This window comes from Tursiops truncatus, chromosome 21 (assembly GCF_011762595.2).
Source record: "Tursiops truncatus isolate mTurTru1 chromosome 21, mTurTru1.mat.Y, whole genome shotgun sequence".
NCBI classification, from domain to species: domain Eukaryota; kingdom Metazoa; phylum Chordata; class Mammalia; order Artiodactyla; family Delphinidae; genus Tursiops; species Tursiops truncatus.
The window spans coordinates 21,791,921-21,864,009 of NC_047054.1; the positions used below are offsets into that span (position 1 = coordinate 21,791,921).

The following is a 72,089-nucleotide window of genomic DNA, read 5'->3' on the forward strand; positions in this document are numbered from 1 at the left end:
CCAGACTCTTGCATCTTCCCATACAGAGAAAAGCACTAAATTCCTTAATTTGAGATAACTGGTTTTCTTTTTTTTTTTCCTGTGGTGTTATTTTTTTGAATTTTATTTTACTTATTTTTTATACAGCAGGTTCTCATTAGTTATCTATTTTATACATATTAGTGTATATATGTCAATCCCAATCTCCCAATTCATCCCACCACCACGGCCTCCTTGTTTTCTTTTATTAACAGTAATCTTTTGATGTTCTGAATACCTGCTCTTTTGTTGTAAAAACTCCTATATATCCTAGCTATCCCCCCACCCACCCTTGCCTCTTGGGAACAGTTTCTCAGCATTATCTGAGATGCTGTGTCCCGGGCTTGAAGTCCTCAGAATGTCCACCGAATAAAATATAATGCACAACTTTTAGGTGGTGCATTTTTTTTCAGTTGACAAGTAACTATTAGCTGACTTTAATTTTATGTCCTTATTTTTGTATACTATCTGTCCCCCATGACATTATTTTTGCGAATTACCTGTACATTTCAATAGTTTTCTCCTTCCGAATTCAGGGCTCAGGATACTTATAACAATCTTGTTATGAAGTAGAAACCCAGTGGCCCTACATTCGTTTCATTATCCAATATCCCCTCCACTCAACCTCCCACTCATCGAAGCTAAAAGCTGCCTGTGTAGTCCCATCCCCTTCTCCCTCTAAACTCACATTCTCCTAACCATGAATCTACCATCATATTTTCAGTGCAATCTGTGGACAAAAACATGCTGCCTGCCATTTCAGTAAACAAAGAATGTTGCCCGCCATCCTGGTAAACGTTGAATTCTGCCCCCCATCAAGCCCTGAGCCGCAGCAGCTGCCGCCCAGGCCACCCCGCGGTGCGCCCTGAGGGGATTCAGGGTGGGGAAAACAGGAGACCAGCCTCAGGTAGTGAAGATGCATCTCAGGGCTTCCCTGGTGGTACAGTGGTTAAGAATCCACCTGCCAATGCAGGGGACACGGATTCCAGCCCTGGTCCAGGAAGTTCCCACATGCTGTGGAGCAACTAAGCCCGTGCGCCACAACTACTGAGCCTGCGCTCTAGATCCCTCGGGCCACAACTACTGAGCCCGTGTGCCACAACTACTGAGCCCGTGTGCCACAACTACTGAGGCCCACGCACCTAGAGCCCGTGCTCTGCAACAAGAGAAGCCACGGTAGTGAGGAGCCCGCACACGGCAATGAAGAGTAGCCCCTGCTCGCCGCAACTAGAGAAAGACTGCGCACAGTAACAAAGACCCAACACAGCCAAAATGAAATAAATAAATTTATTTAAAAAAAGGCATATCAAAGGAATATTTTCAATGAGCCCAGGCTCTTGCATATTCCCATACATAGAAAAACACTAAAATAATAAACTGGAGATGTCTGTTTGTGTGATTAGCAGTAATCTTTTGATGTTTGACTACTTGTTTGTTTCTTTTTTTCCCCAGCAAATACTCCTATGTGTATCCTGGCTCCTCCCTTACCTCTTTTGGAGCAGTTCCTCAGAGCTACCTAAGAGGCTGTTTCCCAGGCTATAGTCCTCAGTAACGGCACCGAATAAAACATAACTTCCAAATTTTAGGTTGTGGGTTTTTTTTTTTCCCATCGACAAATCTTTTCCCATCTCAATCGATACAGTTAGCTTAACTTGTTCCATACTGATATCTATCTAGCCACAGCATTCTGACTTCATTGGTGGGAGTAGGACCCCAGCATCAATTTTACAAGCTCATCAGGTGATTCTAATGTGCAGTCAAGGTGGAGAACACTAAACTGGAAACTGGAAACAAAACTCCCTTTAGCCAGTCCAGAGATTTTACAAAGTAGTTAAATACATATGGACGCTTCCACAAAGGAGGTTTGGGCTACGATGTTGTATTCATCCTGGAATATTAACTTCATGGTATGACCTTGGGCTGGTTAATTTATCTAAGACTCAATGTCATCTGTCAAAGGAGATTAGTCATAGCCCCTGCCTTATACAGGTGTCAGGTTTAAGTGAGATAATATGTGTAAATCACTTAGCACTGTGCTTGATAGAAAGTATTCAATAAATAGCTGCTATGTCATCATCGTCATCTTATTATTATTTAATAGAATAAAAAATATTGAAGATTCATACACAACACAGCACTCCAGGAAGAAGTACACATTCTAAAAGGCAAACAAAAAATCATTTCATATTCTTAGAGGGGTTTTCCTTTGAACATAGATGAGGAGGGGACTGAAAAGATTTTCAATGTTCATAACTGAATCTGTTCCCAGTCTTTTTGACATTTCCAGCCTTGAACCTGTATCTTGTTAATCCTCCCCCACAAAAGCACATACTAGGCTTCATTATTTTCTCTCAGAATATCTTATATCTTAATTTCTATCCATTTCTGTTCTCTAAATACTAATCCCAGACTTGTGTAGCCAGCACTTTTCTGGCCCTAAGGGCTGCACAAAATGGACTAGGATGTTCATGTATAATGCATAGTCTACCTGGTGCGTGTAAGGGGATAAGGTGATCTGTGGTATCGAGATTAAAAGAACAGGGTGGGAGAGTCAAGCTGTTACTTCACTCCTTTCCTATCACCAGGAACGGGGGGGGGGGGAGAGAGAGAGAGAGAGAGAGAGAGAGAGAGAGAGAGAGAGAGAGAGAGAGAGAGAGAGGCTTTAGCTCTAAGCCTCTAGTATGGTGAGCTGGGCTAAATGATGTGAAGGATTCACTTGGCCGAGGCTACTGGCAGATCCAAGGGGCTGCCTCCTAACAGTGGGATGAGCAGCCTCTAGGGGCCTCCTTCCTCTAAACCCAGTCCAAGTCACAGCCTCCAGAGCAGCCCAATGTGATGGGGCAAATCCAAGGAAGAAGAGGGGAATGCACTCCCTCCTGAGAGCTAGATCAGAGTGTCTCTAATCTCTCAAATTGTACCTGGCAAGGATCTCATTTGCAAGTGACAGAATCCAACTCTGATAACTTGGGAAGGAAGAACATTATTCAAAGGCTACTCTGGAGCTCCCACTCCTGTGAGGAGGCTGGAGGAACAGGCTTAGAGACAGAGTCAAAGGACACTGGACGGCTGCCAGAACCACAAGCCAGTCCAATGAGGACACCACTGCTGCTGTCACCTACACAAGACCCCCCACAGCTTGTCCACCACTGATGCTGGCATGAGATAGCGGGCGCTGCTTCAGGCATTACTGCCACCGCCTTTGGGAACTTGACGTTGCTCCCTCAGCTGCCCTTCCCACCTCCTGTAGGTGGTTTCTCCACCACCCTGCTTCTTGAAGTGGTGCAGCCCCCAAGCAGAAGCAGCTTCAGACTACCATGCTGGGCCGGCCTGGTGGAGGAGAAAGCAATTCCTCAACGGACTGAATCTCTAAACAGAGACCCCACGCCTATGACACTTAAAGTAAATACCCCTGCCTCTGACAGGGATGCATCAGCATTCCAACCCCTGAAAGCTACGGTGGGAGAGGGCTGTGAGGAAGGCCGCTGTCCACATTCTTGGAATGATTCCTCCATGCATGACTTTTCTAGGGAAAAAGGCGTATTGTTTTTTAAAAACAAATACTTTCATAGATTGGGAAAGACATGATTTTTGTTGTTGTTATATAACTGCGGTCTCCTTTTATGTTTTCTTTTCCAAAGAAAGTTAAAACCTTCATTTGATTTGGAGTAGAAGATATTGTTCCGATTGGACCAGTCAAGTTCCAGATATGAGAGCCTGGGATGAACGCTCTCTGAATCTCTTGGCAGCAACTTTCCTACTCCATTAAGTGGGGAGCACAGAACTGCCCTGGGTAACTCCCACAGCTGTTTTCAAATATGTGTAAACATAGCAATAATATTATCTCATTATTAATGAAAGTACTTCAAGTACATCGAAGGAACAGTTTTCCTGTTGTGTTTGAATTAGTCTGCTAAAGATATATTCTACATGGAGCAGGATGAAACAGAAAACAAAGCCCCAGAGCCTGGAGCTTTCTGACTAATAGAAGCACCTACATAATAGTGTAAGAAGTCAATTAACACAAGCCGAGTGAGGTCAGTTACTCTGGTAGGCAAATTCCAATTTCTTCAATCAGCATAGTCTATAGAACAAAAAATTAATTCAATGTTTTTATAATAGCATGGTCATCTTATTCTGTGACTTATTCTGTGACTGAAAGTCACATTTCCTGGAGATTGAATGAGAGCTAAGTTTTTAACAGTTAAGTATCTTATGGATTATCTTGAGAAGCCTGTTTCTACTCAATAAATATAACAATAGTTGATTAGGTATAGAATTCTAAATTGCAAGCAATATTCTTTCAGATTTTGGAAGATATTGCTCCAATGTTTTTTTACTTCCAAGGTTACTATTGAGAAGTCACAAGCTTTTCTGTTTCCTAATATTGGGTATACTACTACTTCTTCCTGTCTGGAAATGAATAATTTCTTTTTACCCCTGGATTTCTGATATTTCACAAAAATATGCCTCAGAGCGGATATATTGGGCTAAGTACCTAGGGCTCTTCCGTCTGGCAACTTACATCATTCAATTCCAGGAAATTTTCTTGAATTTTTTCTTTGATTATTTTCTTCCCTCCATTTTCTTTCTTCTTTCTTTCTTTCTGGAACTTCTGTTATTCAATTGTTTGATCTCCTGGATCGTCATATGGGTTTTTTTTTTTCTTTTCATCTTTTCTCTTTGTCTTCTACTTCATGTGAGGTGTCCTCAAATGTACTTTCTCAAGTGCTAGCAATAGAATTTTCTACAATGATGGAAATGTTCTATATCTGAGCAGTCCAACACCTTAGCCACTAGGCACATGTGGCTTTTGAACATTTGAAATGCAACTAGTGCAAATGAGGTGTTGAATTTTTAATTTTGTTAATTCTAAGTGATTTACTTTTCAATAAAGGGGTTAGTGGTTAGCACGTTGGACAGCACAAGTATTTATTTTCTGCTGCCATGATTTTAATTTCCAAGAACCCTTTGCAGTTGCTTCCCCCCCCCCACCAAATCTTCCATTTCCATAGCTTTGGTTCTTCTTTAATGGATGCAATATCCCCTCTTCTCTGTCTGAGGATATGATTATAGCTGTTGCTTTTAATTCTTGACTAATTTCTGTTTCCTCCAAGATGCTTCTTCTGTTTATGCTTGTTTGTTTTGGTCTCTATCTTCTATACAACAGGCTTTCATCAGCTATCTGGTAATCCTTGGTGGTCTGCTCAAAATTAAGATTGGGAAATTTAAAAACTGATTAAAAACTCTGAGCTTTTTTTTTTTTTTTTTTTTTTTTTTTTGTGGTACGCGGGCCTCTGAGTGTTGTGGCCTCTCCCGTTGCAGAGCACAGGCTCCGGACGCGCAGGCTCAGCGGCCGTGGCTCACGGGCCCAGCCGCTCCGCGGCATGTGGGATCTTCCCGGACCGGGGCACAAACCCGCGTCCCCTGCATCGGCAGGCGGACTCTCAACCACTGCGCCACCAGGGAAGCCCAAAACTCTGAGCTTTTGACTTTCACTATAGGGTGATGTTGGTAGAGAGGCTGTTGGCAAAACCTTGACATCAACCTTTAAATGTTTTCTTTTTGGATGACCAGATTTCTCCAGGGAAGAGTCTTCCAATCTCCCACCTAAAGAGTAAAGATCTAGCTGTTACATTCTGGGGACCAAGTAGGGAGAAGAGGTTGGCGAAGGGATGATCTCTTAATCCCCCTCAATAAGAATAAACATCCAGACTTCTACCAGGGTGAGGGAGGGTCTAGGGCTCTAATTTCTTCTCAAGCAGTTTTCATCCTGGTCCTCTTTATATTAGCTCTTTTCTCCCTTTTACCTCCAGTCCTGGAATTGTAGTCCTTACTTAAGGAGCCTACAAATCATGCCTTTTGAAGATTTTGCTGTGTGTTTATTGTTGGTTTCTCAGCTTTCCCACTGACAGCCTGAGGTTCGTTTTCTCAGGTCTGTTAAATCACTTACCACTAATCCGTAAGTTTTTCAGCTTCCAGAATTTTGTTGCTGTTGTCTCTTCTCCTATTCTAATCCGTGTGGGCTTAGGTCCTAAAACACTTCTTATTTTTGATTGTTCAAGAGGGAAGCAAATTAATTGCACATGTTCAATCCACCACTGTAACCTGAAAGTTCAGAGGAGTCTACTCATTCTGCAAGGTTCAATTCTTCTGTGAAGCATTCTTCTGACCTATTTCCTTTTAGCAGAATTAATCCTGTCCTTCACAGCATTTGAAGATTTTTAGTGTGGTACACAAAATATTGGATCCTAATTCATTTGTTTATATACGCCTCTTTTCCCAGAGAAAATATTAATCCTAGAATGTCAGGACCAAGTTTTATCAACAACACCTATTACAATTAACAGTAAGTAAGCACTCCATAAATTTTTGCTGTATTCAGGAATGTATAATAATTAGGTTCCCAAAAGGGTAGTGATGAACCTTTTAAAAAATTGAACACTTATTTGGATATATTTTCTACTAACTAAAAGGTTTTTTAATTCTTTTTTTTTTTTCTTCTGTCTTTCCAAATTAAAACTGAAAACCTGTCAGCACCTCCTCAACACAGAAGCCTGTTTATAAATCAGATAGATGAATTTTTGAACTGATCGCCCTCTGGTGGCATTTCAAGAAACTAACTTCTTGTACAGCCCGTGGGTGGTCTTTAAAGAAAAAATATCTGGGGCGTCCCTGGTGGCGCAGTGGTTGAGGGCCTGCCTGGCGATGCAGAGGATACGGGTTCGTGCCCCGGTCCGGGAGGATCCCACATGCCGCGGAGCGGCTGGGTCCTTGAGCCATGGCCGCTGAGCCTGCGCGTCCGGAGCCTGTGCTCCACAACGAGAGGGGCCCGCGTAATGCCAAAAAGAAAAAAAAAAAAAAGAGAGAGAATATCTGGTATTATTGCTATCAAATTCTCAATGGAATACATCTTTCCATTTTTAAAATTTTCCTAATTGAATATGCATAACTTTTTGCAATCATAGAAAAGCTATAATTTTCAAAATCATTTGATGAGTTTCTGATATATTGGACATTAATATAAGGACATTAGGAAGCTGAACAAAAGTACAAATACAAATTATACATGTTTTAAAAATACAACCTATTTGAAATGTTTACTTTGCTTTTCTTATTTCTCAGTCTGACTCAGCTGAATTACAATAACCTTCAAATGAATCATTTATAATTCAAATGGTAAGTAAATATCTGAAGTTTTTATAACAGAAAATCCATTTTATTTTATATACCAAAAACCCAAATTGAGTTTCTTCTGCTCAAATTCAAAATAAATCTGAAATCTTTAATAGGTAGGTTTAATCATGTTTATTTAAACAAATATTTTTATATATTTGCACATATAAAAATGTGCAAAGTAAACTTTCTCGAATGATATATTCAAGGAGAGGGTCAAAATTTGTACACACCTCCCCCATCATTGAGTTGTCATGCTGGTCTGTGCATGTCAGCAAGATTATGCAGGGGGATGCTGTGGGCAGAGCAGAGGACCCTGTTTGCTTGTGTTCAGGATGAGATAGGACATGATTGGTACCAGTTCCCACAAATGTTTTGAGCAATTGCGTAACACCATACAAGAAGAGAAACTACTAGAACAAGGCATTATTTAACTCGCAAATCATATATATACATATATATTCATATATGTGGCACACATACGTATTTATCTAAACTGAATAAAATTATTTAAACTTTCAAATGTTTTACATAGCGAAGACATTCATACCAAGCAAATATAAGAGAAACAGGTATTATCAGATGAGACCCACAGAAGATAAAGGTGGGAGAGACTCCCCCTCCTTTCCCCATCTCTCTGATAGCAGAAACAGTGCTGGCCACAGGAGTTTAACCAGTCTGAGCCCAGAGTCTTTCCAGTTCCTGCTCAGCAGAATTAGTCATTTCTGTGGCCCAGTGACCACCTATGTTTTCCCTTCCTTCCTCCTCCTCCTCTTTCTCCTCCTCCCCCAGATAAGCATTCTTATTATATCTATCCTGCTCCTTCTATTTCATATTGGGTATGATCAGAGCAGACAACCTGTCATTTGGTTTAGAAGTGGCTGGACCAAGAAGAGCCTGATCTGAGCCTGATGAAGAGGACGGCACATCCCTCAGAGATTGTAGACACTGAGCTGGATGCACTTGCTGAATAGAATCCAGGGGTGGTCTCCACCGGGGAAGGGATGAGTGTGCTTTCTGTGCAGGAAGAGAGTGTGCATGGATACGTGGGTTTCACCAGGATTGTGGCAGAAACTGTTAGCTGTCTGAATATTTGATCTCCCCTTTTTCAACCACAATAGACTTTCACTGTTCATAGTTAACTGTCCACAGAACCAAAACAACATTTTTCTCAGTTTCCTCTGCAACTAGTGTGTGGTTATGTGACTAAGTTCCAACAGATGGGATATAAGCATGAATAATGGGCATGACTTCTGGGTGTGACCTTAAGAGGAAAGGCCCATTCTCCCTCTCAATTTTTCCCTCTTTCCACTGGCTGGAAGGCACACAGAGTGCTGAGCTGTCTGGAACATGGGGATAAAGATGGCATACTAGGAATAGTGGAGCAACAAGACAGAAGGGCCCTGGGCCCTGGACATCTTTGAGTTACAGGGCCAAGGTTTAACTTCCCAGACAAACTTCTATGTCATTTAAGCCACTGCCATTTAAGGTCTTTTTCTTACACAGTCGAATCTTTATTAAAAAAAAAAAAAAAAAAAAAATGCCAAGGAAGGAAGCAGATCTCATAAAGAGCAGAATCTAACCAAATCTGGGGATTTGAGGGAAACATTCTGGAGAAGAAGTTTAATCTCTGATCTAAACAATGAGAGGAACTAGGCTGGAAACACTTTCAGATAAGAACAAGCATGGGGTGTCGAGGTACCCAAAGAAGTTAAGTATGGAAGGAGATAGAAGGTATTTCCTGCTAAAACTGCAGAGGTCAGCACAACCCACATCACTCGAAGCTTTGTAGCCTTTTGATTAAGGAAGGTGAAGAAGTCAAAAGTGACTCCCCAAAGTGAATCCAACTATGTGGTTTTTAGAACCATCTACTGAGAAAAGAAATGACAGTAGGTTTTGGGGGTGAAGATGATGAGTTCACTTTTGGATGTGTGGACTTGCAGGTGTTCGCGAGTAGGCAATTGGTCATGTGGATCTGGTGCTGAGATCCACCAAGATCTTGGATGGAAATATATGTTTAGGAGTCATCGGCAAGTGGATGGTAAACAAAGCTAGACGAATGGATAAGAACACCTGGGAATGGATAGGAACACCTAAAAAAGTCTAAACTGAGAAAAGAATATGAGAGAAGAGAAGAAGGTCTAAAATCCAGCCCTGAAAGGATTCCTGCATTCAATGATTAAGAGTGGTGACGGACCAGTGAGACTGAGAAAGAATGGCCGGAGAGAAAGGAAGGAAGCCAGGCAAGTTTGTTGTCATGGAGACCAAAGTAAGAAAGTGTTTCAGTAAATAAATTATGGCCAATAATGTTGGATGCTGGTCACACAGGATGAGCTCTGATAAGAGCCTACAGGGCTTAACCACATGGAGATAGTTGATGACCTCAATGGAGAAAGAAAGGCCCTGGGCAGTGCGGGTGGAATCCAGATTAGGGTAGGCTGTATCAGGAGTGGGTGGCATGGGAAAAGAGACACTACTTTCTACAGGTTTAGCTCTGAAGGGGAGGAGAGAGTGTGAGCAGCAGCTGCAGGGGTTCTGAGGTTGAAGGAGGTGTTCATTTTGGTTTGGCTTTTTTAGTTGGAACATTTTGAGTTGAGCTCATTTAAATACAGAAGGGAAAGGTCCATTTGCAAGGAAAAGATTGAAGATACAGAAGAGAGAGTGGAAAGCACAAAATTCTAGGCTTCTGAGGAGGTGGGGTTGCAGAATTCAGAGTATGTGGTGAGAGTCAGCAGAAAATGCAAGAGGGAAGGAGGGAGTGAGGGATGGAGCAGGGCTGGGGCTACAGTGAGGCGAATAAGGCACTCAACTAGGGCACCAAATTTAGGGAGGCACCAAAAAAGTAAACCCTCCGTAATTAAGATAAACACTATTTTAGTGCAATCTCTAAACAGATTAAAATCAATGCAAAGAATGTATGATGAATAAAATGTTAAAATATTAAACAAGGACAGGATCAGATATGGGTGGGTGACGATTGGCTGGTGGAAAGCTAAAATAGTTTTCTTCAGAAAGTTTCTATTTTCTTTGTGAAGCAGGAGGTGAGGTCGGTTGTCCGGTGAAAGTAAGTGGGGAAGTAGATGGGAGTTTGGAGGTGAGAGCAGAGGTTCACAGAAGCTGTGGAGAGAGAAGGCAAGGTGGGGAAAGAAGCATGATAGGGCTGCAAAGGGAAGCTGGTGACTATTCATTTCTCATGATCCGCCTGTTCTGTAATCTCCAAGGCATCTCTCAGAACTCAGGGCAAGCATAGGGAAGGCAGACAGACTTATTATCATGGGGGTTTAGTCAAGGAAAGAAATTTAGGATATTGGCGAGAGATTTAGTTATGATAATGGAGTAGGACCTTTGCTGGTGAGGGAGGAAGTCAAAATCAGAGAAGCTATGGTTGCCGTTGCTGTGCAAAAGCTTTTAGTAACTTACTGAATGGGAGACAATATTTGCAAATGATATGACTGATAAGGGGTTAATATCTAACATACATAAACAGTTCATATAACTCAACATCAAAAAAACAATCTGATGAAAAAATGGGCAGAACACCTGAATAGACATTTCTCTAAAGAGGACATGCAAATGGCTAACAGGCATATGAAAAGTTGCTCAACATCACTAATCATCAGGGAAATGCACATCAAAACCACGATGAGATATCACAGGTGTGACCTGTCAGAATGGTTATCATCAAAAAGAACACAAATAAGAAATGTTGGTGAGGATGTGGAGAAATGGGAACCCTCATACTCTGTTGGTGGGAATGTAAACTGGTGCAGCCACTGTGGAAAACAGTATGGAGGTTTCCCAAAAAACCAAAAATAGACCTACTATGTGATCCAGCAATTCCACTTCTGGGTATATATCTGAAAGAAACAAAAATGCTAATTCCAAAAGATACATGCACCCCCAATGTTCATAGTAGCATTACTTATAATTGCCAAGATATGGAAACAACCTAAGTATCCATCAATGTATGAATGAAGAAAATGTGGTATATATATACAGTGGAACACTACTCGGCCATAGAAAAGAATAAAATCTTGCCATTTGCAACAACATGGATGGACTTGGAGAGGATTATGCTAAGTGAAATAGGTCAGACAGAGAAAGAAAAATATTGTATGACATCACTTACATGTGAAATCTAAAAAAACAATAAACTAGTGAATATAATTAAAAAAGAAACAGACTCACAGTGGGAGAACAAACTAGTGGTTTTCAGTGGGGAGAGGGAAGGGGGAGGGGCAATGTAGGGTTAGGAGTTTAAGAGGTACAAACTATTATGTATAAAATAAGCTACAAGGATATATTGTACAACACAGGGAATACAGCCAGTATTTTATAACTATAAATGGAGTATAACCTTTAAAAATTGTGAATCACTATTGTACACCTGTAAGATAAAATATTGTACATTAACTATATTTCAATAAAAAATTTTTTTAAAGAGGCTTAAGAGTCACATCCACTAACATCAATGTATGAATGTGATTTTGATTCCAATTCCAAAAATACATTTTAGTAGAGTCTCCAAATTCATATGTTGAAGTCCTAATCCCCAGTACTTCAAAATGTGACTGTATTTGGAGACAGGGTCTTTAAAGAGATAATTAAGTTAAATGAGGTATTAGGGTGGGCCCTAATCCAATATGATTGATGTTCTTATAAGAACAGGAGATTTGGACACTGATAGTTACAGAGGGAAGAAAATGTGAAAACACAGGGAGAAGATGGCTACGTACAAGCCAAGGAGAAAGGCCTCCAAAGAAAGCAGCCTTGCAGACACCTCGATCTTGGTCTCCTAGCCTTCAGGATTGTGAGAAAATAAATTTCTGTTGTTTAAGCCACCCAGTCTGGGGTACTATTTTGTTATGGCAGCCCTAGTAAACTAATATACCACATATCTTAATGTTGTAGAAATAATAATGTAGCTTCATAACTTATTAACCCCTCTCTCCCATGAACCCTGGAAAAATTCTAGAATTAAGAAAAAACATGAATTTGAGAAATGAATAATAAAAACAACAAAACAAGAAACTCCTTGGGAGTCAGAAGGCAGTTTTGAAATAGTGTGGGAGGTAGATGTGTTTTTTTTGGGGGCACGGCGCTCTGCCTGGGGTGGTGGGCGACCAGAAGCAGCCATGAGACAGCCTGGAGGAAAGCAGAAACCAGCAGCAACATTCCCAGCCTGTCCATGACTTATATCAGAGTAGCAGCATTTAGTGCACTTGGCTGGGGAGACAGGTTGATGAAAACAACAGGCTGACCAGCTCCCCTCTGACACTGACTTCTATGCCCCTCCCCCTCCAAATCCCAGGGTTGATGGATTAAGAACTGGGGAGTGGGTCTCTCAAAGCTACTTCTTCCTTAGAGATCAACAGTGTAACCCTGAACAGAGTTGCCTTTGTTGAATGGAGTGAAAACAAATAAGAGTGCTTAACACTAATGCTGTGGTGACAGCGGCTCACAGGCTTCCTTCTCAAATTCGTCTGGAGGATCACACATGCCTCCTCCCCAATCCACATTACCAGACACTCCCACGGGCACAGGAGCTCACAGGCCAAAATAACCCGGCACCTGTGGGGAAGCAAAGAGACCACGAAATGCAGACAACAAATTGAATCACATACACCAATTGAATCAGAATTATTAGAACAGATGAACCAAGAATTTCAAAGATGCATAATGAATATACTTAAGGAGATAAACGAAGATACTGGCAATCTGAACCAAAAAATCATTAGAAAGTGGAAATATGAGGTCCCCTCGTTAAACGCTCACGGGTTTCCGAAAATCCGCCAACTACTGTAATTGTTTTCTTTGATACCCCTATCGCGCTTATTCAAGCTGCTGGCTGACAACTGTACCCCAAATATGTGCACACCAATCACTATTTCCAGACTGTGGCCTCTTTCCTCTCTCTTTTGTGTATTAAATCCTGTTTTTGCCTTTGTTTTTTAACAATAGTGTAATGACTGCCTTCCTCATGTGACTAAATTGCTGAAGCAAATTAACTAAAGGTCCCTGAGTTATTCTTTGACTAAACAAAATAGAGGGAAAATGCAACAAATAGGAAAAAATGGCACGGAGGATACAGCTAAAGAGTAAGTTAGAGATTGTAAAATCAGATTGAGGAATTTTCCCAGGTGGCTGCAGGAAAAAATAAAGATATGGAAAACATAAAAGGAAAAATAAGTAATATGGAGGGTAAGGAAGGTAGAATCATGCCAATATCTAGATTTTATGGGTTCAAAATAGAGAAGGGGGAAAATTGGAGAAGATACATTTAAAGAGATAATGAAGGTAAATTTTCCTAAATTAAAGAAAAATGAAGGGCCTCAGATTGAAAGAAATCAAAGAAAACCAAACAGACAAAAAAGAAGATTCCCTACCTAGAAGCATTACAATGAAATTTAAGAATGTTGATGACAAAAATAAAATATGCAGAGTTCTCAGAGAAAGGGAACAGATATCTAAAAAGATCAAGAATCATGCTGATATCAGACTTTCAAAGCAACGTTAGATACAAGAAAAAATAAAGTAATATTTTTAAAGTACTAAAGGAAAAGACCTTGGAACCTGCAGAAAACATTGCCTTAAATAGAAAGGTTTTATATGCAATTCCCATGAGTTCAGCACTGGTATCATTACTATTAACAAACTACCAAAGGCTTCTGGGCAATGCAGTAAGAAAAGACAAAGATAGAGGGGTATAAAGTTAGGAAACATAAAGCTAAAACATTTACAGAAATATGATCATCCATCAAAAACCAACAGAATAAAAAAACTATTAAAATTCATAAGGGAGCTTAGGCATGATAAAAATCAATAGTATTTTTTCTCACCACAAATAACCAACCTAAATTTTAAATACAATATAAAATAATATGCTATTCATAATGACAACAAAAAGCATAATGTATCTAGGGATTAACTTAACCAAGAATGGACCAGACCTCTATGGAGAAAATTATAAAATTTTAAAAACATACAGCATGATCTGAATAAACAGTTATATTTTTCAACAGGAAGGCAATATTATTATGTCAGTTATCCACAAATGGTTCTACTGAATTCAATTTTAATGAGCATTTTTGTTGGATTTTCGAGGACCAGTAAATTTGTCCTCAAATGTACGTGAAAGGCTAAAAATCCATAAATAGCTAAGCCAGTATTGAAAAAGAAGACTCAAGAGGGGGAACTTATTTTACAATATATTAAGACATACTGCAGAGACAAGCAATAAAAACAGCATGGGAAGGGTGTAAGAATGGACACCACGGACCAATAGAACAGAGCAGGGCACTCAGATACGAACCTAGAGATATAGAATTAAATATACATTGGCACCAGGCAGCCATGGGTAAATGACTTAGAAACAAATGGCATTCTACCCTTCAAAGGTCATATATTTATTGTAGTTCAGCCTAGAACAATTTACAAAACCTGCTATTCAATACACAGATCTATCACTAACAGTGTATTAATCCAGGAACATTAATGCTAAATGAAAGGCAGGTATGTTTTTCACTGGGGTTAATAAGAGAATAACTGACGCTAGAGTCTCTCTTTTAGGCCTGGGCCATAACTGAAACTTTTAGGGAGGCTCTCCCCCTGAGCTGTCCAACTAGGGCACTTATTTTCTTAGGCAGAAGGCACTGGCATCATTGGGACTTCTCCTTCTGTGTACATGGAGAGTAACAGCAGTCACCACGTACGAAATGTGGGTCTCCTGCTTGCTGATACCATACAATCAAAGGAAAGTATGGGACATGGTGGTATTTCTTGAACATTCTCAACTCAGGGTCTTTGCACTTGATGCTTACACTGCCTAAAATTCTCTTCCCCCAGACAGCCTCACAGTTTGCTCCCTCACCTCCTTCAGGTCTTTGCTCAAATAGCACACCATCGGAGAGACCTCCCATAACCACTCTATTTACAATTGCAACCCCCCATTTCCCACAGGATCATCCCCCCATTCCCCTTACCTGCTTAATTTTCCTCCATACTGTAAATATCTTACTTCTTTCTTTTGTTTGCTGTCTTTATTCCACTTCTTGAATGTAAACTCATGCCATAGGGCAAAGAGTTTTTTTTCGTTTTGTTCAGTGCTCATTCCTGGCACATTTGTTGAATGAATGAATGGTTATTGTGTCTTAGCCTTCCCATAGATACTGGCAACAGTACTAAGGTATAAGCCCATCGTTTGAAGTACAAATAAATGATCAATCAATCCTTGACAGTGAATCTTCTTTACTTAACAGTTAAGTATCAAATCAAAAAGTTCGAGCAGAACAATTTTCAGTTAGTGCTTATTAATGTTCACATAATGTGAATCCTGATAGTGTTTACTGGGTCATTTTTTCTTCTTTGAGAGAGATGCGATTAGCAATTCTTGTTAATTTCCCTGCAGTTGTATGTCAGGACTCAAAATCATTATGTGAAGAGAAAATGAATAAATCCTGGCAAAAAGAGATGATCAGAGTTGTGCCTTAGAAATCTTTGTATTGTATTGTATTTGTATTGTGTTTCTGAGCCCATAAACTTTCGTGTATAAACACAAAGATAAGTCTGTAATTATAAGAGAAAAAATACAGTCCACTTAGAAAGAAGCAGGTGATTTCAGAGGTAAAACATCTGTGGTAGATTTCCAGTTGTGTCCCTTTTGCTGTTAGGGAGTTATATGTCCACACCCATTGTCACGTGACTTGAAGAGATCTTATACTCATTAATTATTTTTATAATAATGCAGAATAACCACACCAGTGGCTTACAATAAGCATTTATTTTTCTTCCTTCCAGGTCTGCAAGTCAGCTGGGATGGCTCTGCTTCAGGATGTGGATTTCCTGGACTTGTTTGTCTGAAACGGTGTCTGTTTCATCCTGCTGAGTATAGAATTCCAAGTTGACAGTTGTGTTTTGCACTTTTGCATTTAATTTTCTTTTGGCTTGCACAGTTTCTAATGAGAAGTCTATGAAAACTCTTATTATTATTTCTCTATATATAATGTGCCTTTTTTCACTAGCTGCTTTTAAGATCTTCTCTTTAGCACTGTTTTTCAGCAGTGTGATTATGATGTGACCTGGTGTAGTTTTCTTTATATTTACCCTGTTTGGGTGCTTCTTTGACCTTCTTGGATCAAATATCAGATATTACACTTGGAACATTTTTGTCCACTATTTCTTCAAATATTTTTCTTCACCCCCATCCTCTTTCTGGGTCTGTAATTATATATACATTAGACCTCTTTATATTGTCCCACAGGTTACTGAAGCCCTGTTTTTTTTTTTTAAGTCTATTTTCTGTGTGTCATTTTGGATTGTTTCTATCGCTATGTCTTCAGCTTACTTTTTATTTTCCTGCAGCACCTAAAGTGCTATCCATCCCATGTAGAAATTTAAAATTTTCAGATATTATATTTTTCATCTCTAGAAATTCTATTTGCTTCTTTTTAAAAAAAACTCTTCAGTTTCTCTCCTGTCATATTTTGTGTTTAATCCTTGAGCATATTACACGCACGAGTCCTTCTCTGTTAATGCCATCATTTTTGTCATTTCTGGATATGGTTCTATTGACTATATATTTTCCTACGTACTTGGCATGCCTATTCAGTTTTGACTGGACGCCTGATATATTGAATATAATGTTGTTGAATCCCGTATTTTGTGCTAGTCTTTTAGAGAGTATCAGGCTTTGCTTTGGCAGGCAGTTCGGTTACTTACTGAGCAGTTTGACTCTATCAGGGCTTGTCTTTAAGCTTCTGAAGGGTCTAAACTAGCCCAGAGTCTAGGGCTAGTTTACCTGACTACTAAGACATGACACTTCGGGGGTCTCTATAGCATACTCCGTTCGACAACCGTATTCAACAGTCTCTCCACTCCGGCTCCAGGGAACTCAAATGATTCCTTAGCCCAGTGTGAGCTCTGAAAATTGTTTGGCTTACTGCTCCCCAATAATTGTTCTTTCCTGGTCTTGTGGAGTTTCACAGAACATATTCACTGATTTTTATTCAGCTAAAGATGCAAGGGTGCGCCTATGCAGATTTCTGAAGCTTTTTCTCCATAAACTCCGCCTCATAAATTCCAACCAACTTGGCCTCGTCAAATTCCCTAAAAAAAAATCCCCATCTCATTTGTTTCTCTTCTCTCAGCTACAAAGGTCCGGAACTACCTGTCGTCCAATGTCTGAAAACAGTTGTTTCACCTACTTTGTTCAGTTTCGTAGTAACTCCAGACCTATTGCTTTTTCTTGTCCAGCAGTGGGCGTCTCAAACGCCTTACGGGAAAAACGTAGATTGTTTTATAAATGCTATTCTCTATGGTTAAAATTCACCTCTCTCTCGGATACTCCTCGCTTACTTCTCAGGAGATGGTGATCGGTCATTTCTTCTGGCGGAATCTCTAGGGACTACAGCCCGAACTCTGGCGTCGCTTCAACCCCGCGCACGCAGCGTTCGGTTTCTCCCGCGCGCACCTCCCCCCCGCTTCGCTCCTCCCATCTCTCCTTCTACCCACCGCCCCCCACTGCCTTCCTCGGCGGAGGCGCTGGCGTTCCGCGCGCCGGCTCACCGCGCCTGCGCGGCGTGTGGACGCCTCACGCTCCCGGAAGTGGGAGGTGTCCATTCGAGTTTGTGTGGTCGCCGCCGCGGGAACGGTAGCCCGGTAATTTTTCAGCGGAGAAAGGTGAGGCTTTCGGGCTTGGCCGAGTGAGAGAGCGAGTGGTGGGCCCCAGCAGCTCTCTTCTTACGTGACACGCGGCATGGAGGATGAGCAGAGCCACCAGCCCGGCGGCGAGGCCGTGGCTCCCGCGCGGCGCGGCTCGCGGGGGTCGGCGTGCGGGGAGGAGGCGCAGCGCCCGAATTCCGAGGTGAGAATCCGCCCGCGCGCCCTTGTCTTCGAGGGTTTCCCTCAGGAACCTCAACCCGTGCGCCCTGGGGCCCCAGCCCTGGCCGCCTTCCCTGGCCCCAACTCCGGGAGCCTTTACTCGGGGGTGGTTGTCAGTAAGCCCCTTCTGGTCCCAGTTACTGTCTGGAAGTGAGTAAACAGCCCAGACGAGAAGTATGCGAACCGTGGTTTTATTAGCTCTGCGTGGGAACTCTGCTCTAAGCATTCTGGGCGCACGGTTACTGTTGTCATTCTCTGTAGCCCTAATCTGTAGCGGGTAGTTGATGTATTTAGAAATACCACCACAGCTCTAGCTATATCACTTCTTAAGACCTTTAAGCCCAGCTCCCAGGCTTGGCAAAAGGAGATTGTGCCTGTTAGCTGGAGCTTCGTCTCTGGTTTTCGCCTATTTACAACTATCTCATATAAACGTAATGTATGACTGATAACCTTTAATGAGTTTGATAGCTCACCGATAGATCCTAGTTACAGTGGCAGAGTTGTAAAAACCGTCTTAAAATTTCTTTATTCATCTCTTTGACACATACGATTATTGTTGACTGGCGCTGCAGAGTGTGAACGATCTAGTACCCGAATTGGTCATTTTCTGTTAATAACATACAAATGCGGAGCACCTCATAGTGTGGGTACTTGCAGGAGGCTTCCTAGCTCTTGTTCTTTCCGTCTACAGCCCATTCCCCACATAGCAGGTAGAATGAGCTTTTAGTAACATGAATCTGACCGGTTTCTCCCCTCCTGAGTCTTCAGTTTGCTGCCCACAGGACCTGGCTCCTTTCTCCATTGTTAACTGCACCTCGTACAACTCTTCCCTTTTGCTCTCAGTGCCCAGCATACTCGGTTTTATGGCGGATGATCTTTCTTGTTAAGGGTCTTTGTGTGCTTCCTTTGCTGTGCATGCTCTTCCCCTGGGTCTTTTGCATAGTTATCTGCTTCGCCTTATGATATTACTTTCAAAGAGGCCTCCATGTCCCTTCTGTCTAAAGAACCGCTCTTCTACCCCGCCATTCCTCTTCAGTTTGAGATACTGTCAATAACATCATCAAGTGAGTCCGTTTAAAAATAATTTTAAAAACTTTATTTTTAATGAGAGAAGTGTGATTGAATACACTTCATTAGATTTGGAAGTCTTAAAACTTCGAGATACAGTGACTTAAGGCCTGAGTTAATGTTCCTAGTTGATGTTAGTGACTATCATATTTGTTAAAAACCTGTTGTTGGATGCTTTTAATAAACAATGATACAGTCTTTTTTTTCAGGCTCAAGTAAGCAAAATATTTTGTTGGATTTCAGCTAAGTAAATTTTCATTATTTTTGATGTCAACAAAAATGTTTTTGTAAACTAATAGGTGTTGCAATTTTATATTTTTAACCAAGTAGGTTCAAATTTCATCAGAACTCTTCTTTTGGAAGGATTGTAACCAAGTTTAATTGTGCTTCTAAGTTTGTTTGTTTTTTATGTGTAGATGCAAAGGCTTTTTTTTTTAAATAGGTAATGAGCAGGTTTTCTTTTTTTTTTGGCAATAAAATAATGGAAACACTTCCAAAACATCTATTTTCCAAATGTTCTTGCCACAGAAGAGGTTTCTCTTGATAAGCAGTTACTTGCTAAGTTATTGTTAAAACATATTTTCTTTCATCTTGAAACAAATAGGGTTTATTTAAAAAAAAAAAAAACCAGGGTCTTCCCTGGTGGCGCAGTGGTTGAGAGTCCGCCTGTCAATGCAGGGGACACGGGTTCATGCTCCGGTCCGGGAGGATCCCACATGCCGCGGAGCAGCTGGGCCCGTGAGCCATGGCTGCTGAGCCTGCGCGTCCGGAGCCTGTGCTCCGCAACGGGAGAGGCCACAACAGTGAGAGGCCCGCGTACCGCAAAAAACAAAAACAAAACACTTTTAAGGATCAAGCTATTAATCCCTTTCTCATCACAGAAAATGACAGCAATTTTGGAATACCATTTTGTAAAAGGAAATATGTAACTCATTTGTAAGTTCAATAGCACTTTTAAGTACTTTACCAGAAGATAGTCAGCCTCCATTTGGTATAAAAGATTTTCACGGTCAATTCCATATTGTAAAGATTCTCTCATTTGGGATAATATAAACCGTGCAACCATTTACTGGGACGTGTGAAAATTGCAAAATGTCACAGTATCATGAAGGTGAATATTCTCCCTTGTACGGTGGAGTCTGTCCCTACTTTCCTCATTGTATGGCCGGTACTTTGTGACATGTGACAGATGGACACAGACATTGGGGAGGGCACCATTATCAATCCATGTATTACTTAGTAAACTAATTTTGTGTTTTTGTAGATTAATAATACATACAGGGTTTTAAATATTTTCCTTCTGCTCCTTAGTGGGTTGTCTTAGTGGGTTTTCTTTGGAAACCATTAGTGTAGACCACAGTTTGTGAGGACTGGACCTTCACCATGTCCTAAACTTCACTGAAGGAAGAGGGCTAGGGTTGGACCCAGGAGAGGAAGCAGAACTTTCTTTATAGAAATCATGATTTGTAGCATATCTAGAAGAGGCCTAAGTGTTACTTGTGGGTAATATTTGTAGCTACAGTTCTAGATAAGAATTAAGCAAGTGAGTCAGAGGGAGGATTTAACCAAGGAGAAAATTTGCTTAAATTAAATGAGACATTTGTTTTGGTAGACAAACTGTTACTCATTGTTGACCAATTTTAACCCAATTGAAGACGAAGTTTAAAATTCATTGTAAGTGTAAAGACAAGGATAAATCAGGAATCCTGATTAAATGCTAATGATAAAGTAGCCAGGCATTGTAAATTTAATATAGTATTGAAAGCTAATTATTTTCTTATCTTAGTCAAATATCCGTGTAATAAAGTTTTTAAAACATTGGTCAACAAGGAACTTCAATATAATTATTTTTCAAGGGACTTGCCTGGTGGCGCAGTGTTTAAGAATCCAACTACCAATGCAGGGGACACGGGTTCAAGCCCTGGTCCGGGAAGATCCCACATGCCACGGAGCAGCCAAGCCCGTGCGCCACAACTACTGAGCCTGCGCTCTAGAGCCCACGAGCCACAACTACTGAGCCTGCGTGCTGCAACTACTGAAGCTCGTGTGCCTAGAGCCCATGCTCTGCAGCAGGGGAAGCCACCGCAGTGAGAAGCCCACGCACCGCAACGAAGAGTAGCCCCCGCTTGCCGCAACTAGAGAAGGCCCACGCAAAGCAATGAAGACCCAATGCAGCCAAAAAAAAATAAATTAATAAAATTATTTAAAAAATTATTCTTCAATTTATGGACAGTTCATCCATTGGAATTCCTGTCCTCTTTCCTCAGAGGAGATGGGAGAGAGTAATTCTTAAGTATTCTAGCACAGTATCTGCTAAATGTGTGTTGCATTAAATTGAGAGCTAAGAGTGAGAAATAGTCCCTGAACCATCAGGATCAGTTCCAACTCAGGCACTGTGTCCTATCCACGGTTATCCCTCCTTAATCTGTCATTGAAGTTCACGTGGGGACAATGTGGTAAGTTATAACTAAGTTAACAAGCTTTAGTATGGATTGCTAGTAAACTCCAAAGTATTTTTGAAAATTCTGTAACATACCTAATATTTGTAACATTGCATGTGGAAAATAACATGTAAATGAATCTTTGGAACTTAACGTATTAGTAATTTGGGACTACCTGTGGTGTGATTAGAATCACATTATGTCTTCTTAACATGGATTTTCATTTAAGAAAGGAGGAAAGGTTTATAATATAGTAAGTATAGTTCTCCTGAATAACTGATATATGTGTAACTTTTGGAAATTGCGTGTTTTGGAACTGAATTTATTTCCTTCTTTGCCTTGGGTACTAGCAAGCTTTCAATCAGATTTCTGGTCCCTTTAATTTTTATATTGGCCAATTTCTGTTAACTTTGTGAAACGAAGTCAGGTTAAAAAATTCTCAGGAAGGCACTGATGTATACATGCGTAATGTTGTAAAAGTTAACTTAAAAATTGGTTCATTTGTAAATTTTAGAATACTGCTTGTGAAAAGGTCTGACCTACAGTCTGTGATGGTAATTAGTAAAGTTACCATTTATTAATAGCCATGCTGGGTATGGTGTCAGGAACCTGATATACTTGATTTCATTTAATCCTTATAATAATCTCTCCCAAATACTGTTTATCATTAGCAATACCAAATACCATTTGAGACAGTTATTATTATACCTTATTTTATAGATAAGGAAACTGAAGATCAGAGTAATAAGTAATTACCCAAGGTTATGCTACTATTAAACAATCAGCTGGCTCTGTACTGAGGTTGCTCTGACTCCCAAAACCAGTGCTCTTTTTACTTAGCTTCATTTCCTGTAAGGAACCTCGTGACTGAGAAGAGAGCAGGGTAAATCGTATTGGAAACACATCCTCCTTCTTCCTAAGCACTTTTTATTGAACATATTAGCACAAAGAGCCCTTAGGAGTTTGAATATTTAAGATGTTTGTACTAATTATAAACTATATATATATATGTATTTTTTGTGTGTGTGGTAGAAAAAGCAGCGATGGAGACTTGATGGCCAAGAAACAAAAGGATCTAAGTTCATTACCTCCAGTGCAAGTGATTTCAGTGACCCAGTTTACAAAGAGATTGCTATTACGAATGGTTGCATTAATAGAATGAGTAAGGAAGAGCTCAGAGCCAAACTTTCAGAATTCAAGCTTGAAACCAGGTAATTAAAAATAACTTTTTAAAATTATAAAAGTAGTACATGTTCATCTAGAAAATCTTGAAAACACTGAAAAATATCTGTAATCCTATTATAAAGAGATAACCATTACTAACAATTCAAATAACAGCTATAATTTACATTCTTATCCATGAATCTTTGTGTGACTCTGATTATTTCTGTCAGTCTTTTAGACAGTAGAGTAGTATTGCTGAGTTAAAGTTGATGAACGTTTTGATCATCTACCAGAAGTGTATAGGAGTTATCTATCATTTTATACTGAGTATGTTTAAAAAATTTTTTTAGTTGATCATTTGGTTGATAGATAATTATAACTTATTAACGAGATTGAGTATTTTTCCTTTTTCTTGTTCATTTGTATTATTTTTATAAAGAAGATTTCTTCGAAACCAGGTAATTAAAAAAAAACAACTTTCACCTACTAGGAAGTATTTTTTCTTCTGTTTTAGTTTCTAAAAATATGCAGTATGATAGTAAGTGTTATGTTTAATTGTATATTGAATGAGAAAATAATGCAGCTTAGCCAGCTCAAGAGTGTGTACGTGTGCATGTGTGTGTATCTTCAATGAGATGTATACATACTTAAGTTTTAATAACTTTTTGTGAAACAAATCACTTTATTTTGACTTGGGGCATGGGGCAGGAATGACCTTTGGGATCCAGAAAAACATGTAGCTTCTTGATACACAAGAGAATTGCCAGGCATCTAGAAAAAAATAACTACAGGTAATAGAGGAAAACTTATTGTTTTGAGGTCCCCCTGAATCCTTATTCTCTTATAAGCAGTATTCCTCCTCTTTGCTTTAAAGTAGAGCTTCACTGCTTTTCAAAAGAGCACACATGTATTTTTTCCCCCTTCTCGATTGTCTACTCCATAATTTGTGAAGAAGATTTTTACCTCCTTTCCCCCTGACTCTTTCTATTCTGGGAATACAACGTGTAGCCTATTTAAGATTTTCTGGGCAAAATGTGTGTTCTTCCCAGGTGTGAAGATCAGTTGCTCACTCCTGACTTATATGGGAGCTAGAGAGATCAAATGTATGTTTATACATTTAGTCAACAAACACTTACTGAATTGTAAGTACTTTACTAGGTAATAATGTTATAAAGGTAAAACAGATCTACTCCCTATTTTGGAAATCTCAGTCTTTTAGGAAAATACACAAACCAATAATCACAATACAGAGTGACCAGAGCTGTATCGAAGGTCTGGCCAAGTGCAGCATGAGAATGCGGAAGAGTCTGTCTCAGGGATTCAGAAGTGACATTTGAATTGACTTAAAACAGAAAAGGGAGGGGGAGGGTATTTGGGGCGAAAAGAAATCAAAACTCCTAATTTCTGTTTGTATATTTTCTGCTACATGATCTTGCTTTTTCTTTGTACAACCAAAGCTATGGAACAGGAAAGCATGCCCCATTTTCGGGACGTGGCCTGTATTGTGTTTTGTCTGCAGTGTGCAGCGTACTGTGGGGAGGGGGAGCATCTGAAGAAGATGACGAAATGGTAGGTCATAGCCTAGTGGTGAAGGAACTCTGTGCTAAAGTCTGCATTTTACCTGTAAGCAGAAGGGAGCCACTGAAATATTTCAGCAGGAAGGTGGTGCTAGTGCTTAGCTCTCGAGCAAGGTGAAGAATGAAGAGGAGGGCTGTGATAGGGGAGACGTGTGCCAGAGTCCAGGAAGCTAATGGGAGCCCCACCGGAGAGAATTCAGGAGAACCAGATTCTGTATGTTTCTCTGAGTTGGAATTGGCAGAAATGGTGATTGTTTGGATGTGGAGGGGCAAGGGAGATGTTAAAGATAAAGTTTTCTCTCTGGAGTAACTGGTTGGTTATGTGTTTATGTTGCCATTAGGTTTGCAGACAGCCTTTTAGTAAATAACGTTTCACCTTTAGTAAACTATAGTTTCTTCCAAAAAAGAAAGAAAGAAAGAAAAGAAATTAAGACAAAGCAATCCAAAGCTGTCCCATGACACAGAGGTCACGCACAATACCTTAATATGAAAGGAGTTGAGGGTTTCCTTCCTAGGTTTTGGTAGTCTGGAAAATCTCAAGCAAATAAACATATTAACACATTTTGTCTTAAAACAACTTGCTGGTTAATTATCAGGATTTTTCATGGATAAGATTCCTTTTTAGTGGTAGTTTAGAAAGGAAAACAAAAGGTTAGAAACATTTTTTCTAACGGTCACTAATTGGTGACGGGGCCAAAATGCCCTCCTTGTCACTTCCCATTAGTTACAGTTTTTAGATCCTCTTATTTTTACTACCATTTTGAATTTACAAGCCCTTACAGGACTCAGCCAAGTAACAGTGAAGGAAGTCTAAGTAATGGTTGCGACTTTTGATTTTTTGAAGTAATATATACTGTTTGACGAACGAATGTGACTGCCTTTACCCACCATTGTCATAAATTTAGAACAGCTTTGCCCCACCTCCCTTTTGTGGCACGTATATTTTAAAAATACCTGTAAAACAGAAATCTCCTGAATCCAATTCTACCCACGGTAAATGAAGAAATCTAATTGCAATTAAGATTCTACTGACTATGCCAGTGTTCTTCTGGGCATGGTTTATTCTAGGGTCTCCTAAATTAGTTTTCCTAGTTAAATAGCTAAGAGACATTCAACTTTACATACTACTAGGCTCATAATGCTTTCAAATTCATGTGGATTTTTTTAGTTGTCTAACTTACAAAAGCCAAAAGAAAGGAAAGAGAGAGCATACTATGTTCAATTTTCCTGAATTTTCATTCTCTGAAATTTGTGTTTGGTCAGCAGAATAATTCAGTATTAATTTCGGGTTTTGTATCATGTATGTCATCTTATTATATAAGGCAACAGGGGTGTATAGGTAGTGTATGCTGACAAAGGTTATGGTTTGAAACACCAATATATATTTTATATATCGTACGAGAAAAATGAAAAGGTACGTGTGAATTAAAATATTGATGCTGTATTAAACGTTCTGTTTTAATTAGTTCTTTGCTAAATTAGCTTTGCTTTCTTTACATTTATTTTGGCTAACATTTGCTAAATTATGCTGGGATAATGCTGTCCGTGTTCAACCCAGTGCCAGCAGGTAAGAGTTCAGATTCTTGCCTGTAAAATTCACCTAAGCGTTAATTTTATTCTTATTTTCCTTAGAGGTGTAAAGGATGTACTAAAGAAGAGACTGAAAAACTATTATAAGAAGCAGAAGCTGATGTTGAAAGAGGGCAATTGTGCTGACAGTTACTACGACTACATTTGTGTTATTGACTTTGAAGCCACTTGTGAAGAGGGTAACCCACCTGAGTTCATACATGAAATAATTGAATTTCCTGTTGTTTTACTGAATACTCATACCTTAGAAATAGTAAGTGAATTGTTTTAATTTTATTTTTAGCAGCAGCTATTCTGGGGTTGGCTACTAAGGTCCCATTTGCTATTTCAGCTAGAATTAGAATTCTAAAGAGGGGGTGTTTGCTCTTGCTGCATACTTAATAGATGGGCTATAATAAAATAATTTCAGGGTCTGCTCCTCTCCTTTTCCAGTAGCTAAAACAAATAAACAAACAAAAAACAAAAAAAACTGATGCCTGGTCCTTGTCCCAGAGATTCTGATTTAGTTGTTCCGTGGGGCCCCTGGCATTAGCTTTTTTTTTTAAAGCTTCTCAGTTGGTATGCAGTCAGGGTTGAGAACCACTGTGGTAGACTAATGTATACTCTGATCTATAAAAATGATAAGGTATAGAAATTACCTTTCAACTTAAAACTAGTTAGCTTTCTGGTGAAAAGTTTATGGGGGAAACAACTCTTGTAACCTTGGCTTCTAAGCCATATAGCATATATGCTTTAGATACTCATCGTCAGTGCATTGTTAGTTTAGGAACTCAGCAGGATCCCTCCAAATTAATACTGTTTGCCTTGTAAATCCTGAACAAGGATTGTAACAGCTCATCTACCCAGAAGTACCACGTGCGTGGTATCCCCAGTTGCCACCAACACACTGGGAGTAAGTATAAAAAGGCTTGGTGCATTAAAATGCGTACAGTTTTTTCTTTCTGTTGTTTGAAGCCTCTTTTAGTTATAGTCTTAATCAGCCCATTTATATAATTTCCTTGTCCAAAGCAGATTAAAGGTCAGTAAATTAAAAGAAAAAAATGACAGCTATGAAGGCAAATCATCTTGCATAACTCACTAGATCTTACTTCCTCTCTGTCACTCAAGGATATGGCTCTAGACCTTCTCGTCCCTCATTTAGACATGAATGATTCATTGCTTTCTACTATATCGTTCCCATCACATACAAACTTGTTATTTTTCACACCATAAAAAGCCTTCACTTGATCCCACTCCCTGCCAGCTACCCCGTGTCTTTGTTCCTCTACAGCAGGTTTTTGTAAAAGTTACATACACTTCTGTCTGTTTCCTCCCATTCTCTGTTAAACCCATACCACTTGTAGGTTTAATTTATGTATTCCAGCCCATCACTCCACTAAAATCACTCCTCAGTGTCATTTTTGACCTTTACCTAAGTCCTGGTGGAATTGACCACTGTCTCCTTCAAGTGACTGCCAGAACCCCTCATTCTCCTGCATTTTCGCCAGCCTAACTGGGTTCCCCTTCACAGTTTCCTTCGCTGGTTGATCCTTCTCTTCCCAACTTCCTAATATAGGATGCTGTAGGTTCAATCCCAGGTCGTCTTCTCTATATAGATCCTCTTCCTTAATGATCTCGTCTATCATCTTGTTCCGTAGCTTTTAGAAACTACATGCTGATGTCTTCCAAATACATATCTCCAATCTCGTCCTCTGTCCCAAATCCAGACTGTTACTTACGATCTCTACTTGGACATCTAAACAGACATCTTAACGTGTCCCAGATTTACCCGCAACCTGTTTTATCTTCAGCCTCCCTAGCTTGAGGGCTAGCAACTCTGTCTTTCTAATTGCTCAGTCCAGAAAGCTTGGAGTCATCCTTAACTCCTGTTTCTCTCACATCACACATCCAGGCCATCAGTGACTTGTTTGCTCTGCCTTCAAAATATATCCAGAACCCAGCCACTTAACCACACTACTATGACTGTAGTCTGAGTCCCACTGATTTCTTGTCTGGATTTGCTGCTTTTGTTCATCATTTAACCAGTCTCTGTTTCTATCCTTATTCCCTGCAGCCAATTCTCAACCTAGTGACCAGAGTGATCCTTATAATATATGTCAGAGCATTTCACTCCTCTGCTCACGACTCTTTTATGGCTCCCCGTTTAACTCAGAGTAAGAGTCATATTCCTTATGTGATCTGGCTTCTTGTTACCTCTGATTGCACCATATTGACCTGCTTGCTGTTTCTCAGAAATTCCAGGCATGCTCCACCCCCTCACCTCCCAGAGCTTTAGCTCAAATTCCTTTCCTGCAGAGATCTTGCTGCTAATTCCCTTCCTCCCTCCTGTCCTCCTTTCCTTCCTTCCTTCCTTCCTTCCGGGCATTCCTTAACTCTTGCCTTCTAAATAAAGTCTAACTGGTTCTCTGTGCAATAGTGTAGCTTGAATACCCCACAGACCCAATGTTTCTGATCCCTCTTATCTACTTTTTAAGAACCCTCATCACCTTTTAACTTACTATGTAATTTATTTAAGTGATTATTAAATATTTGGTCAATGAATGCATAGTCCTCTGGCATCATTCTGTTGAAAGTATTAAATAGCAAATACAATTTTATTAATGTCATACTTTGTAGTACCTGCTTATAATGGTAAGGGAAGTTGCAGCATATTTTTTTTTAAGATTTTCATTTAAAATTATGAAACAAAATGCTGATATTTAAAAGGATAAACTTCATTTATCTATGAAATTCAATTAAGTAGAATTTTTCCTTTTGCAATATGTCTGGTAAGTAAAGAACATCTATAACTTTTGAAGTTCAAATGTTCTTTGCTGTTCTTTTACTCTTTTATAATTATTAGTAACTTGATAATTCATCTGCTTAATACACTAGTGTGTAAAAAGAATTTTATAAACATGATTTTTCTTAATTTTTTAATCTTCTACTATAAGTAATATTCTTTGTCTTTTTCTCCATAGCTACCTAGTAGTAATAATTGCTGCCGATAAATCTTTAGGCTTTGAAATTGTCCTTAATTTTTAACAAGTGACTTAGTGTGATCTGGTTTAGGGAGTCAGCATTGGGCCAGAGGAAAAAATGCTTAGAGACCTGAGCCCGATGATAACCATGCCGTCCTTACTGAGTTCACAAAGTTGTTGTGAGCATAAAATATGAAGGCAATCATGAAAGCTTCTTGAAGAGGTTAAACATTGCTAAAATAATTAGTAGTATTATTGCCCTTTAAATGACTACATATCATATAGTTAAATTTTGTTTATTCAGAATTCAGTTTAGTGGAATCTTAATATAAAAATAAGGACTAGTCAGGAGTAAATGGGAGAGCAGGAATCTGAACTAATTTATTTGTAACTGCACACTGGCATTTCTTCAACATACTACGTTATTTAAAAAGCTCTTAATATCTTGAACTAGAGGTTGCGTTAATAGGCTTTACAGTTTCAAAATATTATAAACAAAATCATTGACATTTTGCTCCTCTGGTTAAACTTTGGCTTGAAGACTTGCTTTCAGGTACTTGTTCTATCTTAAACTTTTTTAAACTATGAAGCGTAATTTTTAAATTAAAAAATTAGAGTACTTTGGGAATAGGGCATTATCCTTAAATTGTTAAAACTCTAGGCAGGTCTGTGCCTTGAGCCATCTATAAGATTACAACCTTATGTGGCTGACATAGTCATGTTATGTATCATGTATCTTAAGTCATAGAAAATAGTTCAGAATACTTTAACTTGCTGTCCTTCCCTTGTAGGAAGATACGTTTCAGCAGTATGTGAGACCAGAGATTAACACACAGCTTTCTGACTTCTGCATCAATCTAACTGGAATTACTCAGGTTATAATTCTGTGTTCCTTTTTCTAGAGTTTGAAAGAAGTTTTGAAATTAGGGATTTATTTCATAGTTAAAAAAAATTATTGTTGTAAATAATTAAATGTGATATTTTCCTTGCTTGGTAAAGATCTTTTATATTGTAATATTTAAAAAATAGAAAAGCACATTTTACACCTGCTAAGTTTTTTTTAGCCTTTCCTTTTAAGGAGTTGTAATCATTTCATTTGTATGGAGCATTAGTGAAGGAAATGTTAGTTACCATGTTGAACTTGGAGATGAAGTTTTAAAATGTATCTGTTACAACCTGATTTTATATATAGCTTAATTTTTTTTAGGCCTCTGATTTTTGGTTGTATTCTAATGTGGTAGGCCCTTTGTTGATTTATTTAGTTCCTTTATTCATTCATTCAACAAATATTTGAGGGCCTGCTATAATATTCAATATTGGCCAAGCTACAGTGGATACAAAGATGGTCAAGGCAGTCTCTCTCCTCAGCTCACTTAACAATCTGTAAGTTGGGGACAGACAGAAAAAAACACTGGTCACAGTATGGTTAGGAAGACTGACAGTCAGTGTTTCATTAGGGTGTCATGGGCATCTGTAGAAAGACCTCCCTCTGACAGAGGGAAGGGAGGACTGTCCTGGGCAAAACTCAAGTTGGTGAACTTGGGCCGAGTCAATGATAGGTAAATAAGTGGGAAAGAATGACTGGGCAGGCATTTCAGGTGTGAAGGGCAAAGCTGTAAGTGGTTCGGGATGGTTCAGGTGTATTATGGGCTAGTGAGAAAATGGTCGCAAATAAAGCTGAAGTGATAGAGGCGAGCTAGATCATGAAGGGTCTTGTGTGTCTTTTTGTCTGGAAGACCTTGGGGAGTGTTTGGAGGGTTTTAAGTATGCGACTGATGTGATGGATCATTCAGATGTGTAATGTGTTCTGGATGTGAGCTTCGAGATAGGGAAACCAGTGTAGAGGGCTGTGGTTTTCAGCTGAGGAGAGATTTCCCTTTTCTCCCCTCTGGAGAAGCAGTAAGCCACTAGGTTGAGGCCTGAAAAAAGAGAACCCCTGAGGATGATCTTAAATCTTAATCTGGGGAGGGTTTTATACTTCAGTTGAAAGCAGTCCCTAATACTTGGCTATAAACAATTTTTAACTGTCTTAAAAATGGAATTTTAGGTGAATCTTAGCCTAGAAAACCATGAAGAATTTAAAAGATCATAGTTAAGACTTTCTCCTACTGTTTCTTTCCCTCCAGTGTTTGTTTCTGGGTAGGACTACATGTAACTACCCAGATTTTTATATATTTTACTTTCATATCCTCAGGATCAGGTAGACAAAGCGGATACCTTCCCTCAGGTACTGAAAAAAGTCATTGACTGGATGAAATTGAAGGAATTAGGAACAAAGTATAAATATTCCATATTAACAGATGGGTAAGTATTAAGGAAATTTATCTTTTTTAATCTACTTCTTAAGATTAAAGATGTCCTAACTCATCCAACTTTTAGAATAACCACAAAAAATATTATTTACTAAAGGAGTCCCCACAATAGACAGTAGCTTTTCTTTTACATTCTTATTCCTGGTTAAATTTTAAGTCCTAGATGTCAGAGAGAGGAGGGAAAGCAGAGATAACAGTCTGATCCAGTGCTAGAAGAAGATTAAATATTAATGTATAAAACTTAAATGACTTTACTGAAACGCTGTTTTTATCAGGACACTTCCTTGCTCAAGAAAATCCAGACTCTTCAGTCTGGCTTTCAAGGCTCTGTTGTCTAATCCCACCTTGCCCGTTGTAGCCTAACCCTCCTGCCATTTTTCTTTTTTACTCCAGTCAGGCTGGCCCATGAACCACACGGTTTATCCTTCCTCTCTGTACCCATACAGCTTTCCTCTCTGCTGGAAGGTTCTCTTCCTTGACTCTTCTTTATTATTACCCAGAGCCTACCTCATATTTTATTTTGGACACTACAACTCACGTTGACCTTTTTCTTGAAGCCTTACAGCCTCTGATATGTCCCATTCATGTTGGCATCTGACTAAATATTCTGATGTCTAAACTTCATGTGTGTAAGACTTAGGTTTGCAAGGAGATCAGAGCAAGGATTTTTGCTACTTGGTAGTCTTTCATATTGCTTACTATAGTGCTGAGCTCAAAATTATGCTCCAGAAGTATTAGTTAAATGAAAAGCCAAGTGGGGAGATGAGAGAGATTAAAACAGGATTAACAGCATTGTGCTGAGCCACCTCCTATACCCTATGCTATTAAGGTTGAAGAAGAAAGTCCTAATGAACTTCTGTTTCAAATTGTGGACAAAAGCTGAGGTGTCACCTAAGTGAAGGGTTTAGAGGCCCTCAGGTGCAATAGGAGAAGAGCATTGAATTTAGGCCTATCATAATTGTGCTTAAAAATGGAAGTTTGGGAAAATGTTGATGGGCCTCTTTAGAAACCTGTTCCTGATTTTCAGCATGAATGAGCAGTGTTCGTGCTAAAGTACACAGTGTTTCTGTCATAACGTGGTGTGTGCAATTCTGTAAAAAACCTCACATTGTGGGACAGATCATTCAAAATCTGTGCAATTTTGTAACCAGAGGACTAACAAAAACAATAATTGATACCCCCAGAAATAATTTGGACAGCCCAGGCAAGCTTCCCGGGGTCTGTAGAAGGCACCTCAGAGGATGTTACAAAGGCACAGAAGCCAGAGGATTGTGGGGGCAGGTGCTTGTTTTTAATTTTCTTAAAAGTACTCCTGTTGCTGGCACAGCGGCCGAGTTGAGAGCTTTTTCTTTCCTGCTGAAGGTTATAATTTCTACTGCTGCAATTCTGACTCCCTTTGCCAAGGAAAAACCACATATGAGGCAACATAACTTCTACATGATACAGCCAGGATTCTCCTACTTAACTACATAGGTTGATTCGTGTTGTAGAAACGTATGCTGTGGCAGAGCAAATTGCATTCTAACTACTTGATATCAGATACGTTTGTTTCTCTCAAGTATTTTGTTCATTTGTTTGTGTTTTTTGTTTTATTTCAAAGCATACCCTCAAGGAACTTCCTAATGTGATAAACTTGGCATTAAAAGTAAGCTGAGCAGTTATTTTAGAGTTGTAAAAAAAAAAAAACTCAACAAGATAGAGGTGTGCCTAGGTAATCAGAACCATAAAAATGGTCAAGATGAGTCCAATAAGAATTAGACAGTTTGTCAAAAAAATTTAATATATCCAACTTCCACTTTGCTTTTTTTTTTTTTTTTTTAATTTTTTTTGCGGTACGCGGGCCTCTCACTGTTGTGGCCTCTCCTATTGTGGAGCACAGGCTCTGGACGCACAGGCTCAGCGGCCATGGCTTACGGCCCCAGCCGCTCGGCGGTATGTGGGATCTTCCCAGACCGGGGCACGAACCCGTGTCCCCCTGCATCGGCAGGCGGACTCTCAACCACTGCGCCACCAGGGAAGCCCCCCACTTTGCTTTTTAAAGTTTGTTTTTGAATTATTATTTTGGAGGAAGAGAAGTTAATTTTCTAAGCTTGATGTTACGTGTGAATATAAGAAAGGTGATGTCTAAATAAAAACAAATAGAATGACTTAAAATCCTCATTTTTAAGAATGGTATAGCATTTATTTAATCCAGATTTTTTTCCTCTTTTGATTTAAGTTCATGGGATATGAGTAAGTTCCTGAACATTCAGTGCCAGCTAAGCAGGCTCAAATATCCACCTTTTGCCAAAAAGTGGATCAATATTCGAAAGTCATATGGAAACTTTTACAAGGTAAGATTTCTATATTGATTATACTGCTCTTGATAAATTTATTATATTTTGCATGTACATAAAGTTATGATTTACTAGGTACTTTTCACAGAAAAAGGTCATATAATTAGTTGTTATTCTTCAGATTCCAAATAGTTATGTTCATGTGAGTTTAGAAAAATAAGCTATATTCCTCACTCAGCCTGTTACTTAAATAGGGTAACTATATATGTATGATCTTCAGTAACAGAGGTTTGAAACTGTAGGGGTATTCAATATATGGATTGTTTGTGGAACAAATGCTCCCCACTGATTTTTCATTCTAATTTTATCAAAGTTAATACGTGTGTGTAGTGTAAATTTTTAAAAATAATATTGCAAGTCTCATAACAAATGGCAGTCTTCCACCATGGCCCTCACCAGTACTGGTTCCTATTCTCCCAAACACTTTTAACTTTTTAAAGTTGTTTCTTCTCATATTAACTTTCCTGTTTCCGGATTATATATTTATGCTGTTTCTTGAATTTTCAGTCTGAGGTATCTGTTGAGTTCCTGCAATGCAAAGTGAAGGTTCAGCACCATTAAACAGCTACCATTCATTTTTCCCCAGATTTAATAATTGACTTCTTTAGTTGTTTTCTTATGCTTTTACTCTCCATTCAAACTGTAAATCACTTTTCAGTACTCAAAACACTCAGGTGGTGTGTCAATTTTTCTTTTTTTCCTTTTTTACCTTGGAGACTAGCTTTCTGGAACCTTTAGTCCTGTTCTAATCTGAGCTGTTCTTCAGGCTTCTTCAAAAATCATCCTAGAAGATTTCCTTTGCTTCTCTATCACATGTTAGATCTTGGGTCATCTTTTTCCCTTTACAACCACATTTTGATGAAGCACATCCTTTCCTGAGAAAAGGTGCTTTTCTCTCAAAACATTTTTTTTGTTTTTTTGTTTAGCATTTTAAAATTGAGAACTATATGTACAGAAAAGTGGATTTTGACAGATTGTTTTTAGAGTGAAATCCCTTGTAAATTCCACCCACTTAACCCTCTTCCTTCCTCCTAGAGCTCCTGTAATCCATACTTTCATGGGGATAATTTTCTTGTTTTTCCTTACAGCTTTATTTTTTAATTATTATTTTTATACATCTTTATTGGAGTATAATTGCTTCACAATGCTGTGTTAGTTTCTGTTGTACAGCAAAGTCAATCAGCCATATGCATACATATGTCCCCATATCCCCTCCCTCTTGAGCCTCCCTCCCACCCTTCCTTATAGTTTTAATATTTATATGTTGATCTTTATAGCATATGGTTTAGTTTTGCCTGTTTTTGAAAATGATATAATTAGCATCATGCTGGCTGTATTGTTTATTTTGCTTTTTTCCTCAACATTATATTTGAGATTCATCCTTCTTGTGTATATAGCCGAAGTTCATTTATTTTACTGCTGTGTAGAATTCCATTGTGTTGGTTTATCTACTTTGGGTGGTTTTTGGTTTGGGGCTTTTTATGAACAGTGGTGCTATAAACATTCCTGTGCATATCTTCTGGTGCCTTGCATGCTCATTTCTCCAGAGTATAAGCCTAGGAGTTGAATTGCTGGGTTATAGAATATGTACCACATTGAGATTACTTGATAATGCAAAAATTGTTTTCCAAAGTGGTTGTACCAGTTGGCACTCTCACAAGAAGAGTGTGTGATTCACTATTGCTCCACGTCTTTGCCAGCATCTGGTATTGCCAGTCATTTAAAATGTTTGTAAGTGTGGTGGATGTGTGATGACATCTCATTGAGGTTCTGATTTGCATTTGCCTAATTACTCATGCAACTGAGCTCCTTTTCCTATGTTATTAGTCATTTGGATTTCTTTCCTTTGATTATATTTGGTAAATATTTTTTCCTTTTTTGTGGATTTTTCACTAATTTTGTGATTTCTTAAAAAAAGTTGGTTATGAAAAATTACAAACACATACAAAAGTAGACAGATAACAATGAACTCTCATGACTCAATTTCAACAGTTATTAACTCATGACCAACCTTGTTTCATCTATAACCCTACCCACTTTACCTTTTCCTTATTATTTTGAAGAAGATCTTAAACATTATTTCATTTGCTTTGTAAACATTTCATTGTGTAACCCCCAAAAGATGACTCTTTTAGAAAACATAACCACCACACCATTATCACACCTAAAAAAATTAACAGTAATTCCTTCATGTTATCAAATCATCATAAATATCATAAATATTTTGTTTTCTTTTACCCTTTGTGTGTTGAATGAGGATCAGAATAAACTTCACACATTTGCAGTTGGGTGACATGTCTCGTAAGTTTAAAATTTTTTTAAATTATTTTTTAAAATAAATTTTATTTATTTTGGATGCGTTGGGTCTTCGTTGCTGTGTGTGGGCTTTCTCTAGTTGCGGTGAGCAGGCTTCTCATTGCAGTCGCCTCTCTTGTTGCAGGGCATGGGCTCTAGGCACGTGGGCTTCAGTAGTTGTGGCTTGCGGGCTCTAGAGCCCAGGCTCAGTGGTTGTGGCGCATGGGCTTAGTTGCTCCGCGGCATGTGAGAACCTCCCGGACCAGGGCTCGAGCTTATGTTCCCCGCACTGGCAGGCAGATTCTTAACCACTGCGCCACCAGGGAAGCCCCAAGTTTTTAAATTTATAAATTCCTTTCCCGCCTCCTTTTTCCTTTTAGCAGTTGTTCCCCCCCCCCCCCCCAAGAACCTGAGCCATTTGTCCTATAGTTTCCCATAGTCTGGATTTTGCTTGTTGTATCCTGTGATATAGTTTCAAATGTGCCTCTGTCCTCTGAATTTCATATAAATTTGTAGGGGCTGATCAGCTTTAGATTCTTTTCATGCTACAACTCCCAGGTGGTAATGCGTTTTTATGTAAGGGGTCTTTCTCCAACCTTTACCTTAGAGGAATAATTTACTTATTCTAAGGATAATTATTAACAATTACTAAAACCATAAAAGAATTTTCAGGTCTGCATAAAAACATCTACAGCTCATAGTACATTAGAGTGATCAGAAAGTTTTAGATACGTTAAGGCAGAATTGCCAGTGCTTTTTTGAGTAGAGAATTACATTTTTCTGTGGATCTGTTTATATTGGTCAGTTTCTTAGGCTGCTCTTTTCTGGGTGGTTTCCCCCCTTTGTACTAGATACCAATTATAATGCTGATTAGTAGTGTAAGTTGAGGAAACTTACATTTTCCTTTTTAAAAATTTTCTTCTCCTCTTCCCATTTGTATATTATATTCTTTGGAGAAATGTCTATTCAAGTTCTTTAAATCAGGTTGTTTGCTTTTTTTGTTGTTGAGTTTTAGGAATTCTTTGTATATTCTAGATGGTAATCCCTTTCCATGTATGTGATTTGCAAATATTTTCTTCCATTCTGTGGGCCGCCTTTTCACTCTCTTGATAGTGTCCTTTGATATATAAAAGTTATAAACTTTGTCAGTCAAGTAAAATAATACATTACAGAAAAATACCATGCCAAAAAATTAGTTTGGGTTAAATTTAGATGTTCAAAACAATGCATTTCCTTTCATAAATTATTTGTTAAGTTATAAAACTGCAAACTTTTTAGATGTTTTAAGGATCCTATCTGTTTATATGTATTTTTATCTAAAACTCTAAGATCATTTTTTTAAAGCTCTGAAGGTTTATTTATTTGCTTCATTTGACCCGAGAGTATTTGCCCTTTGCCTAACTTTATTTAGCTATTACTGTTCATTTTCAGCTTATTTTTCCACTTCACTATGACTTATAGACTACTAAAGAATTATTTACTGAGCTGTTTATTTTTCAGGTTCCTAGAAGCCAAACCAAGCTGACAATAATGCTTGAAAAACTCGGAATGGATTACGATGGGCGGCCTCACAGTGGTCTTGATGACTCTAAGAACATCGCCCGAATAGCAGTTAGAATGCTGCAGGATGGGTGTGAACTCCGGGTTAATGAGAAGATGCATGCAGGGCAGCTAATGAGTGTGTCCTCTTCACTACCAATAGAGGGCACTCCAGCGCCACAAATGCCGCATTCCAGAAAATAACAGCATTTTTGCGCTTTTGCCCGTGGATCATTCACTCTAACTGGAGCTGCTACAAAGAGGTAGCAGATGAATACTTATTGAATTAGTCCTGCAGTGCAAAATTTAAGCACCTTAATCATTTAAAATCTTGTTACAGTTATAGATATATGCATATGTATGTGAACAGATTCTGTGGGGAGGGCATATTGAATTCTTTGTTGAATTCTTTGTCACCAGCACTTTTGATATGAGCAGTATTTGTTACACAGTAACAGTTCCTGCTTAGAACTGAATTTTATAATTTAAGGTGTCCAAGATGTGTTCCTTTTGGTTTTAAAATACAGAGGTTTATTGGCTCTCCCCTTGAATGTCATACCTTATTGATGTTAAAATATATAATGTGTTTCTACATTAACACATCATTAGATCAGATCATTTCTTAAAATGCAGAAAAGATTGGAAAGGTGGGCCTTATCTAGCCTTTGGGTTTTAAGAATGTCAGTGTCCTTTTGATTTTTGAAATGTGTATGTGAAGGTCAGTTGTGAGTGGTGAATTTCATAAAGTACTTGGTACACATATCTGCCTTTGTTTTTTTTTAATTTATAATTGGAAGATTCATGATAGGTTATAGGGTCTGATTAAAAACTCAGTTACTAATGAGGTTAATGGAAATTCAAAAGAAAATACTATTTAAAGGAATATAAGGGCTACAGCTTGAACTTTATAATACATAGATAAATCATTGGGATTTTTTGGATTCGGTTTTTTGGTTCCCCTCCCCCTTGTGACATATATCTATCTGCCTTGTTTCTTAAGTCTAAGAGACCATGCTTTGAATTAGATTTAAAATTAAAGGTCACCACTTAATTTTGCATTTGTATTCAACATTATGAGTGAGGTTAGTAAAGTCGAATAATGCTTTCTACCATATCTTACATTCCTATTACTAAAAACTGATTTTACACAGTGACCACTAAATGTTGAATAGTTAATTCTTAACTAATACTAAAAACAAAAATGTGTTTATGGAGTTGAGAAAGTAAAACTCTCCTTATCTAGAAGCTAAAAATACATGTTTTCAGAATTGGATTTCCCCCTATAGCTTTCCTAGAACAATTTCATTAACATTGTTTGCTTCTTTTCGTTTACTTCCTAATAGTAATTGTGATGCTACTTTATTTTAATGATTTATACATTATAATCAAATGAATTTTATAGAGGTCTTCCAACCCTGGTGCATAGGAGAAAATTAGGCATTTTTCTTGGTATGAGAATTCTCCACACAATGCTGTAGCTTTTTTTTTTTTTTTGCGGTACGTGGGCCTCTCACCGTTGTGGCCTCTCCCGCTGTGGAGCAGAGGCTCCGGACGCGCAGGCTCAGCAGCCGTGGCTCACAGGCCCAGCTGCTCCGCGGCATGTGGGATCCTCCCGGACCAGGGCACCAACCCGTGTCCCCTGCATTGGCAGGCGGACTTTCAACCACTGCGCCACCAGGGAAGCCCAGTGCTGTAGCCTTTTAACTTAAAAGAATGAATTTCTGCCTTTGAGCAGTAGTTATAGAATCAGCATAATAAAAAAATAAGTGGATAACAGAAGGCACAAGGTGGACAAAATACACATTATAGTAAAACAAGGACATCTAGATGTTTTAGGTTTAAACAGGAAACTCTTGGGGTGAAATAGGTATATGCTAAGATTTTTGTGAATCCCAGATAGCACCATACAATATACCATAAAGTATTACTGGACGTTTTAAAGCATTTCCTTCAAATCCTTACAGAGGTACTGTGCCAGGGCCAAGTAGTAGAAAATAGGAAATCACTAGTGAGGTGTGGATGCTGGGCAGTCCACTCACACTCCCTAGGCGACTTTTTCACATAGCCACCTCGCCACAGAATTCAAATTCATGCTGCAGCAAAGCTGGAATCCTCTCTCACCAGCTTCCAGGGTTGCTCACAAGAGGTAAAAACTGCAAGTGGGAAATCTGACTATGGCAAGGAACCACTACATTGCCCTCCTCCTTTATTTTGTTTTTAAGTCAAGCTGCTAATCTTTTTGCCTGTTTTTCTTTTTGCCAAGTACCCAAGTGCAAACAAGCTCATTTTATATTTCTTTTTAAGACCTTCAACATTATAAGCTCTCAGTATCCTTTTGGCTCAACCAAATATTTTATTTGGTGATGCTTTACTGTCCTGATACATTTTTTAAACTTTACTGAGGAATAATTGATAAATATAATGTATATGTTTAAGTATAAATGTAGTGATTTGATGCACATTGTGGAATGGTACCAAGATCAATTGACACATCACCTCATTTAGTTAGCTTTTTTTTTTTTTGATGGTGAGAATGCTTGAGGTCTACTCTCAGCAATTTTCAGGTATACAGTACGGTACTATTAACCATAGTCATAATGCTGTATGTTACATCCTCAGAAAATATTCTTTGTGTACCTGAAAATGTGTATCCTTTGACCTTTGTTGCCCCATTCTGCCGTCCCCAGCCGTTGGCAACCGTCGTTCTATTCTCTGTTTCTATGAAATTGGTGCTTTTTTTTTTTCTTTTTCTAGATTCCACCTATAAGTGATACCATACGGTGTTTGTTTTCTCCGTCTGGCTTATTTCACTTAAACCTCCAGGTCATCCACATTGTCGCAAATGGTAGGACTTCCTTCTTTTTTATGGCTGAATAACATTCCTCTGTGTGTGTATGTGTTTGTGTACAATTTTTGTTCAAGGTATTTTTTGAGTTCCCTTTTGACTTCTCCTTTGAGCCATTAGTTGCTCAGAAGTGTGTTGTATAATTTCCACATATTTGTGGACTTCCTAGCTTTCCTCCTGTTATTGATTTCTAGTTTCATACCATCGTGGTCAGAAAAGATACTTGATATGATTTCAGCCATCTTAAATTTGTTGAGACTGTTTTTATGACCTGTGATCTATCCTGAGAATGTTCTTTGTGTGCTTGAGAAGAATATGTACAATTGTACCTCAGAGATAGTGCAGGTTCGGTTCCAGACCACTACAGTAAAGCGACTATCACAGTAACGTGAGTCACATGAATTTTTTGGTATATTTACAGTATACTGTAGTCTATTAAGTGTGCAATAGTATTATGTCTTAAAAAATGTATATACCTTAATTAAAAAATATGTTATTGCTGAAAAATGCTAACCATCATCTGAACCTTCAGTGAGTCATAACCTTTCTGCTGGTGGAGGGTCTTTCCTCGATGCTGATGGCTGCTGACTGATCAGGGTGGTGGCTGCTGAAGGCTGGAGTGGCCGAGACAATTTCTTAAGACAACAATGAAAGTTTGCCACATCGATCGACTCTTTCTTTCACAAATGGTTTCTCTGTAGCATGCAGTGCTGTTTGACAGCATTTTACCCACCTTTCAAAACTGGAGTCAGTCCTCTCAAACCCTGACACTGCTTTATCAACTAATCTTATGTAATATTCTAAATCCTCTGTTGTCGTTTCAACAGTCTTCACAACATCTTCACCAGGAGTAGGTTCCTTCTCAAGAAACCACTTTCTTTGCTCATCCATAAGAAGCAACTTCCCATCCATTGGTTTTATCATGAGGTTTCAGCAGTTCATTCACATCTTCTAGTTCTCTTGCTATTTCCACCATATCAGCAGTTACTTTCTCCACTGAAGTCTTGAACCTCTCAAAGTCATCCATGAGGGTTGGAGTCAACTTCTTACAAACTCCTGTGAATGTTGATATTTTGACCTATTCCCATGAATCACAGATGTTCTTAATGGCATCTAGAATGGTGAATCATTTCCAGAAGGCTTTCAGTTGACTTTGCCCAGAGCCATCAGAGGAATCCGTATCTATTGCGGCTGTATGCTTAGGAAATGTATTTCTTAAAGAATAAGACTTGAAAGTCAAAATATTCCTTGATTCATAAGCTGCAGAGTGGATGTTGTGTCAGTAGGCATGAAAACAACGTGGATCTTATTGTACATCTCCATCAGAGGTCTTGGGTGACCAGGTAGGTGCACTGTCAATGAGCAGTAATATTTTGAAAGAAATCTTTTTTTCTGAGTAGTAGGTCTCAACAGTGGGCTTAAAATATTCAGAAAACCATGTTGTAAACATGTGCTGTCTTCTAGGCTTTGTTGTTCCATTTATAGAGCACAGGCGGAGTAGGTTATCATCATTCTTGAGGTCCCTAGGGTTTTCGGGATGGTAAGTGAGCTTTGGCTTCAGCTTTAAGTGACCAGCTGCATTAGCCCCTAACAAGGGAGTCAGCCTGCCCTTTGAAGCCAGGCATTGACTTCTCCTCTCCAGCTGTCGAAGTCCTAGGTGGCATCTTCTAATAGAAGGTGGGTTTTGTCTACATTGAAAATCTGTTGTTCAGTATAGCTACCTTCATTAATTACCTTAGCTGGATCCTCTGGATAACTTGCTGCAGCTTCTATATCTGCACTTGTTTCACTGTACACTTTGATGTTATGGAGATGGCTTCTTTCCTTAAACCTCATGACCCAACCTCTGCTGGCTTCACACTTTTCCTTTGCAACTTCCTCATCTCTCTCAGCCTTCATAGAATTGAAGAGAGTTAGGGCCTTATTTTGGATTATGCTTTGGCCTAAGGGAATGTTGTGGCTAGTTTCATCTATCGGACCGCTAAAACTTAAACAACAATAAAACTTATAATTCGTGTGTTCACTGGAGTAGCACTTTTAATTTCCTTCAAGAACTTTTCCTTTGCACTCACAACTTGGCTGACTGTTTGGTGCAAGAGGCCTAGCTTTTGGCCTATCGCGGCCTGTGACATAACTTTTTCACTAAGCTTAATCATCTCTAGCGTTTGATTTAAAGTAAGAGATGTGTGACTCCTCCTTTCACTTGAACACTTAGAAGCTATTATAGGGTTATTAATTGTCCTAATTTCAATATTGTTGTGTTTCAGGGAATAGAGAGGCCCAAAGAGAGGGAGAGAGATGGGAACAGCTGGTTGGTGGAGCAGTCAGAAGACACATAACACTTATTAAGTTCGCTGTCTTATATGAGTACAGTTTGTGTGCTTCAAAACAATTACTGTAGTAACATCAAAGATCACTGATCACAGATCACTGTAACAAATATAATAACAATGAAAAAATTTGAAATATTGCAAGAATTACCAAAATATGATTCAGAGACACAAAGTGAGCAAATGCTGTTGGAATAATAGCACCAATAGATTTGTCTAACACAGGGTTATTAGAAACCTTCAGTTTGTAAAAAGTGCAGTACCTGTGAGACACAGTAAAGCAAAATGCAACAAAATGAGGTATGTCTGTATTCTGCTACTGTTGGATGGAATGTTCTGTATATGTATGCACTAGGTCCATTTGATTAAAGTGTCATTCAGGTCCATTATTTTCTTACTGATTTTCTGTCTGAATGATCTATCCATTGTTGAAAGTGGGATATTGAAGTCCTCTACTATTATTGCATTGCTGTGTATTTTTGCCTTCAGGTCTGTTAATAATTGTTTAGTATATTTAGGTGTTCCAGTATTGGGTATGTACATATTTACAATTGTTATATCCTGTTGAAGTTAATTCAGACATCTTTATTGTTGTATAGTGACCTTCTTTGTCTTTTGTTAGAGCTTTTGAGTTAGTCTATTTTGTTTGATATAATTATAGCTACTCTTGCTCTCTTTTGTTTTCCATTTTAATGGAATCTTTTTCCATACCTTTACTTCCAGCCTATGAGTGTCCTTATAGCTTAAGTGAGTCTCTTGTAGTGAGCATATAATTAGGTCTTGTTTTTGTATCTATTCAGTCACTCTACGTCTTAATTGTAAAAACCATTTACATTTAGAGTACTTATTGATAGGTAAGAACTCATCTCCATTTTGTTCATTGCTTTCTGATTGTTTTGTAATTCCTTTGTTCCTCTCTTTATGTTTGTCTTTGTGAGTTGATGACTTTTTGTAGTGGTATGCTTTGGTTCTTTTCGCTTTATCGTTTGTGTATCTATTATAGGTTTTTTTTTTAACATTTTTATTGGAGTATAATTGCTTTACAATGGTGTGTTAGTTTCTGCTTTATAACAAAGTGAATCAGCTATACATATACATATAGCCCCATATCTCTTCCCTCTTGCGTCTCCCTCCTTCCCACCCTCCCTATCCCACCCCTCTAGGTGGTCACAAAGCACCAAGCTGATCTCCCTGTGCTATGCGGCTGCTTCCCACTAGCTATCAGTTTTACATTTGGTAGTGTACATATGTCCGGGCCACTCTCTCACTTTGTCCCAGCTTACCCTTCCCCCTCCCCCATGTCCTCAAGTCCATTCTCTAGTAGGTCTGCGTCTTTATTCCCATCTTGCCCCTAGGTTCTTCATGACCTTTTTTTTTTTTTTTAAGATTCCATATATATGTGTGAGCATATGGTATTTGTCTTTCTCTTTCTGACTTACTTCACTCTGTATGACAGACTCTAGGTCCATCCACCTCACTACAAATAACTCAATTTCATTTCTTTTTATGGCTGAGTAATATTCCATTGTATATATGTGCCACGTCTTCTTTATCCATTCTGTGTTATAGGTTTTTGCTTTATAATTACCATAAGGCTTTCATTATATAATTGATCCTTGAACAACACAGGTTTGAACTGTGTGGGTCCAGTTACAAGTGATTTTTTTTTCAATAGTAAATGTTACAGTACATCACAGTCTGCATTTGGTCGAATCCACAGATGTGAAATGGTGGATACAGAGGAACCAAGTATATGGAGGACCAACTGTAGTTACAGAATTTCAATTACACGGAGGGTCAGCAACCCTAACTCCTGTGTTGTTCAAGGGTCACCTGTGTATCTTATGGGTATAGTAGTCTATTTTAGGCAAGCTGATAACAGCTGCACTTAATTGCATAAAAACGTCTTCACATTTACTTGCCCCACCTACACATTTTATGTTGTTGATGTTCCATTTTACATCTTTTTGTATTGTGTATCCATTAACAAAGTATTGTAGCTATAGTTATTTTTAACAGTTTCATATCTTAATCTATATGCTAGAGTCCAAACTGATCTACACACCACCATTGCAGTATTAGAGTATTTTGAATTTGAGTATATATTTACCTTTACCAGTGAACTTTATATTTTTTATATGTTTTAGTGTTCGCAATTAGTACCCTTTCATTTCAGCTTGAAGAACTCCCTTTAGCATTTATTGTAAGGCTGGCCTAGTGGTGATAAATCCCTGTTTTTGTTTGGGAAAGTGTGTATCTCTCCTTAGTTTCTGAAGAACAGCTTGGCTGGTAAAGTGTTCTTGGTTGACAGTTTTTTCTTTTAGCACTTTGAATTTATTATCCCTCTCCTTTCTAACCTGTGAGGTGTCTGCTGAGAGGTCTGATAATACCTTATTAGGATTCCCTTGTATATAATAAGTTTTTTCTTGCTTTCAAAATTTTCTCTTTTTCTTTGATTTTTGAGATCTCTATTATAGAGTTCTTTGGGTTGAATCTGTTTAGGGATCTCTGAAGCTTTATGTATCTGCATGGCCATATCTCTCTCCAGATCTGGGAAGTTTTCAGTCATTGTTTCTTTAAATAAGTTGTCTGTCCCTTTCTCTCTTCTTTTTGGACTCCTATAGTACAAATGTTGTTTCACTTGATGATGTACCATAATTCCCATAAACTGTCTTCACTCTTTTTCATTCTAATTTCTTTTTTATCCTCTGGATAATAGTAAGAGATCTGTCTTAAGTTTGCAGATTCTTTCTTCTGCCTGCCTGAGCCTGCTGTTGAAGCTCTATGGATTTTTCATTTCATTCACTGTCTTCTGCAGCTTCAAAATTTCTGTTTATTTCTTTTTTATGATTTCTTTTTGTTGAACTTTCCATTTTGTTCATGCATTGCTTTACTGAGTTCACTGAGTTGTCTATCTGTGTTCTCTTGAATCTTGCTAAACTTCCTTAAAATGATTGTTTTGAATCTTTATTTCAGGTAACTCACAGATCTTCAGTTTTCAGGGGTGTCAGTTACTGAAAAATTACTGTGTTCCTTTGGTGGTGTCATGTTTCCTTGCTTTTTCATGTTTCTGATGGCTTTGCTTTGGTGTCTGTGCACTGAGGGAGCAGTCACCTTTTCCAGTTTTTTTGGCCTAGCTTCTGTGGGAAAGACCTTCACCTGAAGTTGGTTGTGCAGGCACCAACTGGGTGGGATGCAGCATCTTGGGTTCCTGGGAGAGCACAGTGGTGTAGTCTCTGTGTAGCTCTGTTAGCAGAAGTCAGCTGTGGTGCAGACTGATGGGATCTTCTGTGGCCAAGGCTGCCGAGGTCCTGTGGTGGCTGGGGCTGTTGGGATCCTCAGAGGTGAAGATTGCTGGGGTCATCTTGTTCTCTCTCTTTTTTTTTTTCCCATGGAAGAAAGTTCTAGCCAAGGGGCTACCTCTTGGCATTTGATCTGGCATGCTGGCACTCAGATTAGTAGTGGAGTAGAGTCTTGGGGTCAGACACATGTGGAACTACTGCAGTGCCTGGGTCCTCAGGCACAGGTGCATCTGTAGGGTCTGTGGCACTGGTATCTAAAGTGCAGGTGTGTGCACATATCCTGTGGAACCAAGGTCTGGGTCTCTGGGGCTCATCTCAGTGACTCAGACAGGGTTGGGGGAGAGATACAGAAGCAGCACAGGCCCTGAGATGATGGGGTGCAGTGGTGGCTTGGGTCCAGGGAGCAGAGTGCAGTAGCAGCTGGGAACAGTGGGTCAAAAGCCCAACTCTGGCCCCAGGGGACAGTCTCAGAATAGCAGCGGCATGTCCCTGGTGGAGGCCTGTTAAAGCCATGTGTCCGGGACCCGGTGGAGGGGGTGGGACAGTTGCTGAGCAGCAGGAGCTTGACCTCTGTGATGACGGGTCAGAGCTGTGATGTGGGGTGGGGGCAGAAACAGCAACAGACATCCCAGAAATGGTGGGACAGAGTTGTGACTGGGAGCTGAGAGCCGGGTGCAGAGCTGTGGCAGCCCTAGTTTGTATATGGCAAGGCCCTGTGGCATCCGATCTTGGAGAGTGGGGCACAGCAACAGCTGGGTTCCCTGGGGGCAGCTCTCACCGCAGTGCCAGCCCCAGGAGCCGATGCAGTGGGGGGCACTCCAGACAGCGCTGGCGAAGACTCTGTAGCAACTGCTGCAGATGTCCACGGCAGGGAGGCTCGCTGGGGTTCTCCTGCTCTCCTTTTCCCCATGGGGTGAAAGTCCTTCGAGGGCCTCCTTCCTGGAGCCAAGCTGCTCTGGACTGAGAGATGAGGGGACGCAGCTAAAATGTTCCCTTCAGTTTTCTGTGAGGTCATCCTTGGTTTTTGAACTCTACAGGGTTTTCGCTGCTGCTTTGTTGTAGTCCAGAGCTTTCTCTGTTTTAAGGAAACATAGCTTTCCCTGTTTTTGTCGATTTGTAGTTGATTTATTGTTTTCCTGGGGGAGATGAGTGGGAGCACCTTCTAGCCCTCTATCTTACTCACCCCGTTTTTAATTGCTCTGTTGAGGCTCTGCCCTCCTCTCCAATGTGATATGCCTTGTATCATATGGGCTTTTTGGGGGGATTTTGTTGAGACTAATCTTGCCTATTCTGATGAGATGATCTTAAACATCAAGAGTACTGTTTTGGATTTTTGTTGTGGTCTGTTGTTTTTAAAGTATTCAATACTGCTAATTCTTGCAAGGAAATGCGTATTCTTTTTTTTTTTTTTTTTTTTTTTGCGGTACATGGGCCTCTCACTGTTGTGGCCTCTCCTGTTGCGGAGCACAGGCTCCGGACATGCAGGCTCAGCGGCCATGGCTCACGGACCCAGCCGCTCCGCGGCATGTGGGATCCTCCCGGACTGGGGCACGAACCCGTGCCCCCTGCATCGGCAGGTGGTCTCTCAACCACTGCGCCACCAGGGAAGCCCGGAAAATGCTTATTCTTAAGCATTTATGCTGTTTAGTATTCCAAAAAATCAACAGTATTAGGAATATTTTATTGTCAGTTTTTGTTTTCTATTAATGATATTATTGTAATATATACTATATACTAGAATGTTAATATTTTAAAATAATTATTATTTACAAACAACTATTTGTTTTTTTCCCTAATCATTAGCTATGTTGATTTCTTGCTCTCTGTTTTTCACTTATGGTTACATACTGACATACTGGGTTTCTGCTGTATTATTTCAAATCCACAATCTTTAGAACCAGCTGAGGTGTATGTGGGAGCACTGTATTTTGTCTGTGTTTATTTTGTGTTCTTTTAGATAATATACTTCAAAACACTTGCTGTGAAAAATCTTTTTCCTGAAGTTTTTCTTTTGCCTAAAGATAGACCTGTTTAACCTGCTTCCCAGGGGTAGGTTTCTACCTGGATTGAAGTAAAAAACTATGGAATCACTAACATGGTACCTATTAGAAGGGAGACTGTATCTTTGAAGAGTAGTTTAAATGGTCAGTTTTTAAAGACAGGACTGATTGACTTGCTCTCTTTAGTACCTCATAATGAATATTACCCCCAACCTGATCATGCAAAACAGAGTAATTTAAAGGCAAGGGAGAGCACTGGTCGTAAAATTACTGAGGAGACGAGGAAGCAGGGTGGTCACAATCCGCGCATGTTTGGCATGGGCTGTGGGTGGAGTCACCAAAGACACTCCCAGCCTCTTGTTTGAGCGTGCCTGTGTATGCTGCAGAAGCCTGATCGGAGGTATTGTATTTTGAAGGAAGGCTTTCAGTTTCTAAGCCACTGTGGAGGAGTATAAGCTCCTTGAGAGCAGGGACTTTGACTTCTGCATCTTTGATTGCACTGTGACATGTACAACGGTGCGTGAGTCCAAAAATGTTCTGCACATAACTGAGTCCGGTGTTAATAAGTGAATGACAGCATTAAATATCCTTTTTCTATTATACTTAGAAGTTTCCTCTTCTGTGCCACAGACCGAACCCGTATTTCAGAACTGCCTGCCCCCACAAACTTCCAAAGCCCATCAACTTACTAAGTTTACTGTGGAGCAGGGGTCAGCAAACTACCAACCCCTGGGCCAGTGTGGCCCACTGCCTATTTTTGTATGGCCTTCGAACTAAGTATAGTTTTTACATTTCTAAATGGTTGAAAAAAATCAAAAGAATAAGTATTGGGTAGCGTGAAAATTATATGGAATTCAACTTTAAGTAAAGTTTTACTGGAACACAGCTACCATGTTCATTTGTTTGCATGTTATCTCTGACTGCTTTTGTGCTACAATAGTGGAAGTGAGTAGTTGCAGTGGAGGCCACCTAGCCAGCAAGGCTGAGAATATTACTACCTAGCCCTTTGCAGAAAAAGTTCACTTACTCTTACCCCTACCCCTTGATCTAGAGCAATATGTAAGTTCCATCAATAAATAAGTTAACTGTGGTAAATGATCGCCTAGAGCTGGATGTCCAGGTATAATAAGAATGTACCTGATTTTGAACACTGTGAAAGCACTTTCCATGTTTAGCAAGAAGCCTGCAGGCTACGCATTATCACTTCCATTTTACAGATGGAAAAATTGAGGTACAGAGAGGTTGACTTGCCAAAGTTTACATAGTGGGAGTTTGAGACTTAGGGAGTCTGCCTTGAGCCTTTGCACTCTACCATTTTGCTATGCCACCTCCTGTTATAGACTTCAGCTCCCTTGATATTCTAAGAACAGATAGGTTGTCCTACATTGTGTGAACATCTTTCTGCAGTTTGGGTTTTTTTTTTTTTTTTTTTTTGGCGGCGCTGCACGGCATGCGGGATCTTAGTTCCCTGACCAGAGATTGAACCAGTGCCTCCTGCAGTGGAAGTGTGGAATCTTAACCACTGGACCACCAGGGAAGTCCGTCCCCCAGCTGCAGTTTAAATTAGACATTTCCAGTGTCTGATTGTACTAAATATTACATACCAGGAAAGAATTTGAAGTTCATTCTTCGGATGGAACAAATATACAAAATACTGTTCACAGATGACAAGCTTGGAAGGCTTGTTGGGGATGAGGGTCAGTGAGGAAGGGAAAGGATTTATGTTTATAATTTTTCCCATTATTCTGGAGGCAAAGACTATAATGAGTCTGTAATGAGACATAGTGGTCAGAGGGCTTAAGCTTGGCTGACGAGGGGGCTGAAGGTGGAGGTGGTGGTTTTATGGATTCTGTGTCAAGACTTGTGTAAGAGGCTGATGATTGTGAGGCTTTAAGCTAGATCTGCTTTTGGACTGCTAAATGAGTATACTCAAGGAAATTTTCCTTAGATTTCTTTAGAATGAATGCTAGTAAGTCATTGTGTCATATAGTATGATTCTTTAGGGTCATTAATTCATGCAGTATGATTCTTTAGGATGAATACCAATAAATCAGAAAGTCACGTAGTATGATCACTACCAGTTTAGAATACTAATTCTTTTTTCCCCAGTTGAACAAGAGGACGTGGGAGAAGGCATATGATTTCCCATAGAGCTGGTGATGGCAGATGAGTTGGAGGTTGAACTTTCCCCTTCACGTATCCATTCTTGCTTGTTGACCCTGCTCCTTCGAACATCAGGCTGCTTTCCCTTTGGATTTGTTTTTGTCAGTGGGACCATGATTATCACAGTCACATAGGCTTGAAACCTTGGAATTACTTGTGGTTCCCCCTCCCCTTTTAGCAAATTGTCGTTTGATTATTTTCCAGTCACAATATCCTTACCCCAGTCTCTACTTCCATCCTAGTTCCCCAGACTGTTGCTAAAATTTAACTGACTCTTCTCTCTTCCTACATTCTACTGTCATAAAAAAAGCTCTCTAAAATGTCTCACGGTGATCTCAGAAACCTTCACATTTCTCGTGAGATAAGAGCCAGCTCTTCGTTGGCATTTAAGACCCTCCACAGTCTGGTTTCTAGCTACCTTCCAATTTTTATAGCAGCCATCTGTTCTGGGCTAATCACTGTTCCCATCATTGTCATACCTGCATCACACATACACCATCCTATTTCTTTTTTTTTGAATTTTATTTATTTTTTTATACAGCGGGTTCTTATTAGTTATCCATTTTATACATATTAGTGTATATATGTCTATCCCAATCTCCCAATTCATCACACCACCACCCATCCCCCACTACTTTCCCCCCTTGGTGTCCATACGTTTGTTCTCTACATCTGTGTCTCTATTTCTGCCCTGCAAACCAGTTCATCTGTACCATTTTTCTAGGGTCCACATATATGCGTTAATATACAATATTTGTTTTTCTCTTTCTGACTTACTTCACTCTGTATGACAGTCTCTAGATCCATCCACATCTCTACACATGACCCAATCTCATTCCTTTTTATGGCTGAGTAATATTCCATTGTATATATGTACCACATCTTTTTTACCCATTCGTCTGTCGATGGGCATTTAGGTTGCTTCCGTGACCTGGCTATTGTAAATAGTGCTGCAATGAACATTGGGGTGCATGTGTCATTTTAAATTTTATTTATTTATTTATTTATTTATGGCTGTGTTGGGTCTTCGTTTCTGTGCGAGGGCTTTCTCTAGTTGCAGTGAGTGGGGGCCACTCTTCATCACGGTGCACGGGCCTCTCACTGTCGCGGCCTCTCTTGCTGCGGAGCACAAGCTCCAGATATGCAGGCTCAGTAGTTGTGGTTCACAGCCCTAGTGCTCCACGACATGTGGGATCTTCCCAGGCCAGGGCTCGAACCCGTGTCCCCTGCATTGGCAGGCAGGTTCTCAACCACTGCGCCACCAAGGAAGCCCGCATGTGTCATTTTGAATTATGGTTTTCTGTGGGTATATGCCCAGTAGTGGGATTGCTGGGTCATATGGTAATTCTATTTTTAGTTTTTTAAGGAACCTCCATACTGTTCTCCATAGTGGCTGTATCAATTTACATTCCCACCAGCAGTGCAAGAGGGTTCCCTTTTCTCCACACCCTCTCTAGCATTTGTTGTTTGTAGATTTTCTGATGATGCCCATTCTAACTGGTGTGAGGTGATACCTCATTGTAGTTTTGATTTGCATTTTCTAATAATTAGTGATGTTGAGCAACTTTTCATGTGCTTCTTGGCCATCTGTATGTCTTCTTTGGAGAAATTTAGGTCTTCTGCCCAATTTTGGATTGGGTTGTTTGTTTTTTTAATATTGAGCTGCATGAGCTGTTTATATATTTTTGAGATTAATCCTTTGTCCATTGATTCGTTTGCAAATATTTTGTCCCATTCTGAGGGTTACACCGTCCTATTTCTGCCCCCACCAAATTAGCCCATCAATCTTGTTCTCTTGATTCTGTTTTTTTGTTGTTGTTGTTTTTTGTTTTTTTTAAGACCTAATTTGATTCCAGCCCTCTCCTTCCCAGACCACCCTGACCTTTGGCAATAACTCCGTCTATTCGTTCATTTCAGTTTCATCATAGCCATTGGACCCTTAATTTGTGCTACACAGATTCATATTTATCTCAGTGTTTTTTCTGTTTCATAAAGGATGCTCAGTTGAAAATAATTAGTGGTGGTAAAATATATTCTATGAAATTTCATTCCATGAAATCAGTACCTTTTCCTGAAACTGCAAAGAGAGAGTTTAAGTCTTGTCTAGTCTCTGGTCAAGAAGTTATTGCTTGGGCAGAGTTATGGATAAGAGCTGTTCCCTTTCCTCTTACAGTGTGCCATAAATCAGTTTTTAGGGCCTTTGACTCAATAGCAGGAATGTTTAATCCCTCTGTATGCTTGGCTTTCCCTCTAGATGCCAGGAAAAGCAAACAAATGCTAAGCTCTCCTTCTTAGTTGTTCACTCTATGCACTGGTGATGAAAAATCTGCTCCAAATATCCTTGGCCTTGAAAAGGTCATTGCTAACCTTTTCCATCTAGAACAGTGATTTGCAAACTTTTTTGCACAAGTACTCCCTAATAGTTTTTTAGAAATCGTCTTAAAAGGAAACTGTTCCTTTGTACATTTAAAGCTGTTCCTAAGTTTAAATACTGGCAAAGGATAGAATTTCCAGCATAGTATAAATATTGACATTTTAAAACAAAACATTGCTCTTTCACATATACCCAATGGAGGCAAAATATCATAGAAATTTAATACCATCAACCATATAAAAGATACATAAAGATATTGAAAATTTTACATCTTTCCTTTTTCTCCTTGAACTTGTATTTCATTGCAATTTCCCCACAGAATTTTATCCTAATATAATACAACATAATGCCTAGATGGGATACAAAAAATCTAATTGTGAAAATACAGGGTCATGTTATTGCAATTATAATGAAAGAAAAAAAGTACATTTTAGTCTGTATTGTCACACAGAGGACAAAAGTAAAAGTAGTGAAATTTATTGTACTAACTGACCGACCATTCACTGAACTGAGCAAGTCCCCAGTGATCACAAGGCAGTCACTTTCTTTTGCGGGGAAGGTCTGCCGTGCACGGCATGCAGAATCTTAGTTCCCCGACCGGTGATTGAACCCAGTCCCTTGGCAGTGAAAGTGTGGCGTCCTCACCACTGGACCGCCGGGAAATTCTTGGCAGTTGCTTTCTAACCACCACCAGCACATGCCTTCTCTGGAGAAGCTTAAACGTTTGGGAATAGGGGCCTGGACTGGAGGATGGGGCCAAGTCCATTAGATCAGATTCTCATATTCTTCGAGTTCGTTGACATACGATTTTACTATATATTTTTACACCCCAAAGTAATATTGATCATACTGTCATACATCTTTGACAAAAAAAAAGTATGTAAATTAACATTCTAAAATTTATTTATTGTGACCTTAAGGCTGTGCTAAATTTCTTCTATACTGAGTTGTTAAAATTATTTTACATAATTGATCAAAACATATTTAAAATTTTGATACCTTTTAATAATGAAATGTGAAATTGTTGAAAGTCCTCTTTTTTAATTTTTTTTTTTGCGGTACGCGGGCCTCTCACTGTTGTGGCCTCTCCTGTTGCGGAGCACAGGCTCCGGACACCCAGGCTCAGCGGCCATGGCTCACGGGCCCAGCTGCTCCGCGACATGTGGGATCTTCCCGGACTGGGTCACAAACCCATGTCCCCTGCATCGGCAGGCAGACTCTCAACCACTGCGCCACCAGGGAAGCCCTGAAAGTCCTCTTTTAATGAGAGTAATTTTCTGATTAGTTTATCCCTGGATAAATGTGACATTGCTAGAATGAAAGAGGGCTGAATGTCAGTTCTGTTTCTGTCCTTCATTTCTATGTAAATGCTGAACAACAGCCCCTAAATAAAGAAATGGGTGTGGAAGTAGCTTTATTGAAACCATTTTACTCAGTTCTTTAAATTCCATGCCAAAGATCACATTGTGTTTTTAATCATCCTTCAACTGACAATATGATTAGTTTATTGTTCTTTTTTTGTTGAAAACAGAGAATTGGTAGCTCTAACTTTTAGAATTGTTTGTTACTTAGAGTTATTCATTCTCAAATTTGGGGGCATAAACCCAAACAGCTTTACCAAGACTATCAAATGATTATTAATCATACCCGTTACTCTTTCACTTAGAAAAACTTCATTTAATCCTGCTGGAAAATCCAACCGGTTACTTTCAAAACACCTTTTCAGAAATATTTTTTGATACAGTTAGTTCTTTAAATATAGTTTTACCATAATATATATTTCATTAAGTATATAATTCATTCAAAACCTTTGAGCCACAGGTTTAATCATTCAATTTATGTTAAATGTCTACCATATAATGAAATCAAGTCAAATATCCACCATTTCATCATTAAATCAGATAACCAAATCATATTTCCTTTCTGTCAGAAAAAGTCTGACTTGACAGTTCAAATGTTGTGTTAAAGAATTTTGAAGAATATTATAAAACTTATTAAAAACATCATAGAACACCTTTTGTAAGAGATACTAAAAACAATCAAGGTGTAAAATCCATAAACTTCACATATATTTTTTAAAAACGATGTAACTCAATATACAATTTCTCATTATTTAACTTTTAACAAGTCACAATCCTCTATTAGCTAAAATTATAAGTTATTAGGAAGGAAGTAGGTTGACAAGGCAAGATAATCTTTCAATAAAGGTATGTGCATATATTGAACTAGTGTGTTTGGCTTTTGGTAGAATTAGGAATCAAAAAATAACGTTAATTTTATTAGGATCAGATTTTTCTATAGAATGTTCTATAGGGTACTAAAAACTAGCTGGTGTGGCAGCTAGAATCTAATTTATTTTCTGTTACTAGGTGGTGGGAAATATTAATCATTTCATAAAATTCAATAAATTGAGATTTGACTATTTAGAATATGTATTTCATGATATGATCATGAAAAGTTTTGTCTGTAGGTTTTATTCAACGCATCATGAAAATTCTGGTAGTCCTGAAAAATATCCCAAGTTATAATTAAAATAATCAGCATTACTAAACTATTCCTGTTTTTCTGTTCAAAGGTACTTTTTTAGGGGGTCAGTGATTGTTCTAAGGATGAATATTTTAAATAGTAAAGTACTCATGAGAAAAGCCGTTTGTAGCATTCAGTGTCTCTTACAGGTACTTCTTGCTTTGCTGGTAGGGTTTCCATCAAGAGTGATCTATTTCTTCCTTGGCATGAATCTGGAAATGGAAGTAGCCAACTTGTTAAAGAAAAATCAGCATTACTTCCATAGTACCCCACTTTACCACGTATCCAAATTTTGAACATCTTAACAATTCCCCAAATATCTCGTCTCTAAATCTCCCTTAACAGAAATATAGAACAGGGAACATTAGGCAGCCCCAAGGACTGACACTAGTGGACCCTGAAGCCCTGAATGCCTCAGGGCAGTGCAACCTAGAGTGAGCTGGGAAGGTGAGTGGTGTGCCTTTAGTGTATAGAATGGAAGAAACATTGTGGATACAGTATTTTGTTGTGTTTTAGATTGCTCAGTTTGAGGGAAAGTTGTGTACGAAAGGTAAAGATGTGGAGGAAGTTCCCTTTAAAATTCCCCTTTTGCTCAGGGATCCCTTGAAAGGGCCCGAGGGCCCCTCATAGGGTTAGACATACCCCATATGAAGACTCTGGTCCAGGGTGTTGAAGATTTCTGTTCTTATTTCCATATGTTCATAAAATGTTTTCATCAGTGACATTGTGCTTTTTTTTTTTTTTGAGTTCCCATTTGATGAAAGTTCTTATTTAGGACTTCCTTAGTGAGCACTGAGAAAACTGGATTAGTCTTTCGTAGGGGAGTGTAAAACAAACTAACCTGCCCCTTCCTCATTACTGTCATAAAGCTTATCCTTCAACCGGCCAACACTAAGCCTTTTGAGTTCCCTTTATCAGATAATGTCAGGAACACCTGGGTTATAGCATTCTTTCCACCTAAGTCTAGTGCTTATTCAGTCCGGAGCTGTGTTGAAACTGCATACATACAAGGCATAATGTTAAGAAACAGTTTTCAGTGCAGACAGCTGAAACGCAATCACTCACTCTGCTGAGTGTTTTGGTGATTACACTGCCCTTCTGCTCGCTTGCTTAAAATGTGTAAAGAGCACTGCAGGGAACAATGACCGTGACTTTTGTTCATTCTCTGTGTATAGTGAGAAAAATGTGGCAACTCCAAATAGTAACTTAATGATGATTCAGGAAAGACAGGTAAAATAAAATAAATAAACCTTAAGTCATAAAACTTGCATTAAATCCTACATTCCTTATACAGGCAACTTCCTTGTGTTCTACCAATAGTGTTTGCGGAGGAGAGAAGGAAGGGGAGCTTTAAAAAAGTGAATCTAGTAAAAGTCCAACTAATAAGTTCAAACATTCTTATAAGGGATTTTTTGCACAAATATTTGGATTTAATGGTGCACAATAAGAATCTTACGCTGTTTTAGATAACACAGTTCTTTATTTTTGAGAAAGTTTATTAATCCATTCAAAGACCACACTCTTACAAGACTTTTTATGGGCTTACTGAGTAAAGTCATTTATTCCAAGGCTCTATTTGACTGTCAGGATTGGGATGAAAATTTCCTACTTTTTTTTTTTAATTAATTAATTTATTTTTGGCTGCGTTGGGTCTTTGTTGCTGTGCGCGGGCTTTCTCTAGTTGTGGCAAGCGGGGGCTACTCTTCATTGTGGTGCACGGGCTTCTCATTGAGGTGGCTACTCTGGTTGCGGAGCACGGGCTCTAGGCACGTGGGCTCAGTAGTTGTGGCTCGTGGGCTCTAGAGTGCGGGCTCAGTAGTTGTGGCTCGTGGGTTCTAGAGCGCAGGCTCAGTAGCTGTGGCGCACGGGCTCAGTTGCTTCACAGTATGTGGGATCTTCCCGGACCAGGGCTTGAACCTGTGTGCCTTGCATTGGCAGATGGATTCTTAACCACTGCACCACTAAGAAAGTCCCAAAATTTCCTACTTTTGTCCAGGGTAGAAGGAAGTAGAATAAGATAAGCATTAGGAATTGCTCAAGGCCTAGAGGATTCTCTGTACAAAGAAGAGGAAGGACTTGGGAACTGGGTACCAGAGTGCCTCATCCAGTGTGTGTCTCCCTAAGCTTGTGTCCGTGGTCCTTGCCTTGCTTTATTTTCTGCCTGGGATGCACAAGATTTTATCACCTTCCTGTAAAAGGTTCTAAAATCTAGGGCCCTGACCTCTCTTGAGTTCTGTATGTTCTTCATGAGTGTCACCAGCATCTTTAGTTTAATACATTAAAAAAAAAACAAAACACGTGGCTATTCCGCACCCCCCACCCCAGCCTGTTCTTCTGCCACCTGCTCATCACTCATTCAGAATCTGTGGCAAAACTGCTAGTTTCCTGTTCTTTGGGCTTAAGGGTTGCTTCATTCATCACAGTGCAGGCCTGCTGTGGCTTTCTGCTCTTGGAGGAAGCCTAGATGTGATCACCCTTTGCATCTAGAATGAAAAGTTTGCTAACAAAGCTGGAGGGAAGTGCTGTGCTTTTAGGAGGCGATGCCTGAGCCTGCTGCAATCAGCCCCCACTCCATTGCTCCCAGGTGTGGTGTTACCTGTCTGCCCAGAGCCTCTGTCATCCCTGCAAGGCTCTGCAGCCCCTGGAGAGAAATGGCTCGGCCCCTGCCTCCTTGCAGTCTGCCTTTCATCTCTTCCGTTGGAATAGGTGGTGTTTGCCTCTGCTTTTACTCTAAGTGCATCTCTTTAGGTTTCTGGCCTTTGAACCATGCTTGGGTGTGGAGGGGGTGCATAATTCGAATTTCTTTTTAAAATCGTCTTTGTATTTCTCTGCTTATAATTGATGTCAGTCATTTATGATATCCCATAGAGCTTCTTAAAAATCCCCCCTTTAAGACAAGTGGTCAGTGCTTTCTTGTGTGAGCTGTCAGGTAGGTAGATGGTATATTTGGGAAACTGAATATGGTGCCCTCCCCCCATGCCCAGTTCCAGACTTGGCATGTGTGACTCCTATGACTCAGTGATGAATCCTCTGAGATTCATCACTGGCCCCATCACCCTGTCTTGATACAGTACGTGCACATTTTCAGACACTACCATGTAGGGCCCCACCTAAAACAAACAGCACCCTGGAAGTAGGGCTTCCTTGGAGTTCAAGAATGCTTTATGAAAAATGAAGACAACCGTAGAGGATTCTTTCTCTCAGCCATGGGAAGTAGCTGGGATGCAAATAGGCCTAGGCTCACATTCTGTTGGAAACTTTTAAAAAGACATTTCTTGGGAGTTCCCTGCCGGTCCAGTGCTGAAGACTCCACGCTTCCACTGCTGGGGGTGTGGGTGAGGGAACTAAGGTCCTGCATGCTGCACGGCATGGCACGGCGGAAAAGAAAGACGCTTCTAGGAAGTCATTCCACGCTTGGCAGTTGGTAAGAGAAGGTTAGGCACTTCTTTTTTTGAGTTCAGGTCATGACATCCCATCCATAATTATATATGGGTATATATATATAATTATACCCATAATTAATAAGTATAATTATAACAATATGATTATACTTATTGAATATTTCATTTTAATTGGGACATTAAGGCATACACAGGGAAAGATAGCTGACTGTAAAGCGAGTTTCTCAAGTCGCCTCAAGTGCAGCCTGGTGTTTGAGAGCATAAGGATCTGGAGTCAGATCTGGGTCTTGGTCTTTGTCCTGACACTGGTGGTGTGGCCGAGGCAGGTTACTGAACCGTTCTGACTCTCAGTGTTCCGTATAAAGCTTTCTTTGTAGGCCTGTTGCAAGAGTTAAATGAGGTAATGTCTGAATCATGCCTAGTGAATTATGGCCGATGTAGCTAGAGTATTGTAGAATAAAACACAAATAAAACATCTGCAAAATTCATCGTGGTGTTAAAGGGTAATCCTGATTGGCCCGGCATAATGGATGCAGGCCTACAGGTCACCTTATTTTCCATGATTAAGAGATGAGTGATCCCAGAGCCTGGAATAATACTGAGATTGTTGGCAAAAGCAAAATGGCTCTGACTGTGGGAATAAGGGGGATGTGAGGGACAGAAGGAGGCCAGCGGCCAGATTAGCAGACACATCACTACCTCAGTTCAGTAGAAGGACAATTCCCACCAACCCCCATACAAGTAGATTCATTTACTGAAGTGCCAGCTACGCATCATCAAGTGGAGGTGATGGAGACGCAAAATGATGAAATCCATGTGGCTGAGGCACACAGAGGATAGTATAAGGGCACAAGTCAAGAGAAACGGACTAGTGAGTCAGAGAACGCTTCTTCTAAGTGGGAACACAAGTGAAGTCTCAAAGAACAAACCAATAGACGTTAGAAGAGGCAATATTACCAAGCAGCAGAAACAGTATGTGTAAGAAAGAAAGGTGTGGGAACGTAAAACACAACTTGATTCTTTAAGATGGTATTTTCCCAGTGGAGTTCCATTTTTCTTTAGTATGACCTAGGGTCTAAACCTGTTTTGGACTCTTACACTGACCTGCATCATCTGTTTGGCTAACATTAAGGCAGATTTCATTTGGTAAGAAGTGTTCTTGAAACCTTGTCTAAAAGTCCTGACCATGAAGCCTTTAAGAATAGTGATGTTAGATCCAGCTCTGAGCTGGTGTCTCAGATTTCCACTAGACTGGTTCTACAACAAGTGTTCTGTGGCTCAGGGAGTTCCCCGCCCCACTCACGTATATTTGCACTGAAATGAATCGCTCACTCAAGCCCTACAGTAATAGCCTCCACAAATAGTAGACAGCTTAAAAGGCAGTCTCTCGTTAGATCTTAGTGGAAAGATTAATGGATACCAGAGTCTTGCGTTTCAGTGACTCTCAAATATAATTTATCATCAGAATTGCTTGAGGAATTTTTAATGCAGAGTTTCAGCTCCTACTCAAGAGATGCTAGGATGGAGCCTGGGTCTGTATTAAAACAAAAGAAATCTCCCACAAGTGACTCGAATCAGCAGCCAGATCTGAGAACCCTGGTTGAGAAAACGGCCACTGGGCTAACTGTCCAGTGACTGCTGCTGATGGAACCTGGCCAGTCAGGTTCTTCCTGAGAATGGATACCGAAAGACACTAGTCATGCTCTTGAGGGGAAGTGGTGGTGCTGACCTCTGAGTGGTAGCAACATTTCTCGTAGGTGGAGGCAAGAGAAGCCAGTGAGCAGAGACACACAAAAGCAGCTCATATGCAAAGCTTCGCAGATGAGACATTGCAGACGTGTCCTGGCAGCTTTCCAGTCCCCTGTCCCTTCCTGAAGCCTGGCCACACTCCTTTCTTTGCTTCCTTGAGATGTTCCTTTATCCTTATAATAAATTCTCCTCTATGGCTAAAGCCCACACAAGTTGTTTTTGTTACTTGCAATTAAAGAGCCCAACAACTAGGAGTCTAAAATAGTTTCTCTAAAGAACAGTCGAGAAATCAATCCCTTCCTTCCTTCCTTTCTTTCGAAGTATAGTTGATTCACAATGTTGTGTTAGTTTCAGATGTACAGCAGAGTGATTCAGTTATATATATAAATTTTTTCAGATTATTTTCCATTATAGGGTATTACAAGATATTGAATACAGTTCCCTATGCTCTACAGTAGGTTCTTGTTGTTTGTCTGTTTTATATATAGTAGTGAGTATCCGTTAATCTCAAACTCCTACTTTATCCCTCCCCCAAGCATACACTTTAAACATGCTCAGGTACAGAATATCAGCCTTTTTTCCAAACAAGTCTGGAAATGGGCTCAGGGGAGGAAAAAAACCAAACCACTCTTACTATTGCGTGGTTTATTTAGCTATTAACTTGGGACAAGTAGTACTCCTTTATGAAAAAAAAGAAAGAAAAAGAGGCTATATTGGTAGGAGAAAATGACAGAAAGCGATGGAAGCCACACATGAACCAGCAGGGTCCAGACGGCCCTCCAGAAGGGAAAAGGGGACTACAGCCAGTTTTGTGCATGGACGATCTCTGAGGCCAAGCCAGCCTCCATTACGCTAATCCAAATCTGTACCTTCTGCCTCATCCTCTCTGAGTCAGACCAAGGCTGGCAGAGGTCCCTGAGCCAGGCCGGGATGTTTGACCCATGGGGTTGAAAACGATCAACACTGTCCAAGAATCAAATAGAGCACAGCTGTTCTCAGTTGGGATAACAGGCAAACTACTCTTTCCCAGAGGGAGCATCCTTGCCAAGCCAGGATGCCCGCAGGGTCTCTCTGCACAGGGCACTTAAATACTCTCCTACTCTTGAACAGGAAATGGCTCAAGCCTCCTAGCCACCACCACACAACTAAAAACCAAGCAGAGACATCCAGCCAGCCAGGGGATCGGGGTTTTAGAGCAGCGTCTCTTGGGTGGGTCAGTGGGCTAAGTTAGTGGCTGCCTATTCCACTAATGAGCTTGAGGCTACAGAGGACACTTGGGCCAAGCAGCCCTACTCTGCTGGCTCTTCTGGCCACAGAGCTGTCCCTGAATCCAGCCAGCCGGATCCTGCCACCAGAAGAGAGATTGGAAATGGACCACAGCAGCTCTAAGGCAGGAAAAGCCACCCCAAACAGAGTGAAATTGGGTCTGTGATGTCATTACGTCCCATACTAGTGGTTTTCAAATTATTTCCTAGAACCCCTAAGGGTTTGCAGACCCCTGGAAGAGAGAGTGAGGTCTGAGTCTCTCCCAACCCCTGGCATCCAAAAGCAGTTCTGCCTTTATTTATTCATTGGACTTGCCATCATTTGGTTGGAAGAATGGACACTTAACTAATAACACTGACAGCTCATACTGGGCGTGGAGGTGCATGAGGAGCTGCAGGCGCACACGCCAGACACTGTGCTTGGTGTCTTAGATGCCTTAACTTGTGCCTTCAAACAGTTCTATCGTTATCTCCAGAGCACAATTGAGAAAACAGAAGTCAAGCATCTTGTCCAAAGTCACGAAGCTAGTATATGGGAAAGCCAGGAACTGAATTCTGCTCCCTCTGACCCTGGAGCCTCACTGTTATTGGTCTCTGGAAAGGACCAAAGGGAAAACCAACGGAGGGAGGAAAATAGTGTGTCAGCCTTTCACTAAAGCCATCTTGCCTGCACGTCAGAACCATCTGGGAAGACTTAAAGATTACCGACTCCAGGCTCACGCCTCCGGAGATACTGATTTCCTGGATCAGGGGAGCAGCCCGGGCTTAGGGATTTGTGTTTTAAAGATTGAGAGCCATTGCATTAGAGAAACAGTGACAGGAATTCAATAATTAAGATTACATGTCAACACTGATTTGAGGGTGTCAAAGATAGGAATTTCCCTCATGGCAAAAACTGACGGTGTAAAAAATGTCCTTTCAGAAAGAGAAAGAAACACGGCAGGCTCCTCTTTCTCCCCCACTGCTCAGCTATGAACTTGAGAGCATGTGGTGGTCTCTACTTCAGTGGGTCTGCATGGAGAGCAGCTAACGTGTAGGGGAGAGAGAAAGGATGCAGGAAAACTATAAACTGGGAATCAGGGCCCACTGTCTGTGATTCCGAATGCTATGTACCCAGTCCAGGACTGTGATTGGCGACTGAGGTGCTCACCCTGGGCACAAATTTAAGGGGACTCAAAAAAACACCCCAAACTCAGTCATCAAGATAAACACTATTTTAGTGCCATACTAAAAAAATAAAAACTAATGCAAAAAACACCCACAGTGAACAGAATGTCAAGGATTTAAATATAGACTGGATCCGACAGGGCTGGGGTGAGGGGAGTGGCGTGAGTGGTGCAAGTGTAGGCTTGGATCTTCTGAGTTTGTTTGTTTGTTTTTATTTGGCCACACTGTGCAGCATGCGGGGTCTTAGTTTCCCAACCGGGGATCTAACCCGTGCGCCCTGCAGTGGAAGCGCAGCGTCTTAACCACTGGACCGCCAGGGAAGTCCCATGGATATTTTGGCATTAATTTTGATTTTTAAAAATATTGCACGAAAGTATTATTTTTCTTAAATTTTGTGGCCCCATCGTTTACTCAAGAAGAGTAAACAACTTCTTTTTGGCTTGTTCAGATCCTTCTGAATTGAGGGAGGGAAATAACACAGAAGCATCAGAACGTTAGCCTCCTGGAGGCCTGATGCGATTTCCTGCAGGTGAGAGAGAGAGAGAGAGAGAGGAAAACCATGCACAGAGAGGGTAGGGAGAGGGTGAGCTGAGTGCAGGATCAGCCCTTGTCACTAGGGGCAGCCTTGGAGGCCCTATCTGTTGATTCTTGAGGCTGGGATGCATTCTGGACCCGAACACACAATTCCCCATCATAAGGCTCCTTACTGTTCCCTTGGTAAGTTAACCCATTTAACCTTCAGTTCCCCTTATCTGTAAAGTAGAGCCAATAATATACATTCCTCACAGGGATGTTTTAAGGAGAGATGACATCATATATGAAAATGGCTTCAGACACTGCGTGGTACATTCTAAGTGCTAAAAACATGGCATTTATTCTTATATGATGATTCCATTTCTAAGTCTGTTCTAGAAGCTCTACCTTCTTATCTCAGCCCACTTTTGGAATATTTCACTGCTCACTGATAACTCACCAGAGGGTGGGCCAAATCAGTCAATTTTGTTGCTTATAAATCTGGGAATTTGTCACTAAAATAGGTCAGGATTAGAGAAGAGATGGAGAAGCCTGGGTTCTAGTCTCAGGTGTAGGACTTGTTAGCCGTGTAAGTTAGCTATGTCGCTTCACATTTCTGGGCCTCTTTATTTCTTCCTTATGAAATGAGGATAAAAATGTTAGTATCTTTCTTGTTGTTCTCCTGTTGTGGGATCAAAGAGAAAATGGTGCAAGAGCGACTCAGATGCCCACTCAGAGTTGCCCACTCAGATGGAAATACGCTTTGTTAAGGTCTAATTCTTGAAGTGGGCTCATTTCTTTGAACTAGTTCACCTGGTTCTGATACTGAACTTCAGTAATCCTTGGAAGTAGATTCTTTATTCAGGACTTTAAAATGATAGCAGAAAGGATTAATTGAGAGTAACAAAATTTGGACCCTGGAATGAACTACTTACTATTTGCCAAATTCTTATTCTAAGTAGAGAGAACAGACATTAGTTCTGGCCTTAACTATATTACTTTCCCATAGGGAACTGGGGAAATGTTTTCCTCCTCATCCTAGAAGTACAACTACTTCTTTTGCTGTCCTGAGTTTGTATGTTTTGATCTTCTTAAAAGTCCCATGTAGTTACATATTCTTCATGAGTATGTGTTTGAAGGACCACTTCTTTTTCTCAAAGCTCATGCACGAATTCATGAGAATTTTCAATAATTTTGACTGTAGGTGCTTATAATTCAAACTTTAACTTGAATGGCAGAGTCATGTTCCAGCCATCATTAGAGAATGAGTGCAGGGCATTGACTGAGAGCATGGGCTCTGATGTCATGCAGTGCCACCGAGTAAGTGGCCTTCCTCTGTTAAATGGGGCACAATAGCCTTGATCTCATAGGGTTGTAGGGAGAAGTGTAAGAATGGGTGTTTATAAAGTGCCTAGCGAATAGTAACCACTCAATAAATGTTAACCGGTATTGTGTTGACCCTGTTCATGTTAGCTGTCACACTGGTCTGTGCAATTCTGAAGCTTGAAACTTGTTCTATGGGGCAATTTCTATGAATTCCAATTACTGCTCCCTATCACACTTCCTGGCAATGTTTTTGTCTCTATTTCTTTGTCGTCTTCCTCTCTTTGCAGTGGCAATGGAAAGGCTTATATAGAAAGACTGATTCCAGGAGGTCTTTCTCCCTCCTGTTGCTGCTTGTAACAAATTACTATTCAGTACAACTTAGTGGCTAAAAACAATATAAGTTCACAGTTGTGGAGGTCAGAAGTCCAAAATGGGTCTCATGGGCTAAATTCAAGGTGTTGGCAGCGTTGTCTTTCTTCTGGAGGCTCTACAGGAGAATCCGTTTTCTTGGTTCAAAAAGAGAATTTCCGGGGCTTCCCTGGTGGCGCAGTGGTTAAGAATCTGCCTGCCAATGCAGGGGACATGGGTTCGAGCTCTGGTCTGGGAAGATCCCACATGCTGCGGAGCAACTAAGTCCGTGTGCCACAATTACTGAGCCTGCGCTCTAGAGCCCGTGAGCCACAACTACGGAAGCCCAAGTGCTGTAACAACTGAGCCCATGTGCCACAACTACTGAAGCTTGTGTGCCTAGAGCCCATGCTCCGCAGCAAGAGAAGCCACCACAATGAGAAGCCCGTGCACCACAACAAAGAGTAGCTCCCGCTTGCCGCAACTAGAGAAAGCCCACACACAGCAACGAAGACCCAACGCAGCCAAAAATAAATTTATGGAAGAAAAAAAAGAGAATTTCCAAATGACCCATAAACATATGAAAAGGTCCTCAGCCACATTAGTAATAAAGGAACATGAAATTTGAAAATGCAGTGTCTGTCAACAATAAAATAAATGACTAAATTGTGATCTAATCATGTAACGGCTTACTATACAGGTGTGAAAATGAATGAACTGCAAATATGTACAATAACATGGACTGCATATATATGCCCAAATGTAACATTGAGTGAAATTAGACAGTCACAAAAGACTACATAGTGCATGATTTTATTTAGGTGAAGTTAAAAGGAGAAATGCCACACTAAACCATAGTGTTGAAAGATGAGCTCTTAGGTAGTAGGAATAGAAAGAGAAACAAAGCAGTCAGAATAATAAGGGAGGGGTAGTGGGGAGAGCGGATGATGCTGAAATCCGGCCTCTGTACACCGGTACCAAATTGAATCTCGGAGACAGAGTTTTGGGTGAAGTGGAAAAGAATAACTTTATTGCTTTGCCCAGGCAGAGGGGGCCACAGTGGGCTAATGCCCTCAGAACTGTGTGTCCTGACCTGGAGGGAATAGTGAGGACTTTTATCATAATGGTTCAAAGAGGCTGTGTGATCAGCTTGTGGACATTCTTCTGATTGGTTGGTGATGAGGTAATTGGGAGTTGGCATCAACCTTCTGGTTCCAGCTGGTCTGGGATCTATGTGCTTGTGGGCAGCACAGCATTAATTTCTCCCACCTGATGGGGGTTTCAGTAACTGCAAAAGAGCTCAAAGATATTGTTATATGTTTCCCTTGAGGGGGAGCCAGGACCCTGCCCCAAGGCTGCACTATTGTTTCTTGACCGCTCCTCCCTTGTCTCCATATCTCCTCTCTTCCCTGATTAGCAACTGTTTGAACCTACCCATTGGAACCAGGGAAGGGCATGGAAGCTGAATGAAGCCTATCTCCTATAATCAAGAAATGGGGGACACAGGCTTTTGTGCCCAGAAGCCCCACAGGGTCTGCTCGGTTTCAGGGATGTGTGGTGTTTGGCAGGAGGACGAAAGGGCTTTGGGGGTGCTGGCAATGCCTGTGTATTGACCTGGGTGGTGGTTGTGTGGGTATTTATCTTGAGATAACCATTGTACTGTATGTTTTTGTTTTGTACACGCCTTTGTTTTTGTATGTTCTACTTTACAATTAAAAAGTTAAGCAAAAACAAAACACCAAGATGGTTCAAGACAAAAAGGGAAATCAGAACTCATTTGGAGTCATCCAGGAGCCTAGGATGATACAGGAACAATTCAGCACTAAATTTAACTTATGGTTTGCAGGGGCCAATGCAGAGAGGAAAACATGTTGTACCACATAGTTCACATTGTCTGATAAAAATTAGCACGCATGTTTGCCTGGAGAGGCGAATTTTTCTCCGGCTCTAAACTGTGGGCAGAATATTAGATTCATTGTATAAGAAGTAAGAACAATGAATTCAGTGGCAGATTTTCGAAGAATACAAGATGTTCCTTAAATGGTTATTTCCTATCTGAATTCTTGATAAAAGCTGAGTGCGCGACATTCAATTATAACTTAGGGAAGGCATTTCTCAGGGACTCTAAGTTGACGCAGTCCTGTGGTTTTCTAGGGCAAGGACAGACCTGTGCGGTAGGAGCTCGGAAAGAATTCCAGCTGTTTCTTGACTGCAGCCTTCGGGACTCTTTTGCATGTACGCTCACAGAGAGGTGGCCGTACCCATCAGCGTCCCAGGCCGATCACTCTTTGTGGAGGGTTTCCTCCAGCCCTTATCCTAGCCCTGGTTTTCTCCCAAGGCTCTGTTGGCTCTCTCTTCCTTGACCTTGACCTCGACTTGGCCTTGTAGAGGCCACAGCTCCTCTACTGCTGAGCATGCCTGACTCCCCAGCTTAGGGTTGGGGCTGCTAAGAATTCCTAAGAGTGGCTGGCTCTGCACTCTGTCCTACGTGCAAAGGATGCAGTGTCTGCTTATGTCTCCGCACTTAAGGCACTGTGCCCATCGGCCGCCAACTCTGCAGCACAGCAGAATCCATGACAGCACTGGCTTTGGATTCAGACTCTGTGGGTTTAAATCCTGACCCTACCACCTTATGGATGCAGTTTGTCGCTCATTTCTTCCTCTGTAAATTGGAGACAAGTAGACTGTTTACCTCACGTGCAGTTTAAAACATGAAGAGTGCGGGGAGGATGTAGCACTGTGGTTGAAAGCATAAACTCAAGAACCAGATTGCCTGGTTCACATCCCAGCTCTACCACTTAGTAGCCACGTGGTCTTGAACAAGTTTCTTAGCTCTTCACACCTCAGTGGGCTCACCGTAAAATGGAAATAATATAGCAGCTGCTTAAGGGTTGTTGTGAGGATTTAATGGTTAATATTTACAATATACCTAAAATAGGGCACATTCCGAGTGCTTTATAAGTTTGGTAACTAAAGATTAGAATGATGCCTGGCGTATGGTAAATTTCAATAAATCTTAGATATTTTCATTATTTTCTCTTTATGTGACCCCTCCCTCCATCTCCCAACTACAGTGATTGATCAAGGAGTAAGAATCTGGAGCCCAAGACTTGGGTATTTCTAACAATTCTTAAGATGGGATGGTGGGGGACTTCCCTGGTGGTCCAGTGGTAAAGAATCCGCCTTACAATGCAGCGGATGCGGGTTCGATCCCTAGTCAGGGAACTAAGATCCCACATGCCCCAGGGTGACTACTGAGCTTGCACGCCTCAACTAGAGAGCCTGCGTGCCGCAAACCACAGAGCTCACGCACCCTGGAGCCTGCGCGCCACAACTAGAGCAAAGAAAACCCACACGCCACAACTAGAGAGAAGCCCGGGCACCACAACGAGATCCTGCATGCCTCAACGAAGATCCCGGTTGCTGCAACTAAGACCCGACGCAGCCAAAAATAAAAATAAAATAAATAAATAATAAATAAATCTTAAAAAAAAAAAAAAAAAGATGGGATGGCAGGAAGACTCTTCTGCCCTCTAGTCCCAAAATCTGTTGCCGCTGTGTCAAGGAAGAAGCTGATCAACAGAAGGAGAGAAAGCTAACAAAAATAAAAAGAAAATTTAAAAAGTGTACAAAAATAAACAATATTTGAAAGCAGGGGAGAAGAGAGAGGGAAGAAGACAGAGACAGAGAGAACCAGACCATGAGAGTCAGAGACAGAGACCAAATGCTATTGGAGACATGGTTCCCATGTCTGGAGTCCCAGAAGTTCCTTGGTTTTCTGTCTATGGTTGAACAAAGAGCTCTTCTTTTTGTTCTATGAGCTACCCGTATACATACATTTATATATATATGTGTGTGTGTGTATATATATATATATATATATATATAATTATATAGAGAGAATTTGGGGGTTTTTTGCAATAAATCTCCCTTAAGCAAATTTGAGTCCAGTTTCTGTCTCTTGCTGCCAATAGAATCTGGAAGAACACCACTAGGTCGGAACAGTCACCTCCTATTCTTAATTTAATGGGTCTAACTCTTTCCGAGCCCTTGGTCTTCTGGGATCCTGGCAATGCTTTCTCACTAACACCAGCAGGGTTGTGGTGTAAGTGGCACATACCAGCACTATCAGGTAATTAATTGAGAACCCATGTTGAGGTGCATTCTTTGCACAAAGAACTGTGTTAAGCATTGTGGTAAAACCAGAGTGGCAGAAACCTGGGTCATAGCTGCCCGTGAAGTTAAATGTGTTAACTTCAGGTTACATTTTAGAAAGCTGAAGTAAAGAGATTTCACCACAAAACACATTTCAGAACTGTGGTATAATAAAAAATGTATTTGGTCTTTGTCCCAGATTCTTGGAACAGAGCTTCAAAACTCCTTGGGATTTTTCTGAGTGATAGGAGCATCTTTCATTGTTAATACCAGGCTCCTTTCTGACCATCTGAGTTGATGCTAATGAGATGACTCGTGGTGGGACCCTCAGATAGATTCAGGGGAGGGGCTGACCACACCAGAAAGACCCAGCATGAGGCTAGAGGGTTAGAACTTTCAGCCTCACACCCAACCTCCAGGGAGAGGAGAGGGGCTGGAGATTGAGTTCAGTCACTAATGGACAGTGATTTAATCGATCATGCCTAAGTAATGAAACCGCGATAAAAACTCTTGAACAGTGAGGTTCTGAGATGCTTCCAGGTTGGTGAACTCATCCTGGTTCTGGGACAGTGGAGTACCTGGGAGGGGATGGAAACTCTGTGCCCTGACCCCCACCCCACCCCTTACCCTCTGCATCTCTTTCATTTGGCTGTTTTTGTAAAACTGTAATTATAAATATAGCTCTTTGCTGGGTTCTCTGAGTTCTTGCAGCAGATTATCAAACCTGAGGGGGGTCTTGGAAACCCCTCCAATTTTTTGGACTATTTTTTTAAATTGAGGTATAATTGACATATATTAGTTTCAGGTATATGACATAATGATTTGATATTTGTATAGAAACTCCCAGATTTGTAGTCAGCAAGACAGAAGTGCTGGTGGCCTGGGAACCCTGTTAGCTGAAAAACTGGGTTTGCCTCTTGGTCGGTGTCAAGCCAAAAGAGACAACCAAGCCAAACTGGGGAGAAAGAAGGATTGATTAGTTGCAGCAATTAAGGAGAACACTGGGGATCTTTCCCAAAGCAGTGTCTCCCCAAACAGCAAAATAGACGTTTTAAGCTCAGGGTACATGCATACTCATGAAGGGGCTTAAGCAGAGGAGAATTCAGCATAGAATCAGTGGACAGAGTCAAGCTTTGGTTGATTGAAGTCACGAGGGTCAGAAGAAGTCAACGTCATCATCCCCCATGTTCCGACCAGTCTGGGGTTTCAGCAGGTAGTTACCATCTTCCGCACAGGGGCCTTAGTTCCTGCGGAACTCAGAGATACGTATCAGATACATATCATTACGTATATCCCTCGAGGAGGAACGAGGAGTCTTGTTTCTTGACCACTTCTCTGTTTCTGCATTCCTTTGTTCCCTTAAGATCATTAATTATGGAGATGTGTTCAAGGGCAAACATTGCAGCCAGGCGTAGATCACAAAATGGCTTAGGCCAAAAATGGCTTCTCTTATGTCAAGAAAATGATGCCTGGTTCTCTTTCTCTGGGGACCCCCTACCTTACCTGCTTAACAACCCCACTTGTGCTGGCATCTGAAAGGGGGGCAGTCTCGTGAGACAGAATCCTTCACTTGTAGGGTCTAGTGCTTACTCCAGCTAGTTAATGTCAGCATTGGATTGAATTGTAGGACATCCTGTTGGTGTCAGTGACTCACTGTTGGAACCAGGTAAGAACTTTGGAGGAACTGGCTGTAGGAAGTCTCTTTTGCAAAGCAACCAAGCACTCAGTCCTCTATTGCCTCCAGGAAAGTACTTCAAAACCTTTAAAGACAGAGCAAAACTTTCAACAGATCCTTCTGAAGTGAAAGAAAATAGATCATTGATAGGTGAGTAAACAACATCTTTACCAAGTTCTAAGACCCCATATACTACCTGGTATGATAATGAGCTCCTGCCCGGGGCCACGTTCATATGTGAAATTTATTCAGTTTGTGGTTTTTTCCTGCTGAAGCTCCAGAGTGGATCCAATTATCTTGCTGTGTAAAAATACCACCGTGGAATTGGATGTATCAAAGGTAATATAAATTGTAGTGGTAATGGCATTTTAGAAGTACCTGTGACTGAACTTATCTGCCTGGCAGACTCCCATGGCAAAATACCTCTGAGGGCCAAATTATGTCCATCAAAGTATACCATTATGTGCCCAGTTAGTCCTGATTCTGATTTACTCTTTTATAGGATTCAGCGTTATGTTTCTACAGATATATTTGTTGTCTGTTTAACACCCCTGTTCTTACATTTTTGTTTGCGCTTATTTTTTATGTATTTGGAGTGAGGCCACTGTAATTCATACCCGTCCCTCAGCAACAATGCGGTCTCAGAGCAGATCACGGGGTACCCACATGCTTAGGGTTCCTGGGGCCCCGAGGAGGGATAGTGACTAAGAGTTTGGAAACAGTAAGGTTTCTGGGCATTGGAACTACTGTTCTCAGGTGCAGGAAAGCAGAAGACGCTGTCTGAGGATTTGGGATCAGATGGATGGGGTCAAACAGCCTGGAATCCAGGAGCGCTGCTCTGTCATGGGCCTGCCTCTGTTTATATTCAACTTACCGCCTTCCCACCTTTTTTCCCTAATGTGTTGGGGTGGAGGTTCTATAGCATCACATTAGGACTTTCCCACATTGTTAAACTACTAACGAGTCATTAAAAATGGAATGGAGTTGATGAGCCATGTAGAGCTTGCTTAATCGTTTTCTTATAGTGGCCATTTAGGTGGCTTCCAAATTTGGCTTTCACAAATACAGCTGTGATAAAATCTTTGCCCAATAAAGCTATTTCCACATTTAGGATAAAACTGTACCAATTAATTCCTAAATATTTTAAGGCTTTAGACACGTTAGCCAAATAATTTTCCGAAACGGCTCTGTTTTCTAAAGGGTGGTGTCTAAAAGAACATTTTTCTCCGTTGCTTTGCCAGTATTCAGTGTTGTGATATACTGAAACCTTTGCTAACATAATACTTGAAAATTGGTCTTATTGCTTTGATATAGGTTTCTTCGATTAGTCTTGGAAGTTAAAATAGTCTTTTCTCATGTGCTTTTAGCCACTTATTTCTTCTTTTCATATACTTTGCCCAGCTCTGGACCATTCTTCCGTTCATAACTTCTAATCGCAGAATGAGGCCAATGCGTGTTGAATCAAGGCAAACGTGTCCAATGCGTGTTGAATCAATTGCAGAATGAGGCCAGTGCGTGTTGAATCAAGGCAAACACTTCAGTGGGCACATAGAAGACCCAGCATACAGCTCAGAAATCCAATAATTTGGGGGTCCATGC

At 40.2% G+C, this 72,089-nt stretch overlaps 1 protein-coding gene across 2 annotated transcripts; it reads left to right on the forward strand.

Moving 5' to 3' along the window:
- Positions 1 to 17,759: 17,759 nt before the first annotated feature.
- On the forward strand, positions 17,760 to 40,196 carry ERI1 (exoribonuclease 1). 2 transcript variants are annotated; one of them, XR_012329042.1, is made up of 8 exons: positions 17,760 to 18,052; positions 22,611 to 22,789; positions 25,952 to 26,162; positions 29,661 to 29,744; positions 31,064 to 31,173; positions 33,400 to 33,514; positions 37,313 to 37,614; positions 40,106 to 40,196. XR_012329042.1 is itself a non-coding variant. In XM_019921594.2 (7 exons), the coding sequence occupies exons 1-7, from the start codon at positions 17,945 to 17,947 to the stop codon at positions 37,553 to 37,555; spliced, it is 1,050 nt and encodes a 349-aa protein (XP_019777153.1). In that variant the 5' UTR covers positions 17,763 to 17,944; the 3' UTR covers positions 37,556 to 38,111. The 2 variants fall into 2 exon arrangements, 1 of the variants encoding a protein (XP_019777153.1); XM_019921594.2 differs by lacking the exon at positions 40,106 to 40,196 and having other exon boundaries at positions 17,763 to 18,052; positions 37,313 to 38,111.
- The last annotated feature ends 31,893 nt before the right edge of the window (positions 40,197 to 72,089 follow it).

Coding starts and splice junctions, on each gene's coding strand:
- ERI1 (XM_019921594.2), top strand. CDS start 17,945: ATGGAGGATGAGCAGAGCCACCAGCCCGGCGGCGAGGCCGTGGCTCCC. Junction 31,174..33,399: donor TATTCCATATTAACAGATGG/GTAAGTATTAAG, acceptor TTTTGATTTAAG/TTCATGGGATATGAGTAAGT. Junction 33,515..37,312: donor CATATGGAAACTTTTACAAG/GTAAGATTTCTA, acceptor TTTATTTTTCAG/GTTCCTAGAAGCCAAACCAA.